This window comes from Pantherophis guttatus, chromosome 5 (assembly GCF_059756535.1).
Source record: "Pantherophis guttatus breed Tessera chromosome 5, ASM5975653v1, whole genome shotgun sequence".
NCBI lineage: Eukaryota > Metazoa > Chordata > Lepidosauria > Squamata > Colubridae > Pantherophis > Pantherophis guttatus.
Genome location: NC_142067.1, coordinates 57546345 through 57618433, shown reverse-complemented (window position 1 = coordinate 57618433; position 72089 = coordinate 57546345). Strand labels below are relative to the sequence as shown.

The 72089-nt window shown below is 37.8% G+C and overlaps 1 protein-coding gene and 1 long non-coding RNA gene across 3 annotated transcripts; one reads left to right on the top strand and one right to left on the bottom strand.

Moving 5' to 3' along the window:
• Nucleotides 1-35953: 35953 nt before the first annotated feature.
• Nucleotides 35954-45170, bottom strand: LOC148113391 (uncharacterized). The gene is made up of 3 exons (XR_015734483.1): nucleotides 44855-45170; nucleotides 42224-42314; nucleotides 35954-39618 (listed from the first exon to the last, which is right to left on the bottom strand). It is a non-coding gene; the product is annotated as an uncharacterized LOC148113391 (long non-coding RNA).
• On the top strand, nucleotides 45040-56462 carry SIK1 (salt inducible kinase 1). 2 transcript variants are annotated; one of them, XM_034423913.3, is made up of 14 exons: nucleotides 45040-45378; nucleotides 45998-46230; nucleotides 46985-47101; nucleotides 48973-49036; nucleotides 49587-49748; nucleotides 49972-50096; nucleotides 50192-50315; nucleotides 50867-51090; nucleotides 51606-51755; nucleotides 52380-52502; nucleotides 52794-53016; nucleotides 53453-53728; nucleotides 54094-54358; nucleotides 55089-56462. In XM_034423913.3, exons 2-14 carry the CDS (start codon nucleotides 46078-46080, stop codon nucleotides 55408-55410), a joined length of 2328 nt encoding a protein of 775 aa, XP_034279804.1. In that variant the 5' UTR covers nucleotides 45040-45378; nucleotides 45998-46077; the 3' UTR covers nucleotides 55411-56462. The 2 variants fall into 2 exon arrangements, with proteins under 2 accessions (XP_034279804.1, XP_087751323.1); XM_087895197.1 differs by lacking the exon at nucleotides 45040-45378 and having other exon boundaries at nucleotides 45382-46230.
• Nucleotides 56463-72089: the final 15627 nt, after the last annotated feature.

The window sequence follows — 72089 nt, the reverse complement described above, 5'->3', positions numbered from 1 at the left end:
GAGCCGGCTGGGGTGGGTAGAGCTCTCTGCCTAATCCCAAAAGTTTTTTATTTACTTTTGGGACGGAGCGGAAGAGACTCCCCATATCCCCAGCCGATGCTCCGGGCTTTGGGAGATCTCTGCTACATGCAGAGCTAGGTGGCAAAAGCAAGCCTGCTAATTTGATAAATTAATTAAAGAAGACGTGAGCTGGACCTCTGATCCTGAAGCGCAAGTATTTTACTTATTTTATAAAAGTTACTGAAGCTATTTAAGAAGGGAAAGGAAAAAAGATTTTTAAAATGGCGACTGCCGCGGCTTGAAGAGAGGCTGAAAGGGAAAGTCCTTCCGTTTTCTATTACAAAGTAGCGGAATGAATACTTCTGGTTGCAATTGAAGGCAAAACCTCACTCTCGTGTTTTTTTTTTTTTTTTTTTCTTCTTCTCCTGGAGATCTGATATTGATCTTGGTTGGGAAAAAAAGTTTTTTTTTCTCTTTTCCAGTAAATCTTGTCTGGGTGGAAAAATGGCACTGAGACTTATAAAGTTAGACAAACAGGCAGTGGGGGGGGGATTCCCCCATTAACAAATTACATGAACAAGTTCTAACTCTCCAGTCTCAGAAACCTGATTTTAATATAATAGAATTTTTCCTAGAGGAGATTGTAAGAAGGGATGAGATTGTGAATCAGCAACTTGAAAAATTTAAGCAGGAAATTAAAGAAATTGGTGAATTGGTGAAATCTAAGTTTGACTTTTTGGATCGAAAGATTTTAAAAACGGCTAACGGTTTAGCAGACTTTATGATTCAGTTGGATGCAAATACTAAATTATTAGAGTCTAAAATGAAAGAAACTGAGGATAATTTGGATGATAAGATCCAAAAAATTAAAAAGGATTTGACAAACATTCAGGATAATAGTTTAGAAGACAAACCTAAAATGGAGGCTGATCAAAAGACTGGTAATGAAGAAAATGTACAACAGAGGATTGAAAGAGAAGTTTTAATGATCCAACATAATTTTACAGAATATGCAATTAGACTGAGAGGTCTGCAGGAAAATAACAGATGATTTAAGGAAAATATCTTCTGAGATTCTGGCTGGGATTTTAAAGGTTCAACCTGATGAAGTGTTTTGCAGGATTGACAGAATTTATAGAATAAACTCCTGGTTTGCAAAGCAAAGGCAATTGCCTAGAGATGTGGTGATTTATTTTACGGATAAAGAAATTAGGAATAATATTGTGCAGAATTCCTTTAACTCTACTTTGCAATTTTATGGAAGAAAGATTTGGATTTTTAAAGAGCTCCCGCCTAAGATGTTAACGGAGAGGAAGAAATTTGGTTTTCTAGTGACTGAGTTAAAAAAAAGAAATATCCTATTCAGGTGGGATGTTCCAATTGGTTTAATATTGAGATATCAAGGAGAAAGATACCAACTGAATACTGTTGAAAAAGCGGGAGAATTTTATCAAAAAATTTTGAAAATGAATTTAACATCTTTAGGCATAATACAGGACAAGCAAAAGGAGTTGGAAACAAAGGGAAAATATCAAATTACAGAGGCTGTGGTAGATAAATTGTCTTTGGATTCCTTGGATACCCCAGCTGGATTGTCTATAAATATGAGAGCAGTGTCATCCGACTCCAATGTGATGAATCATCAAGTTACAGACAAGTACGTAAACCAACCAGTTGACATACAAGTGATAGAAAAGAAATATGAGATATCAAAACAAAGCCAACAAGATCAACTTATAAAACAGAATGAAAATCGAACAGTTGATACACAACTTGTAGGAAGGAAACCAGGATGGAAATTAAACCCACAAAAGAAAAAGAAAAAAAGAAACAGATCTCATAGAAATAGTAGTTTCTAAATCAAGCAACAGTGAAGCCAGGGACTTTAAAAAAAAAGAATGAATATGTGAAAAGATAGTGGAGGCGAACTATTGCTTAATATCATCTTGAGGACAGTGGCAGACCTCTGCAATGCCGTGATTTTGGGATGTGAAAAGAGCCTTACATTGTTGGATTTGAATCATCTACTTTGGATTTCTCTTACCGATAAATATATTATAACTATTTCAAGTTACAAGGCAAGAGAGTCACGCTGGGGCATGCAGAAGATCTGGTTGTTACCCACTAGGATGATGGGAATTAATAATCCTGATGAAAGCCACAATTACAACTATATGGAATATAATTATAATGTCACTCGGGTGGTTGTTTTTACTTTTATATATATATGAGGATATTCATTACTGATGGGGGCAGAAGATGATTGAAGATTTTGAACAAACTGTTGCACCAGGATGCTATGTTACCCTATTATGGACGATGGATTTAACAATCCAGTGGAAAGACATTACAGAAGATATTATATGGATTATAAACTTAAAGTCATTGTCTTTTTTCTTTTTATATAATGGAATGTATACATATATATATATATATATTTTAGCTGAGTGGGCAGTGGATTATATTTAGAATTGTAGTGCATGGTAACTTTGTAGGAAACTGGGTGGAGATAGGTTAGTTTATTGACTGATTAGTTTAAGCAAAGGGATTTTTAAGTGATATATTTAGGGGAGTGGAGGAAATGGATAGAATTGAATAAATGTTAAATTTGGATGTAGGGATAAGGCTACTTTGAAATGTTATATTAATATATATAAAAGATTAAATGTTAAAGTAGGAAATGTTGTTGTAATAATATATAGATATAGGTTTGGCGGAGGAGAAAAAGGGCAGATTATTGCTAAAATGGGAGTTATAATAATATTATGCTAAGGGTCAGTATTTAGAGGAGGGAGTAAGGGAATGGTAAAATATTATGAAATTAGTTATGAATTAGGTTATTGTTGTGAAGAAGAAGTCACAGGGAGGGATGGGTGGTGAGGGGGGGTTAGGGAGGAGGGGGGGAAAGGGGGAAAAAACTTGTATTTGAAAACTTTTTCAATAAAAAAATAAAAATAAAATAAAGAATCTCATTCTTCTGCTTGATTCACAAATGGCTTCATATGCCTGTTGTAAACACAAATCTTCCAAATATACTTTACTCCAATCTAAAAAAAAATGAAATTAAACAAAATGAGTATGCTGCTAGGTGAAACACATATATTCTAGCCTTCCCTTCCTGAACAGTGTAGTTATAAGCATACTATAGGCATATGTGTGGAAAGTTATGCCTTTAGACTAGCTAAGGATAGTGCTTTCTTCCCAGCCTGTTGAGTCACAAATAAGATATGGAAATTACCTTGAGGATTTTGTGGAGGGAAGCTTTTTAAAACTATATTTGGTTAAGATTTTGTAACACAGCTCTAGAGAGTAGAACATATTTATTAGTATTGAAAAATTAGGACTGCAACTCAGAGTAAATGACATTTCCTAGGGAGAAAATTCTGGCTATGTTGAGGAAAGTTCTACATTGCCTTTTAATCAGAATCAGAATAGTTTCAGTAGGTTTCATATGTGTGATGAGAGAAAAAGCTATGGCAAAATAAATTCTTATGGATATTAACTTTTTTTATATTTATGAAAATCAAATAAAGAACGATCATACCTCCCACCTTAGACTCTATATCCACTCTATATCATGCTTATTTTGATAGAATTTACTATCAAGTAAGAATTCCAACCTCTCAGTAGGATCTGTTGCTGTCTTATCTGGAGATAGGGGTTGAGGTGGAGAAAATGCTGGCTTGTTTTACCTTCCTGCCTGTAGCGCCTTCAAAGGAGCAGGACAATTGCCTGATATCTAAGAAACTGTTTGAAATGAGCCTTGTTTCTGAAATCTACACGGGTTCCTTTTCTCAATGTATCATCAGATATGCTTTCTATTTCAGGGTGGTAAATGTTAGTCCTGTTGTTAAAGAAAGGAGTGTATTCTAAAATATATTACATTGAATGAAAATAGATTGAAAAGGTGAAATGATGCAATAACTATTCGTTTTTCTGCTTTATAGCCTACTATACTTTATAGCCCACTACTCAACAGTGGCCACAGGATTGGAAAAGGTCAGTTTAAGGACTTCCAGGGTACGGTCATGCTGGTGCGGTGCAGGGAATTGGAATCTCCACTTCGCCTGCCCGATTTTCCATGTCTGGAAGCCGATAACAGCAATGCAGAACCTTGAAGAGGACAGTGAACGAAAGGGGATAGCCCAGAGGTGGTGGAGTGAAAGGCAATCCTCCATCAAGGAGGGTGGAACCCCCTGAATCCAGCGTGGAAGAGACTGGCTGTCAGAGCCAGGCCCGAATGGAAAATGAGGAAGCAGAATAGTGAGAAGCAACAAGAAGCATCAGCAAGAAGAGTTTTATAAGAGGCAAAATATCCGAAGTGTCTCAGTGAAACTGTAGAGGTGGCAGTCGAGGGAAAAAAGTGAGTCTCCAAAAGGAAAAAAGTGGCGCCTTAGTGGTGGGAGCGGAAGGAGGAGCAGCGGAGAGTGAAAGTACTTTGCAAGCGGTGTTGAGAGAGATAGGATTGTGGATTGTAGATTGGATTGGATTGATGAGAAAATCACAAAGAAAGCTGGAACTGAGATTGTGGCTGCGAGGAGGTACTGAAGGTGTGTGTAGGTGGTGAACAGGTCGGAGAAAAAAGAAAGTAAAGAATAGCCTTTGGAGATAGAGACGGAGGAAGTGACAGTGACTAGGCAAATTGAAAGCTGCCATCTTTAAGTTTGGAGAACAGGAGCCAAAAAAAAGTGGGAACTGTGAAAGTGATTGAAAACGATAGAACGTTGATTTACTGGAGGAAGACTTCTTGACTGGAGATATCAAATAAACCAATATACTGACTGGTAAAGGATTCGTAATATATCTGTATGAGATTTGAAATTTATAGTTAATCCAATTTTTTTAATGTAACTCTGGAATTTGTTAGCTAAGATTTAATATAGATAATACTAAATATTATATCCCTTCTTTAACATTTGATGATGCTCCCTATTGTTTTATTGTTTTAACTTTTCTTCCCTTTTCTTCTAGATATTGTTTAATAATTTAACTAATTTAATAATAGGAATTACATTTACTTTTTTATTGTATAGACCTGAAATTAATTGTGAACTGATATTATTGATAATTGCTATTGCTGTTGATATTGAAAATTCCGTATTCTATATTGATTTAAGATTAAGAAGAAAGATTAGAAATAGAAAGAAATATAGATACGGCTTGGGGTAAAATCTTAGATATATATGGTGTTGTGGAATACCCTTCTACAAAAAATTAAAATGTCAAATACAGCTACAATTACAAAAACAGTAATAAAGACAACCCCTGTGACAGCTTCACCTGCAGGGCAAAAATTAATAACAGATATGCCATCTACTGAAAAATTAGGAACAGCAGCAGCTGTGCAAAACCTGCAGACTTCTTTGAATATGATTCAAGTGGTCATGATGAAAATGCAGGAAACAATGCAAAAAAATCATGAAGAAATGCAAAACAATCATGAAGAAATGAAAGGGGATATGGGTGAGGTGAAGGGAGACATAAGAAAATTGGATGACAAAATGGAAAAGATTCAGGAATCAATAGCAAACAATGAACAAAAAATAAACGTAATAGAGGCTAAAGTAGAGAGAACCGAAAAGAAACTGGAAGCTGCAGAAGAGGGATGGGAAATGGAGAAAAAGGAGTTGGAGGAGACAGTGACCCGCCTTGAGCTAGAGAGATCCTCCTATTACTTAAATTTCAAAATGTGGTAAAAAACAGAGAAGAGAATCTATATAAACTCATAGTGGAATTACTAGCAGAACCCCTACATATACATAGACAGGAATTAGGGAACAGTATTGATGAGGCTTATCGAATTTATACAAATTATGCAAAATGGCATAGACTACGTGAAATGCATGTCAGATTTACAAAGAAATCAATTCGTGACAAAATTATAGAAAGACAAGGGAAGATAAACTGATGTTTAAAGGGAAAGAGATCATAATATTAAAACAATTACCCAAAAGAATCCGTGAGCAATGGAGGAATTATCAATTCCTCTCTGCTAAATTGACCAGTCATAGAATCATGTTCCGATGGTTGATACCAGAAGGCATGTTAATAACCTGGGAAGACAAAAAAATTAGAATAGATATGGTAGAAAAGGCTCAGGAATTTAGTGAACAAAACTTTGGAGAAGAATTAGAAAGTAGAGAGGAATTAGAATCCAAAAGTCAAGAAGAAAACAAGTCAAATCGAGGATTGGAAGAGCAGTTAGAGACCGGAAACTAATACAGAGAGGGGATAAGAACAAGACAGCAGAGGGGAGTAACACAAAAGAGGGAAGTAGAGGACAAATAAGTAATTTAATGGAGGAGGGGATGAAATTGATATCAATCAACATAAATGGATTGAATGCACCAATAAAACGAAGACAAACAATTACTAAACTCCAAAAATTGAACATGGAAATAGTATGCCTACAAGAAGTGCACATTCCGAAAGGGAAAAGTGGTTTTTTGGAAGCCCCCAAACTAGGGAAATTATTTGTAGCATTGGCAGAAACAAAAAAAAAAGAGGGATAGCAGTTTATATAAAGGAAAGGTTAAATCCCAAACAAATGTATGCAGATAATGAAGGAAGGACACTAATGATTTAAATCTCAATAAAACAAAAAAGAATATTACTAGTAGTCATTTATGCACCCAACATACATCAGAGAGAATACTATAATAAGTTACACAAAAAACTAATAGAATTAGAAGTAGATAACTTATGCATATTAGGTGACTACAAGACAAACCAATTTGGCGCAATAGCAGGATTTAAAATGAATAAAGACAAAACTAAAATATTGACTAAGAATTTAAGCAACAGACAGAGTAAACAATTAGAGGAGGAACTGGGAATCTCGAGAACAAATAAAATTAAATACTTGGGAATTTGGCTGTCAGAAAAGTGTACTACCATAAAGAGAGACAATTACAAATACAAAAAGATTTATATAACTGGACTAAATTACCAATATCATTAATTGGCAGAATTTCAATGATAAAAATGAACATATTGCCCAAGTTACTATATTTATTTCAAACGGTACCAATAACATTAGGGATTTTTTTTTTTTGAACAACTGAATAAATTCACATCGAAATTCATATGGTCAGGGAAAAAACTGCACATAAAATTCAATTATTGCAAGATAGTAGGAAAAAAGGAGTTTCGGTTTACCAGAATGGGAACTTTACTATCAAGCGGCATCCCTAACATGGCTCAAAGATTGGATACAACTTATGTTACCTTTAAAGTAACATAATACATTTACAGATTAAAGTAACAGTACACATATATTGCCTGGACAACTAGTTAGGCTCAAACCATATCCTAACAAAGCCAGAGATGTTCCTCCTAGGAATGATTGATAGAAAAATGGAAAAAAGTTTCTAATATTTTATTGCATATTCTAACAGCGGCCAGAATTACTCTAGCGCAAATGTGGAAGTCGACCAATACACCATAGGAAGAAACAATAATAAAGAAAATCCTCGAATGCACCGAAATGGATAAATTAATGATGGAGATCAAAGAAAGAGAAGCCTCAGATTATTATAAAGTGTGGAATAGGTTTTATACATGGTTGGAAAACAGAAATTAAATTAAGAAATAAGAATATAAAGTGAAACTGGATATTAACATACTGGATATAAATGAAAATAATGATCCTGCTAACAAAAGTTAATTATGAATATTTAAAAATAAAGAGAAGGAGCGGGAGGATAAAAGCTAAGAGTAAAGACAAAGTCGATGCAGAAAGTTGTAAAATTGTATATATTTGTTGTTAGTATTGTATTTTAACGTCTGATGTGTGTGTGTTTTTGTTTTTTGTTTTTGTCTCTTGACTTCTTTTGCTATTGTGTGTTTGGTTTTAAAAAGTAAAATACTCAATAAAAATATTTTTTTTTAAGAAGGAAAAGGTCAGTTTACATTCCAATTCCAAAGAAGGACAATGCCAAAGAATGTTCAATCTAATACACCATTGCATTCATTTCACATGCTAGCAAAGTTATGCTCAAAATCCTACAAGGTAGGCTCCAGCAGTATGTGGACTGAGAACTACCAGAAGTGCAGACAGGATTTCGAAGAGGCAGAGGAACTAGAGATCAAATTGTCAACAAATGCTGGATCATGGAGAAAGCTAGGGAGTTCCAGAAAAACATCTACTTCTGCTTCATTGACTATGCTAAAGCCTTTGATTGTGCGGATCACAATAAATTGTGACAAGTTCTTAAAGAGATGGGAGTACCAGACCATCTTATTTGTCTTTTGAGAAACCTATATGCCGGTGAAGAAGTAATAGTGAGAACTGGACATGGAACCACTGATTGGTTCAAAATTGGGAAAGGAGTCCGGCAAGGCTGTATACTATTACCCTGCCTATTTAACTTATATGCAGAGCACATCATGAGAAAGGTGGGGCTAGATGAATCAAAAATTGGAATTAAAATTGCCAGGAGAAATATCACCAATCTCAGATATGCAGATAATACCACTCTAATGGCAGAAAGTGAAGAGGAACTAAAGAGCCTTCTGATGCAGGTGAAGGAGAAGAGTGCAAAAGTTGGCTTGAAACTCAACATTAAGAAAACTAAGGTCATGGCTCCCAGCCCTCTCAGTTCCTGGCAAATAGATGGGGAAGAAATGGAGGTAGTGACAGATTTTATTTTCCTGGGCTCCAAGATCACCGCACATGGGGACTACAGCCAAGAAATTAAAAGACACTTGCTCCTGGGGAGGAAAGCTATGGCAAAGTTAGACAGCATACTAAAAAGTAGAGACATCACCTTGCCAACAAAAGTGTGTATAGTCAAGTATAGTTTTCCCAGTTGCAATGTATGGTTGTGAAAGTTGGACCATAAGGAAGGCTGAGCATCAAAGAATTGAGGCTTTTGACCTATGGTGTTGGAGAAGACTCCTGCAAGTCCTTTGGACTGCAAGGTGATCAAACCAATCAGTCCTAGAGGAAATCAACCCTGACTGCTCTTTAGAAGGCCAGATCCTGAAGATGAAACTGAAATACTTTGGCCACTTAATGAGAAGGAAGGACTCACTGGAGAAGAGCCTAATTCTGGGAAAGATTGAGGGCAAAAGAAGAATGGGACAGCAGAGAATGAGGTGGCTGGATGGAGTCACTGAAACAATCGGCGTGAACTTAAATGGTCTCCAGGGGATGGTAGAGGACAGGAAGGCCTGAAGGAAAGTTGTCCATGGGGTCATGATGGGTCAGACACATCTTCGTAACTAACAAGAACAACAGCCTACTATTTTTAAGAGAATTAAGATCACATGATCACATGATCATACATAATAAATAAATTTCAGTTTACAATATATTCTCACTATTAACTCATAATGCTTTGAGAAAGTAAAGGGAAAATGCTATATTTAATGAAAAAGTGCAACTGGTATAGATAAAATTAATAGTTACTGTCTATGTTGGTTAACCACTTCTAAAGAAATAATATGCTATGTCATTTGTGTATATAATTAATGGCCATTAGGATTATTACAAGATTAAGCATCTCAGTAATCAACTAGATCAAATAAAGAGAGCAGTTGGTCAACATTACTCAATTTTCACTCCTTTGGTTTATAATGTTATGATATTCATAGTGACGACTGGGCATACACTAGGATAGATCCTCAAATTTATAGCATATTGTATTTCCTTGAACATAATTCTACATTTCTGAAATCTCAGATGTGATTAGAGATAATTGAAATGAATTAAAATATTCTAAGATTTCAGATGTCTTGATATCAGATTCACAGCTAGAATTGGAATTGGAACAGGGAAAAGCAGACAGGACCTAAAATGGAGAAGGGAGAAAGGACATAGAGAGACAACCAAATACATTGCTTTAAATTTGATATTGTCTTCCAGGCACAAAAGGAAACAAAAATAAAAGAAAACATCTATAGAAACTAAAGTGTGTACTATATCATCTGAGTTGAAGAAAGTCTGTCATTGCTTTAATGTTAAAAATTAATGTGTTAATTTCTTTTTGGACCTGTTAGTAATACTTTATTGCCTTTGGTGTTTATGTTCTCTATATATGTTTAACAAATTGTATGCTTTTATATATGTAACATCTCTTCACACCAGAGTTGCTTCTCTATTACTAGAATATCTTTCGTTTTGTGATTGCTTAGAATCTTGTCATTCGCAAGAGCATTCTTGGGAAGGAGGGAAAGAAAAAGGAATTGTTCAAAGCACATCAAGTGAGTCATTTCAGTTAGGGATGGTCTATCTGTCTATCAGTTAGGGAATCAATGAGGGACAAAATGTGAACAACTGCTCCATAACATACTCACTAATATCAAGTACTACAGTTTTCTTATTTAGCTCCCAAGATTCTGTAATCTAACTTTAGCTGATGAATGAAACACTGTATGAATCTTGGGTCCTTGATTCTGCACTGTTGTTAGGGGGTTGACATTAATTTCTGAAACTTTGTTTTACCAGAGAGACTAGTTAGTTTCTCTGGTAAAACAAAGTTTCAGAGATTAAGAGATTAAGAAAGGTCAGCAGTGTTTCCAGCAGGTCTAGGTCTAGAATACAAAAGTAACTATTTTTGTATTCTAGACCTAGACCTGCTGGAAACACTGCTGACCTTTCTTAATTCAACACCAGCAGAATTGATGCATAAATCATTTAAAAATAAGATAAATATATCAATTGCTGCTCCACCTGGCATTATCAGGGTTTCACTTTTTGCTGTTCTTACTTCTCTACTTTTGTTATTTCACTCACTAGAATCTTTAATGGACAAATTTAACAAAGCTCAATACAGATCCAAGCCTTTCATCACAAAATTTGAGCTGTATATATCCAGAAAATCAGCTGAATTCCTTCTGTATTGGTACTTAAGTAGTCTTTGTTTTTCAATTTTTGTTAATTGGAGCTGCCCATGAGCAGATACTATAATAGACAACAGTGGTCACATAAAGGAATGCAATTGTATGTAGAGATATTTTTATTTAATTTTAGATTTTTTTAAACCTGCCTTTATTTTTATAAATAACTCAAGGTAGTGAATATACTCCTTCCTTCTCTTATTTTCTCCACTGCAAACATTCTATGAGGTCACTTGGGCTGAGAGAATTGGCCCAAAGTAACCCAACTGGTTTTCATGCCTAATGCAGGACTAGAACTCAGTCTCTCAGTTTCTAGACTGGTGTCTTTACCACTAGACTAAACTGGTGTTATTTAAATTTATTTATTTATTTAAATATGCCTTTGATGATTTTATTAGCAGAACTGCTGCTAACCAGGAGATTTATAGGTAAAACCAAGATAAGCACATAAAGAGTATGAGAATATATAATAAAATTTTAACTATATGCTACAGATATTCTAGTTTGCTTTGCCATTTTGGAAAGGTTTGTTTAATGAACTGTGAGATGAATTAGCTTGTCAAGACATGCTGGTCAGTCAAGAGCAGCTATTTCAAAGCTATGAGATAATAGATGAAAATGTGGAACAGCTGAGACACACTAAAGATGGAAAAGAGAAATGTTACATCCTTTCTACACCCACTCCTACACCCACTCCTTCCCTTCCCTCACAGTCTTTAGATGTTACTGGAGTTGAACCTATGCAGTTAGGAACAATGAGAATCCCCTTATTAGTTACACAGAAGTAACATGTGCTCTTGGTTTACACTTTTATTGTGGCAATTTTGGTCACCTTGCATGTCCCTGCTTTGTTAAACTTTCCTGTCCTGAATCAGGTGTGACATGCCACAACTGTGAAATCAAGGGCTACTTTACCAATGAATACCCACTCATTCCAGGCTGAGAATATGGAAAATGACACAAGTCTCTTTTTCAAAAGGACAGATGGTCAGTTCTCAACCAACTAATGTGAAGACAGACATCTGACCCTGACAGAGAACACTTTATTCTCCAGGGGATTTTGTACTCTGTAATTTTAGCAATATTAGTTTGAGGAGAAACAACTAATTTCATTAATACAACTATTTGCCCACTCAAACAACAGAACATACAATGCATGTGGAAACTACAGACGAAAGATTTCTACATCCTGATCACATTGTGGAACATATTGCTCCCCTTCACTTCATAAACAACCACTTAGAAACCTTGCAAACTGTATTTAAGTACTTCTTTCTCTATTCCCATTGCCTTGAGAATAGATTGGCTACTAAAATACTATCCTGTATCATTTCTGAAATTATACTTTTACTTTTTCTTCCTCTTATTTGTTATTGTAGCAAAACAAAATTATTATGTATGCTTGGAATCTTGCCCAAGCAAATGTTGCTAAACATGTTCTTTGTGTATTCAATCAGATGCTATAGATCAGTGGTTTCAAAACTTTTTCAGTCCACCACCCCCTTGGTACTACAAACTCATCCTCAGTGCCCCCACCTAGGGGTGGGTTCTACTTACCTTTACTACTGGTTTGCAGCGGGGCCACACGTGCTCACTTCGCTCGCATATGCATGCACTCTTCTGCACATGCACAAAAGCGTTTTGGTGATGTTGGGGTTGATGGGTAGGGCCTCCTGCTGGTTTTACTACCGGTTCTATAGAACCGGTGTGAACCGGGGCAACCCACCACTGCCCTCACCCCCACCCCCTATAAATAGCATTGTTCGGAATAGCGGTTTGCATGACCCACTAAGGAAGATAGTAACAGTAAAATACATGGAATACAGCCATTTTTGGCCTCCTGAAGCCTTGCCCCGCATGTCCCATTTTTGTGAAAAACGGGCCCGTTTTTTGCAAAAACAGGGTGTGCAGAGCTTTTGGGAGGCCTGCAGGCTGCTCCAATACAAATCTATCCCTGTAACAAAAATAGCTAACACTATTAGTTAACACTAAAGAAATCCCCTGAATCAACCAATCTAGAGCAGTGATTCTCAGCTGGGGGTTCCTTTTGAATTTGCGAGTGAGAGAAAGCAATTTCACAGAGGAGGGGATGGAGAGAGCTGTGGGATGAATTCACACCCATTTCCAGACCCCCTTGGGATCAACCTGCAGCCCTCCCCTGCCTCCTCAGGTGGTGGAACATGTGGGGGGGATGCTTTTCAAGAAGTCACAAGGAGGGCTGAGAGCTGGTTTCTGTCTCATAAGTAAGATTTGGTCCAGAACCAACTGCAACATGAAGGTCTTTTATTTGCTCCTTGTACTCCTTGTCTTTGCATTTGTAACAGGTAATAAATTAAATTTCTGATGATGTAAAAATAGCTCATAACTCACCTCTCTAGACAGCTATTATCATGTCTAAAAGCAAGATACTCTTCTCCATCTTTTGTCTGGAGTACCATTTAATCCAGAGCCTTTTAATTCCAGAAGTCCAAGTTTAAAGAATGGACTTCTGGAATTAAAGCTCCATTTTTTAGCTAAAACTTAATTCACACCTGTTAGTTTTGCTTGAGCAGTGTGAACAATTGACAGTGTGATCCTCCAAAGGTCTGAAAAATATATCATTGATTTTTCTTTGGCATTTAAACTAGATAACCAATGTGAAAAAGTGCATCAAGGAAGGACTGGAAAGCCAATTCATACTGAACTGTATTGGGTTTTCTGTTGTTATTTGAATAAAATGAAAAGAAATCAAAGAGTGCTACCTATTGCGGAAAAAGAGATGAAATAATGGGTCATTCTCAACACTTGAATTCTCTACACTTAAAATATCTAGAAATTATTATGGTTAAGTGAGTTTTGCCTCATTTTACGATTTTTCTTGCCACAGTTCAAATCAAAGTTCAAATCAAATATTTGATAGTTCAAATCAAAGATTTTTGAGACCAATGTTCAATCCTTAAATTTCAGTAGTCACCAATCCCAGTCTTAAAATGAGTTTAGAATCAGTGGGAGTCACTGATAACAATGAACTACTAGCTACTGATAATGAGTCCAGTCCTGCCTTTCTTTTGTCAGAATGACTCTGCTCTCGCCCCCCCTTGTGGCTCCTTGAAAAGCATCCCCCCCACATATGTAAATGAAAAGAATAAGCTTAAAAATCCTAGCCTTTTAAAATTGAAGATATGGAGAATTGGGAGGGTGAATATGAGACACTAAGGGAGATGTTTCAAAAAAGTAAGGGAGGCATTTAAGAGAAATAAAGAAGCAGAGAATTGGTTAGCTTGCAAAAAAAAAAGAAAGAAAGAAAAGATGAATGAGAAGCAAGAGAAACAAGGACATAATATTGAAAAGGAAATAATTGAAAAAAGATAAAGATGATTACATTGGGTTCAATAGTGATAGAATAAAAATGGATATGGGAAAATACATCTCAAATATGGAGAAAAGAGAAATAAATGGGGTAAGATTGAGAATGAAAAGTAATAGAGTTAAAATTAAAGGAAAAAGGCTGAAGGGGAGATATAAGAACAGGAAAAAGAAGAAGGTAAAGAAATGGGAGAAAGGGAGGAAAACAAGAAAGAGAACTGTGGAGAGACTGAGAAAACAGTTAAGAGTCAGTGAAAACGTTAATTTGTTAATAAAGAGAAGGATGCTAGTTGTAGAAATTATATGCGAAAATGCTGTTAAATGAAAACTAGAACACTGTAATGTGAAAGAAAGAATGATATTGGAAGAAGCACTAAAAGGAGAGAATAAATTATAATATAAGAATTAATTGAATAAGATGGGATATGGAAATTAAATGTAAAACTGAATGAAATTGAAATGCAAAAAATGATTCAAATGATATACTTGTAAGAAGTAAAGTAAAAATATATTGTTAAAAGTAAAAAGTCTAAGGATTGGAAGATTGTTTGAGTAAAAATTTAAAAGAAAAAATGGAATAAGATGAAATATACTGCTAATAATTAAAAAGATGAGGGGAAATTTTGAGAAATATACTTGATGAAAGAAAGACCGGGGTTGCCTGAACTCCATAGTGGAAAATATAAAATTGAAAATGAATACAGCAATAGAGAGGGATGAAGGAAGGAGAAGAGAGATGCAAGAAGGAAGGAGAGAGAGGGAAGGAAGAGAAGGGAGGGAGGAAGGGAAGGGAAATTAGAGTAGGAGTGAGGGTAAGAGTGGGAGGAAGAGAGGAGGAGAAGGAGAAAGGAAGGGGAAGTAGAGAGGAAAAGAAGAGGGGGGAAGAGAAAGTAAGAAGGAAAGAAAAGAGAGAGGTGGTAGGTTTGAGGAGAAAGATTGCTGTACAATAAAAAAGATGAAAGGGAAGAAAGCCAACCCCAAACAAATATAAAGATATTAAGATAAAGAATGAATTGTTAAACTTTAAAGAATAAAAGAGAACAAATATGAATAAACAGCAATAATTAGAAATATACATACAAACATACAATGTATTTTTTTTGAACAGAGTATTTGGCCGGTTCACAAATTTAAACAGTGTTTAGTCATTTCAATTAAATTTACAATTTCTATATTTCCTTTTTGCCATATTTATTCCTTATCTATTTTTTTAAAAAAACCAATATTACCCTTCATCCTCATCTCTAATCTTAATCAAATTCAATTTTTCCCTTCTATTCTATATTATACCTCTTCCCATTGTCGTCTATTTTTATATCCATCCTCACATTGGTTAATTATGTAATATTACAGTTGTTTAATACAAATTCAACATTTTAATATAAATCAATTAGTTATATAACTATCTTTTTTGTATATTAATCAATATGAACAAGAATATTCCAATTATTTCCATGCAATCCAATTTCTTACAAATCAATTAATTATATTTACCAATAATAATAAACCAAATAATTTTCCCCATATATTCCTCCAAACCACAACTTAATCATTTCTGCTTTCAACACAATATACAATTAATAGTATCTCAATTATTACAATTCCCTAGTTAAATAGAGCTTTCCCCTTATGTTACTCATTTTCACATCTTAAACTCTCCCAATAACCCAAATAGTTTTGCCCATATAATCCTCCAAATCAGAATTTAATCATTTCTACTTTCATCACAATATATAATTAAAAATATTTCAATTGTTACAATTTCCCTAATTAAATTTAAAAATGTTCTAGTTGTTATCCAAGCTAAACTTAATCCTTTTTACTTTCACCACCATATACCATTAAAGGTATTTCAATTGTTACAGTTTATACTTACTAATATTTCTAAAAAAATAAAAAATTAAAACTTATCATTGTCTAGATTTCAAAAATACAAAGGCAAATATTCCAATTATTATTCATTTCATTTTTACAATCATTATTTCTTATTTATTTCTTACTACTATTCATATTTCAATTCTAAATATGTATAACATCTTTCTCTTTCATTTCTTTTTCTTTCTTCCCATTTTCATTTTTGCCTTTTTCTTTCTCCTTTTTAAAATCTTGAACTGTCCTCTTTTGCCCTAAATTTCCCATTGTTTGCACCTACCTTTTTTGGTGAGGAAAAAGAAGAAAAAGAAATCTGCCTCTGCCTAATTTTCCAATGTTGCACCAAACAGCCAACAGCCAACAGCCAACAGCCTGCTTTACTTTCAGTTTCATTTTCAGCTTGATTAGCACAAGGAGAAAAAAAAATCTGCTCCAGCAATTTAGCTCTTTGCAGCAAGCAGCAGAGCCCTGCGCAAAACAGCTGAGAGCAAATCAGCTGAGAGTCCGGAGGCCAATCTAATCAATGGGCTAATTAGCCTATGCTGAAGCTGAAAGGAGTTGTTTTTTCTTGCTGTTTGCTTGCAAGGAGGTAACTGCTGTGAGGCACAGGCCAAAGGGTGAGGGCCACCCTCCTTGCCACTTAGCGCCCCCCTGTCACCTCCTTTTGCCTCTAGCGCCCCCCCTGCTGCCCCCCTTGCCTCTTACTGCCCCTTAAGGCACCCCCCCAGGGCGCAGTACCTCCCACTTTGGGAACCACTGCTATAGATTCTTAATAAAGGTATTGGAGACATCACAAATTATATCTTGGTTGAGTGGGGGATAGACCTGAATCTCATCATTTAGGTGACTGAAAAGGAAGAGGGAACTCAGGAATTTTTCTCTAACAATGCAAGGGGGAGGCCTTCTATAAACATGTGTACGTTGTCAATTATTTTGCAGTACTGAATGTGAACTGCATACTGTTGGCTAAGCTACCATATTTTAAAGCCTTTGCATCTCTCAAGAGGAAATACTTCAAGCTAGGATGATAGCTGAATTTTGTATGAAGAAAAAAATATTGAAAAGAACAAATCCTTTGCCCAAATCAGTCCAATTTAGATCTAACTTTATTTAGCTCCTCCTTAGCATGTATTTCTCTTTGTACTAAGAAAAATTAAAGCTGCAGCTTTAGCCTATGCTAAAGTGTCCATCCAGGAGTTAGCTTGTTTGAAATATTTTTTTTGATGATAAGTCAAAAAAAAAAAAAAGAATTATTAGACTTTCTTCATCTCTTGCCTTTGTTCTACCATCTTATTCAGAAAAGTAAGATGTTTTGAGAGTGGTTTACAACTTTGAAATTTTGAACTTCGTTACACTTGAGGACTCCTACCTGCTGCCACTGAGTTCTGATCTGGAATGTCTCCAAATGGCAATTATTTCACTAAGCTGGACTTGAGAAGGGCTTACAGTTTGACCTGCATAAAACAGGGCCATGATTATTTAACTGCGTTTAACACATTATGGAAAGTTTGACTATACTGTGATGTACTTTGGATTATCTAATCATCTCAGTATTCATGAGATTCTTGAATGAGGTGTTTTCTAACTTTTTGGACTGTTGTATATTTAAATGATATTTTGATTTTGTCCAATAGCACATACTGAACATGTCAGGAATGCTCTAGAGAAGATACATATACACAAACTATATGCCAAGTTAGAAAAAAGTGATTTATTTTTTTTTACTTTATTCTGCTCAGCTTTGGAGGGCAATATAATTTTTGTATACAGTATTCAGATAAATCCTGGTAAGGTGGACTCCATTCTAATTGGAGTACTTACAAACTATTTAAAAAAACAACGTGCAGTGGGGTTTTTGGGGGGTGGGGTGGGTTTGCAACTTTTTACATGAATTTTGAATTTGATTTTACTGAACACAACATAATTTTAATTCAGGTTTCACAGTTCAGGTTTAGATTTATACTCTGCTCATTAACCTCAGATGAATAAGAAAACTAATGCAACTCTATGCATTATGTGTTAACTATTATCTGAATTCTCAAATAATAACTATACTTTTTCTACTGGGATGCCCCTGTTCTATGCTGTTTTCGGCTTTCACTTCAGTGCCTTATCCTCCAGGACCCTACATCTTCTGTTCTGCAAGCTTCTACTTTCCTACAAGAACAGCAGTACAACTCCTCCCTAAGGCACAGGCAAGGCTAGTGATAAACATACTATGGATTGCTAACAGCAAAAGGGGCCTTCTGTTGTTGTGGGAGATTGTCTGGCTTTTTCTCTTCCTCTCACCCTTTCAAGAACACAGAGTCTAAATGTATTGGTCCTTCTCACTACAGTAGTACCGCAAATTGGCTCAGGGTTTTTTTCCTTTATTGCTACTGGCTTTAATAAATATCCACCCTGTTATTTCATCATCTCTACTTTTACTGGAGAGCCTGCTGTGCTCTGCAGACTCCTTCTACTGAAGAATTTGAGGTGGAATGCACTGTGGTGAGTCACTGGAAAGACTATCCTAACTCTTCTTGGGAGGGTGCTGCTGTTCACGCAGCCTGACTTTTCCATCAGCTCCATCTATGGCACAGGTGTCAAACTTGTGGCATCACATCACTGTCACGTGATGTTTCATGACGTTTTTCCCTTCACAGAGCTGGGGTGGGCATGGCCTGCATGTGATACATTTGGCCCAAGGGCCACCAGTTTGACATCCCTGATCTATGGCATCCTCATAAATTGAAGCCCTCAGGTTTGTCAAAGGAGCTTATGGTGATATCAACTCTGACATAACTCATTTCTGATCACTTCTTTCTTTTCCAGTCCACTGCATCCTCATACCTGGGGTGGGGAGGATAGTCACTGTAACTCTTCTCCTAGAGCCCTGGTGGTGAACCTATGGCACGCGTGCCAGAGGTGGCATGTGGAGCCCACTTTGGGCATGTGCGCCGTTGCCCTAGCCCTAAGACGGGTATTGGCAAGCCATGTGCTCTTTTGTCCCTCCGCTGCGGCTCCTTCGGGTGATTCCACCACTGGTTGGCCCCACCCCCCCTCTCCCAGTCACCCGAAAGGAGTCTTTGAGAGTTGAATGCCAAGAGACATAGATTTCCTCCACCTTCTGCTTTCCCACCGCGCACTGAAGCAAACCAAACGGGTCAGGGTCTCCCTACTAAGCAGCCCCACCGAGCCCGCTTGCAAACTCTGCCGAGTGCGGCTCCAAACGTTCAGCTTGTGCATCCCTTTCAGCCATCGCCACAGCAGCGGCGGGGAAGGTGTGCGCCCTGCCTGCTCCGCTCTCACCAGCCAGAGGTGGGGCTCTGTGCTGCCTCCTCCCAGCCAGAGCACCACATTTGTTTGCTTGCTGGTTGCATCTGAGGAGGGAGCTATGCTCAGGCTGCCCCGGCCCCTGCTGCAGGGGGAGAGAGGGAGAGGGAAGGGGGGTGTGTCTCCCTGCCAGGATCCAGATTGGAGTTGACTTATTTTGTGTGGATCTCTAATGCTTGGCTTTGCCTGCCAGCCTCCACTCCCCCTCCACAGCCCAAGTGGGTGGATTCACATGACATGTGAAGCTGGGCAGGAGAGTACAAATAGATTAGATAGATAGATAGATAGATAGATAGATAGATAGATAGATAGATAGATGGATGGATGGATGGATGGATGGATGGAGGGAGGGAGGGAGGGAGGGAGGGAGGGAGGGATAGATGAGACAGAGAGAGAAAGAGGGAGGGAGGGAAAGAGAGAAACAGGCAGAGTTAGAGAGAGAGGGAAAGAGAGAGAGAGGGAGGGAAAGAGAAACAGGGGAAGAGAAAGAGAGGGAGGGAAAGAGAGAGAAACAGAGAGGGCAGGAAGGAAAGAGAGAAAGAGGGGAGGAAGAGAGGGGGGAAGAGAGAAAGGGAAAGAGAAATTATATTAAAAAGTTTTTCTTTTTTATTGTTCCTAAATGTAATATTTCAAAAGCATGGGAAAAAATGAAGGGACATAAAAGTGCAGTTATCACATTTTTCTTAGAACAATTAGCTGAACTCTGCCTTGTTTATCATTATTTTAGGTAGTAAAACCTAATTATTCAGGTTAAATTGCCGTGATGGCACTTTATGATAAATAAGTGAGTTTTGGGTTGCAGTTTGGGCACTAGGTCTCTAAAAGGTTCGCCATCACTGTCCTAGAGCGTGGACTGATTTAGACATGTTACCTGGCCTCTTGTCCCAGAATGAAAAGTGGATTTTCTGTCTCTAAACTCTATGGCGGAAGATGTAAGAGTATTATTGTTATCTGGTAAAGGAGAATTGTTGAATATATGACAATGAGAAACATGTTTATTTCATCCTTATCTCTTAAGCAAACCCATTAATTAACTAGGGAATCTGTCAGGGAAAAAAATCAAATAACTCACAGTGGCTTCAGTTATTAATAAATAAAGGCAATAGTTTTCTTATTTGGTTCCCAATATTCTGCAATCTATTCTCTTCATCCTGACATTTGAGCTGATTATTGAGATTCTATGAAAACTACTTACTTGAACTGTGTGCTGTTGTTGGAGCTGCCACCATTGCAGTATGGTTTTTCTGTAGGAAATTTTTTAAAATTATGACTAGTGATTTGAACTCAAGATTATCACTTTTGTAATTAAGCATTTTATATGTGACTACTAAAACCTGAAAAGGGATGTCCTTTTCTTTTTTAAAAAATGAAGTTTCAACCAATGATAGATTCAAAAGTGTTCTTAAATTTAGGTTGCACAAAACATGTAATCTAAGGTATATTTCTGCTCCTTGCTGAAATATGGTGGTTAAACCCTTTGGGTGTTCATATCTAAAAGCAGTGAAGGATATCCAAACTGCCATTGCCACAGGAAATGGAAAAGGGGGATTTTAATGAGACAGGCTATAATTATTTCTGGAGCAGGATTCAAGCAATTATCTCAGCTCTAGTCTAATGAATGGCAGAGCAGCTGCACAGGCTTGAGAATTCAGCTGAGAGATCAACAAAGAAGCCAGCTGAAGGACGGGAATCACCAATACGTTCTTTAAGCCATATTTCATGTATTTTGATTTAGATGATACTCTCCCTTTGCAAGAATCAATGCCAGATAATAGCAAATCAACCAGATGTTTAAAAAAGATGTATTTTCAGTCCTTTTCTAATAAATCTTCACAGATGTTGCCTTCCCTCTATCTTCATTAATCTTAGGAACGCCTAAGATTTTGTGCTCAGTTCAAAGCAGTCTATTTAAATTATTATTGCTGTCAAAGTTCATATACCTAGCCAGGAAATCCTGCCAAAGTTTATGCTTCTCTGGCTGGAATGCTCACCTCTTATCAAAAATCTCCTCCTCCCCAATCTTCTTCCCTTCTTGGCAATTGAAATATTACTTGACGCTATTCTAATCAACAGAGACCTAAGAAAAAATACATTCCAGACTGGCAAAATTATTAGATTTTTATGGGAGCATCGTCAATCCAAATGGCACAACCTTGCAATGGCTATTTCACAAGAATAGGTCAACTGAAGTGACGAGGTGCAATCACAATCCATATGACTGGTACTTTAATTCTATTCCAAGTGCGTCAAATTCACAACATATAGTTGTGAATCACCTAAAACAGTGATCAAAGCTGAAATTGATTCATACTATTCATCTGAGTTAAGAAGATACGCAGTAGGGATAAAATATTCTGGACTTTGTGCAAAGCCAAACTGTGACATTTTGTTCCTTGAAACTGAGCTCACATGATGCAAAGACTTATTTTAGAGTTCAGACACCAATTCTGGTTTTACTCCCCCTTCTGCCTCACTTCCAGAAGACTGACCAAACTATTAACACTGTTAAGTAGCATGATTATCTTTATTTTGATTGTGATCAATTATTTCAATCAGAAGGTAGGCAACTTTGTAGGGACTATATAGAGATTTTACTCTAAAAAATAAAGCAGTAATGCAAACTGGTGGAGCTTCAGTTTTTGTGTACCTTCTGGATTTCATTTTAAAGAACAATTAATATGGTTTACATGTTTATTTCCTCTCTCAAAATGGCTGAAAGAGCATCTGATCTTCAGACATTGTAATTGGATGGGACTTCTGAGTCTATAAAAAACAAATATACAAGATTTTAATGTTGTCCCAGATCTCAGTCCATCCCCAACTTAATTAGGCTGCTCCCTGTATCATACAATCTGAGATGGAGAAAAAAAAAACATATGGTTTATATTTTAAAATGAATTATGTAATTTCTAATTTTTGCATAATTATATCAATCATTTTGAAATTTGAAATGCAAATCTCCACTTAGAAATGCACATAAAATTGAGATCCTAGTGTAAAAATAGAAGAAAACGTGCACAGCAAAATTCAACATGATCAAGTTATTTTCCAAAGCACCAGAGGGAAAAACAAGTGTTAAGGATATTGGTGTTGTGTTAACAACCAGCAGAGTAAATGCACAAGGAAACGTTGCTGAGAGCAATGAATAAGAGTTATGCAAACTGGTTTATCAAAAGCTTACTTTATAGTAGAAAAACAGTCTCATAGTCTTTAAACAAATTCCAAGTCTTTGCCAGTTAAATCAGTCCAGTAGTTACAGATATCTTCTTACCAAACAAACATTAGTTGATTAGAATAACAAACTCACTCTGGTTCACAAACCACGATGATTAGCAGATAACAACTCCTCTCAATGGTAGCTTATCATAGCAGCTTCATCATCAAACTGAATATGTTACAATACCTTGCTTAAATACTCTCACAACCAGTCATTATCTAATTACAGCATGACTCAGCATTACAATGAATACCTTTAAAGTAACATAATACATTTTCAGATTAAAGTTACAGTACACTTATATTACCTGGACAACATAGTTAGGCTCAAACCATATCCTAACATTCTCCCCTTTGGACAGGTCAATATATACAGTCTAGATTCTTAATCCATAGCTTTCACAACACGTTTTATGTTTTATAGCACCTTGCCCTTTGGTAAAATTATCAGCAATATTGTCTTCCGACATACAATATTCCAACTTAACCATGTTGCTTTGGCTACACTGACGAACATTTAGATACCTAATGTCAGTATACTTAGATCTAGTTTTAACTGCTAAATTTGTTGCCATTTTTATAGCAGCTTGGTTGTCCTCATGTATTATAATTGGATAATCCATCTTTAAACCAATAGCCATCATTAATTGTTTGTAATAAATCAAATCAGTACAAACTAGTGACAAACATGAGAATTCTGCCTCCATAGTAGAAAGACTAATATGTTTTTGATGAATTGATTTCCAGCCAATCAAACAATTGTCTAACATGATAGCTATACCCGATGTGGACTTTCTGGTGGTCACATCAGTAGCAAAACTGGCATCAGCATATGCACTCAATACTAAACCATTGTTAGGTTCTAGATACAATGCATAATGCATCATCATTTTCAGATATCTTAATATACGCTTTGCGGCCTGCCAATGCCTATCAGTTGGCTCTGCATTGTACCTCGCTAATTGGTTTACTCCAAATGAAATATCAGGTCTTGACCAATTGCTTATGTAAGATAAACTACCTATAAGAGACTGGTAGATCTCCTTACTAAATTTAGGACTTTGGATTTCTCCTTGTTGAAAATCCTGTGCCATAGGCGTTTTAGCTGGCTTACATAGCTCCATGCCATAACGTTTTAACATTTGGCTTATTTTGCTAGATTGAGATATTTTATAACCTCTAGCTGTTTGATTGATATCTAGACCCAAATAATGCCTAATATTTCCTAAATTTCTGATCTTAAATTTGGTTTGTAACTGTTTAACAATATCTATGGCTTCATTTTCAGTTTTTGTTATTATGGCTATATCATCTGTAAACAATAACAAAAATGATACTAACCCATTATTTTCTCTTTTAAAGAGACACTTACCCGCTACACCTTCATGAAAACCTATCTTATTTAGCTCTTTCACTATACATTGGTTCCACTCAAACCCTGATTGTCTCAAACCATAAAGGCTTTTATTTAACTTCCAACAATCAGTGTGGTTTTGTGTTTCAACTCCTAAAGTCTTCCTCATATAGATGGTGTGTCTCAATGGAGCATGCAAGTATGCTGTCTCTACATCTATATGGTTAATACTATATTTATGCTTAGCAGCCCACACTAGCATTGTTTGTAAGGTACTAGCACATAAACTAGGAGCAAAAACCTCATCGAAATCCTTTTCAGCCTGAGAAAAACCTTGAGCTACAAGGTGAGCTTTATGGGTTACTGTCCCATCTATGCTTTTCTTAATTTTGTAAACCCATCTACAACCTATTAATTTTTCACCAGGTGGCAATTTCACAGTTTCGTAAACACCTAACTTAGTTAAAGAATTAATTTCCTTACTCATTGCCTCCTTCCAAGCATTCTGCTCCTTTTCAGGATAAAGCCTGATACCTTCATAACTTGAAGGTTCAATGTTAACCTGGCAAACTACGGCTGCTTTATATCGAACAGGTGGATGCCTTTCCCTAGTTGATCTCTTAGGTAAAACAGGACTTCCTGCAGATGGTTCATCTGACTCCTCCCCTAAAACTACCTCCTCTAAACCTACTTCCTGTTCTTCCTTCTTGATAGAGGATTCTACATCATCTAAATCCTCAGGAATATCATCAGGAATATGATGCTCTACACTAACAGTATTATTATCATGTCTATAATTTGCACGCTCTAGTTTATCCCATCCTTCGTGCTCTAGAAATTTAGCACTTGCACTACAATACACACTAGTAGTTCCCTGTGCCCAAAATCTAAAAGATCTATGAATTGATTCATAGCCAACGAAAAACATTTTTCTGGCTCTCTGTTGATCCTTTCTCCTTAAACTAGATGGAATATGTACCCAAGCTGGGGCTCCAAATGTGTGTAAGTAACTAAGATTTGGTTTCCTCTCATGCCATAAGGTGAATGGTATTTCACCTGTAGAGGAATGAACCATGTTGTTTAACACATGGTTAGCACACATAACAGCCTCACCCCATAAATTTTCAGGCAAACCAGAATCTGCCAACATAGTTCTAGTCATGGCTTGTAATGTTTGACGTCGTCTCTCGATATAGGAATTAAGCTGTGGTCTGTACGGCGCAGACCGTTTATGCTGGATCCCTGCATCCTGCAAAAACTTTTCTAACCTTTGGTTGGTAAATTCTGTACCATTATCAGTCACTAAGCATTTAACCTTAAATTTCTGTTTCCTTTCCACAAAATGCAGCCAGTTGTTAATATGCTGGAATGTTTCACTTTTTGTTTTCATTAGATAACAGAATCCGTATCTTGAATAATGCTCTACTATGCTCAGAATATAGCAGGCACCTCCTATGCTGGGTTTCTTGGGTCCAATTAGGTCTATAAACACTACCTCTAATGATTTTTGGTTTTAAAACCATTAACACGGTTTGCTGGTGTAACCCTACTTTTTTGCTGACTACAGGCATTGCAATTCAGATATTTACTACATGCTTGTAGTTTTATCCCTTCAGATAACTGAACTGTTTTCTTTAACGTTCTGAAATTTAAATGCCCAAGTCTCCTGTGTAACAGATGAATACATTCATCATGTGGTTTAACATTCTTATAAACAGACTTAGACTTAGCCATCAATACTGGGTTATCCCTTTTTTTTTTTAATTTGATTTATATGCCGCCCTTCTCCGGAGACTCAGGGCGGCTTACAATACGTTAAGCAATAGCCTTCATTCTTTTGAATATTTTATACAAAGTCAGCTTATTGCCCCCACAAACTGGGTCCTCATTTCACCTACCTTAGAAAGGATGGAAGGCTGAGTCAACCTTGAGCCTTGGAGAGATTTGAACCAGCAGAAATTGCAGGCAGCTGTGTTAATAACAGGGTGCACTAAACCACTTAAACTTAAAACAAATAAATCGTTTTCTAAACTTGCAGTAACAACTTTGCCATCTTTCTCAATAAAACACTTATCATTTTTAAATGTTACTGTAAACCCAAATTGCAATAATGATTTAACAGATAATAAATTGAATTTTAACCCAGGAATATATAACATAGGCAATGGTTCATTACTAAATGACCAACGGGCAATACCCTCTCCAGCTACCTTAACCTTCCAGCCATTTGCTAGTTTAACATGTTGGTTACTTTTCTCCATTTTAACAAATTTTTTTCTATTTCTAGAAATAGATTGAGAAGCACCACTGTCAACAACCCAACAATCCTGGTTAACATCAGTAGTTGAACTGGATATAGCTAAATTACAACCCTTCTTGGGTCTAGTATTGTTCCTAACAGACATTTTCTTATTCTTACAATACTTAGCTATATGCCCTTTAGCCCCACAAGCAAAACAACGTTTTACAAAATAGGCAGTTGAATACATTTTTTCTTCTTTTGGTTGTTGCACTCTCAACTGATCCCTTTCTTGTCTTCTTTTGGATTCTTCCAATAACCTACCGGTTATGCCAGCCAATGTCAGTTCATCTCTGGACAAAACCTCTAACGAAGAAACATAGTCATCATAACTATTGTTCAAGGAAGAAAGAATTATATAAACTTGTTGTAGTTCTGAGAAAATAAGTTCCTTTTCATGCAGCTCCTGGAAAATTCTGGTCATGGATTCCAAATGAGCCATCATATCTCCACCTTTAAGAAGATGTTGTTTAAATAATCTCCGTGTGAGATAAATATGAGCATCCACAGAGTCACGAACATAAAGTCTCTTCAACTTGGTCCAACACCTAGCAGCAGACTCTTCTCCACGAATATGGACAAGTTGCTGGTCACCCAGTGTTAGTCCAATAATGCAAAGAGCTCGTTCATTGTCTCTGTTAAACTTGGCTGTTTTCTTCTCATCTTCCTCATCAGCAGGATTCCATGCTGTTACATCCAGTGGATTATTAACTATGTCCCACAGTCCTTCTCTACGCAGAAGTAGAGTACATTTTGCAGACCAGGATACATAGTTTGTTCCATCCAGCCGGGTTATCATGGAAAAATTTGCTGCTTGTTCTAGTGCCATCTTCACTTGGATTGTATATCACAAACATAGTTTGTACTATTCACATTAACTCTCAGTTTAGCTTTTAACAATCCTTGGTAGTTCTGGTTGGCTCTGGGCCCATAACCAATGTTAAGGATATTGGTGTTGTGTTACCAACCAGCAGAGTAAATGCACAAGGAAACGTTGCTGAGAGCAATGAATAAGAGTTATGCAAACTGGTTTATCAAAAGCTTACTTTATAGTAGAAAAACAGTCTCATAGTCTTTAAACAAATTCCAAGTCTTTGCCAGTTAAATCAGTCCAGTAGTTACAGATACCTTCTTACCAAACAAACATTAGTTGGTTAGAATAACAAACTCACTCTGGTTCACAAACCACGATGATTAGCAGATAACAACTCCTCTCAATGGTAGTTTATCATAGCAGCTTCATCATCAAACTGAATACGTTACAATACCTTGCTTAAATACTCTCACAACCAGTCATTATCTAATTACAGCATGACTCAGCATTACAATGAATACCTTTAAAGTAACATAATACATTTTCAGATTAAAGTTACAGTACGTTTATATTACCTGGACAACATAGTTAGGCTCAAACCATATCCTAACAACAAGAAACAATGGATGGAAATTAATCAAGGAGAGAAGCAACCTGAAATTACAGAGAAACTTCCTAACAGTGAGGACAATTATCCAGTGGAAAAGCTGGCCTTCAGAAGTTGTAGATGCTTCATCACTTTTTAAAAAGATTTTAAAGAAAAGACTGGATAGCCACCTGTTTGAAATAGTATAGGATCTTCTGCTTGAGCAGTGGGCTGGACTAGAAGACCTGTAAGGTCCCTTCCAGCTCCATTCTGATTGATTGATTGGTTGATTGAAATTTCACATGGGCTTTTAAAAAAGTGAAACCTGGCAAACTGAAGTTGGAAAAACTGAAACTTCTTTTCTCAATTCTTAGAATAGTTCTGTGAAATGTGTTGGCTTGACACAACTCTTTGAAGATTACTGCAATATTTGAATTTAGGAAGATACAGAAATTAACTGCTTCTTTCTAATTTCAAAAATTTCATACTGATGATAATGCATGTGACAATTCAGTCCAAAATTTTGCTTTGCTTTTCATTGCTGCAGATACAGTGTATGCATATCAAGTTATTTGTGAATGGTTAAGTCATCTATACAGTGTGTTTAACACACTTAATATTTTTCCTCCCTTTTAATTCTAATGACTTTAACTGTTATTTTTAAAATAATATTTTTCCTTTCTTGAATCTTGACTTTGATGAGTATGCTTAAAAATGTTAGTACTACAGCTCCAATAATATGTGAGAAGGGAAGAGCAGATGATACAGAGGGTGGATGATCAGTGATTAGAAAAAGGCATCCAATATAGCAGGGGAGCTTATGATGCATTGTTGAAAATGATGCTTGAGTGGGAATCCAACTGAGCAAAATGTACTTTAACAAGAGATCAATAATGTTGTTTCTTGTGCTATAAAGCTGTATTGTTCAATATCTATACACACTGAAACCAGTTTGGTACATTTTCCACATTGGAAGTGGTAAACATCAATACCAGAGGAAAGAAACCTGTTTCTGTAAATTACTTACCTATCTTTTGAAACTCTTCTCATTTTGATGATGTGCCAATATCTATAGCTTTTTTTTAAAAAGAGGGAAACATCTTACAACTCTTAACATCTCATTTTGATTTTTACATAATGAAAATATGATGGAAATATTTTAGTAATTCAGTAGCCCCTTATACAAAATCTACTTATGCAAATATAAGAAATGAAAAATAAATATCTGGACAGGATGAAACATTAGGCCCATTTGACTGGTGTATTAAGAATTTATATAAAAATAAGTACTTCTGTTAGATGTGATGTGGATAAAAAAAAGAAAAATCTATCCACACTTGGTCTCATTGTCTCATGGCATATGTATACTATGTGTAATAACAAATATAGTGGGTATAGCAATCTTTCTAGAAAGCAGGCAGGCAGGATAATCAAACATAAAATAAGCACTTTTAGAGCTACATCATAACTACATCATACATAGAGCTGCATCCAGTTTTGGCATGTGTTTTAGCGTGAACCGGAAACGCTGAAAATAATGTGCCCACTGGACTTGTTTAGGAGACAGTCGTCTGGGCATTACGGTTTCCTTAAAACCCTGCATTTAACACGGCGTCAGTTTTGGTGGCCACATATGAGGAAAGATATAGAAACATACACACAAGACTGTTCCATATGCGCCAAGGCCAAATCCCACCCTGGAAAACCTTTGGGAGTACTACAGACTGTAGCCACACCTACCCAACCGTGGGAGGAGATAGGGATGGACTTTATAGTCGATTTGCCAGACAGCAATGGGAACACGGTTATTTGGACTATTATCGATTTATTTTCTAAACAAGCTCATTTCATTCCGTGCCGAGGATTACCCTCAGCTCGTAAGCTATCTAAGCTATTTATACAACACATTTATAGGTTACACGGGGTACCCCGTCGTATTATTTCTGATAGAGGGGTGCAATTTACAGCCCGATTTTGGAGAAACTTCCTCTTGGCTATTGGATCAATGCAAGGCCTCAGTTCGGCATTCCACCCTAGTACCAATGGGGCTGTAGAGAGAGCAAATGCAATGATAGAGCGATACCTTCGTTGCTATGTTTCATATCAACAGACCGATTGGTCTTCACTGCTACCGTTTGCGGAGGTCGCCTATAACAATGCAGTTCATAGCAGTACGGGTCTCACTCCTTTTCGGGTGGCAATGGGACGAGACTTCGTAGCGATACCCGAGTTAGATCAACCACCGACGTCGTCAATGCCCCATGAGTGGGCCGATAAGATGAATACGGTATGGCCCCAGGTCAGAGAGGCATTAGATAAAGCAACTCTCGCATATAAAAGCCAGGCAAATAAGAAACGAGCACCGTTTCAACCATTCAAGGTAGGGGACATGGTATTTCTCTCTACCAAATACATCAAATTAAGGCTTCTTAGTAGGAAACTGGGACCGAAATATCTGGGCCCGTTTCCGGTGATACGAATAATAAATCCTGTGACTGTAGTACTAAAGTTACCTCCGTTATTGGGGAAGATCCACCCCGTATTTCATAGTAGTCTTCTCAAACCCGCCAAACATATCCAAGTATTCGACCGTCCTGGTCCGGTCACGGAGGGCCATTACGAGATTGATGAAGTCCTAGATTCTAGATGGACAAGGGGGGTCCTCTCTTACCTTGTTAAATGGAAGGGTTATCCAGTAGAAGAGGTTTTTTGGATACCGCATAGTAATGTAAAAGCAAACTGACTGATTCGACGGTTTCATAGAATGTATCCTCACAAACCACGGTTATCTACTAATACGTGTAACTTATCTCTTACAGAAGGACACGTGGTGAAAGGGGAGCCACCTGTCGAGCCTAGCAACCTGCTCGACATCGCTAACGCATGCTGAAAACATCGAGGGACATATACATACTTGGTGGTGGTGGCACTGGGTGAAGGTGGCCGTATGCGGGGTGTGGGGTGGTGGTATTGGGTGCGACGGGATTAGGGCCGTTCTGGAGGACAAGTGGCAGCACTTTCCAGAACACGCTGAAGACCAACTACACCCCTAAAAGAGGGGCGTGGTAATAAACAAGGGCACGGTCTACGCCCCTAAATGAGGGGCGTGGTAACAAACAAGGGCGCGGTCCTAATGAGTTAATGGAAAGATGGGCTATATAAACGCCCCATTCTTGGTGTAATGTAGCGCTGATTTCAATCGTGTTTACGAATCACAGTGTGTAGCCAGATGCGGATGCGAATAAACCAGCGTGCCAAAAGAGCTGAATAAGGCTGTAGCTGTGTTTGATTGCGTCTCGAACGGCATTCCTGAGACCCCGCACTACAAAAAAGATGTTGAGACTCTGGAAAAAGTGCAGAGAAGAGCAACCAAGTTGATTAGGGGACTGGAGGCTAAAACATATGATGTATGGTTGCAAGTACTCGGTATAGCTAGTCTAGTGAAGAGAACAACCAGGGGAGACATGAAAGCAGTGTTCCAATATTTGAGGAGCTGCCACAGAGAGGAGGGGTCAAGCTATTTTCCAAAGCATCTGGTTGCCAGACAAGGAATAATGGATGGAAACTGAACAAGGAGAGATTCAACCTGGAAATAAGGAGAAATTTTCCGACAGTGAGAACAATCAACCAATTGAACAGCTTGCCTTTAGAAGTTGTGGGTGCTCATCAATGGAAGCTTTCAAGAAGAAACTGGCCTGCCAATTGTCAGAAATGGTGTTTGGTCTCCTGCTTGGGCGGCGGGTTGGACCAGATGATTTACAAGGTCCCTTTCAACTCAGTTAATCTGAAGGAAAAAAACCTATCATAAGCCTTGATTAGAATATGTTTTAATTAACTGATTAACTGATGTTAAAGGAGTTGATTAATTAGGTGCTATCAAATTGAATTCAACTGATTAATGTATGGACAAATGCTCATCATTTTGCTTCATTTTCATAAATAACTTCCACGTAGCTCTTCTAAGACACTTGATCTCATCCATCCACCTTTTCTATGTCTTCCTCTTCTTTTATTTCTTTTAGTCATGTGAAACATAATGCTTATTTTAGACTTCCATCCATTTGTGTCACATGTCAGAATATGAGTTTCTGCTTGATGATTGCTTCAGCAAAGAACAAAACTAATGACTTTAAAAACTGCAATTCAGTATTTGATATCGTCCACCATAATATTTATCTCTTGGTGAAGCAGTTAAAGGATTAACTGTGACTTAATCTTGATATTATTCAGGTAGTTCACTAGACTTTGGAGTTTATCAATCCCAGTGTTTTCTCCTCTTGAAAACATATACACTCCAATTCTATAATATACAATATGTTGTTTGAAACAGCTATCAAGATAACATTTTAATAGATATTTAATGGCTATTTCTGTGAACATTTCCTTGTTTTATTATAACTTTATTTTTGTCATCAGACTTTCTGGATATTATTTTTGGTAAAGGGTGGGTTCTAAACGTAATAAATAAATGGCATTTGCAAACATTGGCATATGTACAACAGAAGGATAGTGTAATAAACATCTGTGCAAGAATATATACTAGTACCTATTTTGAGTATACAAATATAGGTGGTCCTTGTTTAATAACCACTCATTCAGCGAATGTTTGAACTTATGGAGCTGAATGAGTGATACTTAGGATCAATCAGTCCTCATACTTATGGCAGTTGCGGAATACCTGGGGTCATGTGATCATGAGCTGGGCATTTGAAATCTAGCTCACAATTATGTTGCAGTGTCCTGTAGTCACATGGTTGTCATTTGTGACCTTCTTTGTCACCTTCCTACAAGCGAAGTTAGAGAACTGGCAGATGGTCACAAATGATGACCACGTGACAACCTTATTTAATGACCTGCAGCTATTCACTTAACAATGGCAACCAGAAATGCTAGAATTCTGCTGCTAAACAGCGTGGTTATGTGCTGTCACACTTTACAACCACATACTTGTAGAAATTCCAGTCCCAATTCCCATTGTTAAGTGAGGACTACCTATAGTAGGAAAACAGAACAGATTCCACAGCAACTTTTCATACCTAAAAAAAGCTTAACAATCATTTCTTTATTCCTCTTTAATACTTTTTTCAAATTTGTGATAAAGTTTCTGAGATGTAATTTTAGAAACATAATTCTTAACTAGGTACTGACATTCCCACATGGGTTTGGGGAAAAAAGGTGTTTAGTGGAAAAGATTTCTTGGGTGCAAATTGAGTTTTTCATTTCACTTTCTATTGCTACATCCCTCCTTGCGGTCTGTTGTCTTGCTAGTGCTTTAATGACAGAAACCCTGGCATCGTGACAATTATATTGGCACAAAAGATGGTTGGATGACTCTAGAAGGCATCATAAGTCACTAGTAGCGATCTTGTCTAAGATTGCAGGACATTAGACTGCAACAATATAGTGCTGTACTATTCACCTTAACATAAATGTTACACTCTTCTTCTTTGTACAATTTATATATAGTACATATAGTATCTATGCCCAGGGGCTGATATGCACTATATTATACAGCTTGGGAAATTCCAATGGACAGAGCAGTAGGCAAGGCTCACTCCAAAATATCACCTCCTCCATTCCTCAGGGAGTTGCCACTGTAAGACATTGATAGCATTTAGCTGGGGCTACACTGATGTTTCGTCACCTTCCCCAACGAGAAAAAAAGCAAAGGAAGACAAAGCTTCTATAATGGGAGAGCACCTTCAATTGCCTAATATTTCATCCATTCCTCACATTTTCCAAAGTGGGAATAACTTTATTGGGAAAAATAGGCCAAAATAATGATCCAATAGGGCATGATTTATATTCTTATATTATCTGGAATTTTATAATATTGTATTTATATCGTTACGTTTTGTACAGTTTTTAATATTCTAAGCTACTCAGAAGTTTATCTTGTGGTAAGACGGGTGGCTAATAAATTTTATTATAGATAGACAAATAGATAGATGGATGGAAGAATAGATAGCTAGATAGATAGTGAGAGAGATGATAAGAGATTCTTCTGCAGCTAACTTTACTAACACAAGTAAGCATTTCTAATCAGCTTTCTAGAATGAAATTTTTTACATTGTAAAAATAAATTGGAATCAAGCCACAATATGCAGTGTCAAATAAAGCCTCGTAAATGACATAAAATGATATGTTAAAGGTGGAAAGTTTTACGCAGCTCAAGAATGTTTTACAGAAGTCCTTTAGGAAAGCATAATATGGTTTCCTGGAATCCCTCTTATAAATACTGTGAGGAAGGACATGATGCAAGATTTTCATAAAAATATTTACAGACTTTGTTTATTTATTTCTCATATTTATATAGTGCCATTAACCAAAGACTTACCAAAGGTAAGAAAAAGCATACACAAGGCCTTAACTGTTTAAAATGTCAATGTACCAAATATCCCAAGGATATATTACCACAGCCTAAATTGTTAATTAAGAATGGTCTGCATTGTTATTGAATAAGTGGGTGATCCACCGAAAAAAAGAAGTTACATAATATGTGGCATTACCAATGACACAAAGTCAGTAACACTTTATCAGCACAAAAAGAGAATATGAAACAGGAAATTTGTGTCAGCAAGATGCAAAAATTTTGGAACTCATGATATCAATGTCAGGATTCACATTACAATCCCTTGAATATTTGCTTGTAGCTACTTCCACATAAGTAGTTAGGGATAAACTTTAGTGAAATCAAGCTCAGTTTAAAGCACAGGCACGTAGTTTGTGTGCAACCATGACACGGATATATACAATATATACATAGTTGTAAAGGATGTACCGTAAATCACAACAAAGAGGAATAGTATACACTGGGTATAGTCTTGAATTGTCTGTTGAAAATGAGATAGATAATTTTAAGATAAGATAATTTTCTCTTTGTAAATGACTTGTGATCCTGTCTATAAATCTTGCAGGTAAAACTAGAAAACAAGCATAATTTGTGATTCCCTCTCCTTCCTGTTGCCCTGTTCGCCCCCTGAAAATCTGCTTCAGAATGTTGAAGAATGAACTCAAAAGACATGGGGGATGGCACTGGAGTCCATAAGGAAGATGAAATTCCAAGGCAGACCTGGGAGTCTACTGAATAATTCCACCACAAGACAGAAATTCTAGAAACAACCTATTGCTTTTATTAAAGATGGATAATTTAGAAGGGCGCTTTATTGCAGCATGGTCTTCCTTAGCTACTTTATTTGACCTCTTGGATGATCATATCAGGCAAAAATAAAATGCGTTGAAATTCTGTTGCTCCTTGATTTTTATAAACTTGGATACACACACACACACACACACACACACACACACACACACACACACACACACACAGAGTTTATAAAAATAGACAATATGGGCAGCACACAAACTAATAAACAAAAAAAATCAGAAAACAATCATTATATAATATTAATTGCACTCTTTTATAGTTTCAGCGTGCTTTTCTTCCTTGTAGTAATTTTGTACTTTGACTTTTGTTTTTAATATTTTTATGGATGTAGTTAACAATATCTCAGCAATTATTGCAATTCACCTCCAGAAAAACCTGTCCACAATATAAATATTGTAAACAAATGAATGTTGTTTCATTTCATTTTCAACCAGTGACAAAAGACTGAAAAATAGATACAGTATTTTTTGGAGTATAAGACGCACCCCCCCCAAAAAGGCTGAAAATTTGGGTGCGTCTTATACTCCGAATGTAGTTCTTTAAAAAGCCCTAATGAGGCACTAGCAGTGAAGTGCTTCCCCTGCTTTTCTCAGTGCTTCTCTCTACGAAGATCAGCTGCGCTTTAGAAGCTGATTTTTTAGCCCCAACCAGGTGCGCACACGCTCAAAATCAGCAAAATAATTTGCTGAAGCTGACCAGACTAAGGATGCTAGCCAGATGAATACCTGGTAGGCAGATTCCCCCCCCCTATTTTTCTCCTCAAAAACTAAGCTGCATCTTATACTCCGGTGCGTCTTATACTCTGAAAAATACGGTACTCCAAAACATGTGTTCAGAACCTCCAAATCTTGAATTCCAGATCTGCCCTTCTGCTTCTCTTACTACGAAAGCAGCTGTTTAAGCAGCAGTGTTGGATGATGCAAACCCAGATACTAGCCCATCATTTTATTTTCCAAAGTAATACAGAAATAAAAAATAAGCAATGCTTGTCAGCATACATTGACAATGTTGGTTGACCTTGTTGACTATAACCACCGAGAACTGAATATGAATGGAGAAATAATTATTAGGGGAGGGGATGTTAATTATAGCTACTATTGCATCACAGTTAAACTTACAAATAAAAACACATCCATTACTTCTTTTGGAAAGATGGTTTAATAAAGAGAACACGATTCAAACTCACTTTTAAAAAATGCAGATGCTTCGAAGGCTGCACAACTGTGCAATACTATAGACAAAATCCCATGGTCCCTGTAACATTTCTGGCAACCCAGAAATGGAATTGATTTATTTTATATATATGAAATATTTATATTCCATCTTCTAATGGTAAAATTGTATTTTCAAATAGAGATAGGGACAAATAAAGGCCCTTCTCCATTATCTCTACATGGAGGTCATGTATAAGGAAATCAAATTCATAAAGTAGTACGCATGTCACGGTATTCTAGGATGGGGAAATGACCAGATAGCATTAAAAAAAAACATGTAGGGGAAAAAAGTATCTTTTTGTATGCTCCAAAGTGTAAAGTATAATTATTTACATTTCTACTTGTAATAGTTTTGTAATGTATTTTTGTAAAGTATATTTTGATTGGGAGTTGTCTAGAGTTGGTTATAAGGTGGCCAGCTATATGTTATTTAAAAAATAAATGACAAATGAATGAATTAAACTAATGAGAAATGGACACATTTCATTAGGCATATTTATAAATATTTTAACTACTAGAATCTATTCTATTCCTGTGGGACAAATGTAATGGTCATTGCTGAATAAATTTTTCTCATACCTGTGGGACTAAAACACAGAGGTGATTTCATTTCCCAAGTAAACAGAAAAAGAGTTCCAAGGGCACTGAAGTTTCAGTAGCTATAAATGCAAACATATGGATTTTGCCTGCACAGATTATTATTATTTGTTAAATTTATTTATCTTGCTGTGGGGCTACTCTAGCACCTTGTAACAATAAAACGGAAACAATGAAAAGAGTTTAAACATAAGTAAAATAATAGAACAATAAGATAAACAATGAAAAAGAACATAACGGAATACATTAATATGATAATCAAAAAGATGGATAGATGGAGAGTAGAGAGCAAGATGAGAGGGTTAGGGTTAGACAAAGATAGAGAAATGCATGTGAGATTGTCTCCCCTAAAACAGAAATGCATCACCACAAAAAGACCCAAAAAGTTTACATAAAATCTGCACATACTAATTTAAATATATAACTACATCTACATATCATGCTTACTATAAATACAATATATCTTACTATACTGGGGAAGAAATCTGTCTGTTGTCTGAGTACATTTGGTCTTGATTAGTAGAGTTAGTGAATCCCACAGCATTAGGCAACTTTGGCTACTGAAATGATATTTTCATGAAAAATGCAGTAATGGGTTCAACTCCAATGGAAGTAGGCAGTGAAAATCTTAAAACATAAGTTTATGTGTATAGTAACGAAATTTTATAGGAAATGATAAAAAACATACTTATAATTAAATGTATTGCTAACAAAGTCACAGTGTTAAATTTGTACTGTTTTCCCCTGACAGAATCTTCCTTTTCTTCATTTTGCACACATGAAGATCAGCAACATCTAAAACCAAATGCAACTTCACTTGTGCTAAGCTTAATTGCACACACACTACCTTTTTGTTAACTGAATTTTGGGTCATGTTAAAAACGACCTGGTATCAATTTGTGCTAAATTTAATATTGCATTAGTAGAACTCACACAGCCGTGACACACACACACATATATATATGCAGCAAAGGGTCTGCTGGCTGCCAGAAAGAAAAAAAAAGCCCAGAAATTAGTGAATTGTGATTTCACTGAACTAGGGCTGCATAATATCTTGGTTTACGTAGGTAGAACCTGGCTAAAGAGAAAGACACATAAAACCTATGAAAAAGAAAGAAAAACATATTTATTTATTTACTTACTTACTTACTTACTTACTTACTTACTTACTTACTTACTTACTTACTTACTTACTTACTTACTTACTTACTGTTAATGGGAAACATTAAGACTCTTCCTTGTTCTTCATATTTAAACAAAATTGGGTTGTTGAGCTCTTTAGTTGTTATTTGTGACCCCTAGATGCCTGCTTAAGTTCTATGAAAATTTAGTCAGGTAGTTTGTTGGCATAATACAGTAGTGAATTTAATTTTTTTTATTTACACAGCTGCCAAAATATATTGTTTACCATGGTCATGCTAACTTTTTAAATGCCCATCTTTGAAACAGAATATGCTTCAAGCAGAATATGGTGCTCCATATAATAGTGCACAGAGCCATCTGGTTCGAGAAATAATGTTCTTTTGAAGCATAAGAAGAAAGAAATTCAAGACAAGGAAGAGGAGAACCTTTGTACAAATGTTGATAAAGGTGTCACAGATGATGTAATAACTTTTTTAGCAATAAATGTCACATTTCAAACACTAATCCTAATCCTAACTCTATCCTATACATTAAAATGGTATGCTTTGGAAATTGCACAATAAACAATGAACAACAGCATATATTGTAAGGAATAATACGTCATATGAATTATGCAATTATAATTATATAGTCCCAAAGAAAACCTTGATGACAAGGAGTTCCAAATAGGATTCTACAAACACTGCCATGTGCATGGAAACAAAACAGCAACCACACAACTCCTAAATGGAAATTTTGGTTTGTTTGTTTTAAATAAATGGTGCCTTGTTATTTTAAAAGTACAAACATGCTTATGAACTTCGTTAAAAAGTGTTTTGAGTAAAACACGGACAAACTTACTTTGTTTCTTAATTGTTTTAAAATAATCTGAACTGATAAAATAATTTTTAAAGATAAAAAATAAACATTTGTTTAGAAATATGATCCAGTAAACTCAGTGTTATCTAGTCCAAAGAATGAGAGTAACTACAGCTAGTTAAAGGCCAGTTTAGGAAATTTTGTTGAATTTCCAAGAGGCACAAAAAAGTTGTACGGCAAGAGTAGAGTTGCTAGAGAAACATTGGGTTCTTAAGACCTTTTCTTTCAAAGCCACAGTGAGAGCTTTCTGCAAAGTGCCACTTTTTCTCTCCTCTTGCTTGATTTTGATTTTTTTTAACAATGAAATCTGTATCAGATTCTCATAGTACAGGGGTGTCAAACTCACATTGCCACGGTGGCATCACATGACATATTGGGACTTTTTCCCCCTTCGCTAAACTGGGAATGGGCGTGGTCAGCATGTGACACATCTGGCCTGTGGGCCAGGAGTTTGACAGCCCTGTCATAGAATATAAGGAGCCAGTGGGTGGCTTTTTTTCTGCTTGCCTTGAGACTGGTCAATGGGACCTCAGAAACAGAAGGAAAGAAGGGTTAAGGAAATAGTAACAGTAGGATAAATTATAGATAGGACTTATGAATGCTATTTCACTTGGAAGAAGTCAGCAAATGAGGAAGTAGGCCAAGATAATACAAAGTTTCAAACTTTAAGACTTTAATGGAAATTTGCCAAATGGTGGTTTTTTCTATCACCATAGATATATGACCTTTTGGCATCCTCACTGAGGCAAAAAGGGTCATAGTTGGAGATGGTCTTTTGCACAGTGCTTTGAATCAATCAATTATTTATTTGGCTTTGGGTATCTTGTGACTGGAGAACAGTCAGACATTATTTAATATTTAAATTTTACCATCATTCCCCAAATAGGTCACAAATTCTCTTCAAAGTTGCAGAACTTCTGAGGGCTCCACCTCATGCCTCCCAGCTCTGTGATGATAGCAAATCTTTGCTCATCCTCTGCTGCAACATAACCATGCTATAGAAGGAATATAGAGAGCAATCAGCACACATACTTAATCCTTTAGCTCAATTTCAAAATGCCTGTAAAAATGGTCTGGTTTATTTTCCCAGCTTATACAAATGGCATTGACAAAATTCTTGCCTCTTCCATCATGCTAGCTACGGAATTCTTGGAGTTGGTCCTCAAATCTTCAAGTTGTCAAGACTGAGAATATAACACTGTTATATTTTGACAAATGGCCAGAAATATGTACTCAATCCGTGATAGGTATAGATCCGTGATGGCGAACCTATGGCACGCGTGCCACAGGTGGCATGTGGAGCCATATCTGTGGGCACGTGAGCGTTGCCCTAGCTCAACTCCAGCACGCATGCATGCGCCGGCCACCTGATTTTCGGCCCTTCCGGGCCCAATGGAAGTCAGGAGACGGGCTGTTTCCAGCCTCCTGAGGGCCTTCGGGGGGGTGGGAGGGCAGTTTTCACCCTCCCTAGGTTCCTAGAAAGCCTCTGGAGGGCGAAAAAGGGGCCTACCAGGCCCACTGTGCCAAAAGCGGGGGAGTGTGGGGGGGGTCACACACATATGTGCGGGGGAGCAGGGTGCATTGAATTATGGGTGTGGGCACGCACGCGCGCAAACCCCGAGCTCCCCCCACTTTTGGCACGCCATGGCAAAAAGGTTAGCCATCACTGGTATAGATAGTGTAGGATGGGGGGGGCATATATTTGTTTCATATTTTATATGAACTGAAAGCCAAAGAATAAATTGTTGCTATTGGAGCTGTGGCAGTTTGGGAGCAAGATATCATTTGAATCCTGCTTTTTCTAACTCTGAGGGGTCCTTCGTGCTCTTGAACTTGCCTGTTTTCTTGCAGACATTTCATTACCCAAACTAAGTAACATCCTCAGTGCTAGTAAGAACTGCAGTTTGTTGTGTTTATATTCTAGTGACTTGCCTTGTCAGTGTTGGTGGAGGGGTCTTAGAGATTCTTTGGTTGGGCTGTTGGCTCTTTGAGAATTTCTTGATTGTGGTATTGTTTATTTGATTGTTGGTCTGATGTTAACCTTGCAGTTAATCTATTCTGATCTGGCTGCTGATTGCTGGTGGAGAGGTGCTTGGGTCTTTCTGTTCTTTTTTGGGCTGGGTGATAGTCTCTTTTGCGTAGTCTATAGATGTTGTTAATGTGTATGTGTCTATTGACGACTGATTTGTCAGTGTCAAGCTTCTAGAAATTCCCTGGCATTTTTGGACTTGGCTTGGTCTAGGATGGTCACATTTTCCCAATTGAAACTATGATTAAATCTGTCTATATGTTATGAAATTAAAGAATTTTCATCATGTCTTCTGACTACTAGTTGATGTTCGTGGCTGCGTTCTGCCAGTCTTTTGCCTGTTTGTCCTACATAGTGGTTATTGCAGTCCTTACACTGTATATTGTAGATGAGTCCTGATTTTTCTTCTGGGTTGTTGGGTCTTTTAGTCTGCTTATGATGGTTTGAAGGGCTTTAATTGGCTCGTGTGCTATGCTGATTCCATGTGGTTGTAGGAGCCTGTTGGTAGTTTCTGAGATATTCTTGATGTGTGGCAGTGTAATTCTTTTTAGGGTTTGTGTTGGTTGTGCTATATTAGGTTGAGTGGTCAGGGACTTTTTGATAAAAGTTGCGTTATCCGTATCCATTTTGTTGGAATATATTGTATAGATGCTCTATTTCCTTTTTCTGCTGTTCCAGGATACTCTAATGTGTTTGGGCTTATTTAAATGCTTACACAGCTTCTCTTGTGGGAGGTTGGGTTGTTGCTTTGGTAGTGGAGTGCCTGGTTAGTATGGGTGGTTTTTCTGTAGACTTGTGTTTTTAATTTTCCATTGTGGTCTGTGCTGATCAGGATGTCCAGGAAGGGTAGTGAGTTGTTGTTTTCTTCACAACTTATTACTCTTCCTGGACATCCTGATCAGCAGAGACCACAATGGGAAACTAGAAACACAAATCTAAAGAAAAACCACCCATACAAATATTCTCCTTTATTAGTTTTTAACTCTTACTGGTTGGTTGGAGAGACAACTGTTCATGGTGATTCCTGCTTGTTCTCAATATTTTAAAGCCAACAGAAATGAATGCTATGGCTTCAAATTGCTTTCAGAAGGATTCTGGGACTGAAAATTAAAGAAAAAATATGCAGCATAGAAAAATTCAGACTATTGTTGCATTTGAGTTTTTCTCAACCTTAAATTAATTTATTTACAGAAGTGATGCTAACAAGCATCTGACTGTAACCTGATCTGATTTCTTTAGCTCAGACGACTAAAATCTTTGGGACAGACCCCACATAGAGTCACGTCAATAAGACTCCGCAAAGTATTGAGAGGAAAAGCAGGCTTGTTGCTATACAGATTTCACAGTGGCCTGCAGTCCCCCAAAGCACTTTCTTTCTTTTTAAAGGGTGTTAGCTCCCCAAATGTCTAGTGTCTGAAATCACAGCATTAATATTTAACTAAAATTAGCAGACAGAAAAAAGGGGAAGTTACTTAATCAGGGGTTCTTTATCAATGTAAATTGTCTAGTAAATACCATCAAGATATTCCAAACCATGACTGGCTTCAGTCAAGCTAAAGGATATGTCTTACCACCATTACCCCACTTCTTCTGCAAAAATCACAGTTACGGTGGAGTGATCACTGAAGATGTCATGTACATTCACAAAACCTTTCAAACAGCCTAAAAAAGGAAAGGAAGTGGAAAGAAAATCAATAAATAAAAGAATGGACTGCATTTTGCAAAGAGTAGAATAAATTCCAGGAAGTATATTTGTCCATTGCTTACACTTGGACAATACCAAATCAACCCCTTTTAATAGTTCCATAACAAGTTGCTCGAGAACTACATGCAGTTCTCAAAGCCCTATGCAATTCCTAGACTCCCTCTAAAATTTGTCACTAAACTGTAATATTTAATACAACAGAAGGAAGAAATGCTTAAATATTTGGAGACCAATCCTATTAACAATGTATAAATGAATTCAATTTAATTTACATTCAAATTAATTCATACTGAGTTTGTCCTGCCTTTACATGTTGCTGAGTGCTGACACTGGAAAACAATGTAACCCTCAATTTAGGAAAAGCCGTTTTGCCTCATTTTTTTCCAGCCTGGTACTGTCCTGGCTTATTTTAGCCACCATATCTGGAAGGCAACAAGCATGTGAATCAGTTACACCAAGCTAGTCCTTATCATTTTGTTTCTTTCCTGACTAATAAACTGTTTATTGATAGGTCTATAATAAACTGCTGCAGATATGGTTACACTAAGAACATTATCTTTCCAGAGCTTTAAGGTAATAAAGCAGCGCTTGTCAAAGTGTATTTTCTTCTCAATAACTTCTAGGGAATTGTTCACATAGAGCAGCTGTACTTGTACATACTGTTTTGTTAGGCTTCAAGTGCTGGAAGAGGAACACTGAGTTTCATTTTTTAGCAGTATTACCTGTGATTTCACATGAGGTTCTCTCAAATTTGTACAGATAATCACAGATCAAGTTTATATTATCACCTCCATTAAAAGAAAAACAGATGAAGGGAAGGCCAAGGTCATTATGTAAATTTGCATCAAGGACATCAAAGAGTTCAAATTCCTCAATCTCTTTTCTGCTGAGACCAGGATTTTTTTTCTCTATGGTTATTCTGCCCTTCAAAAGATTCAGGTTCAGATTAAAGACAAAATGTTAAGGATGTACAACTTAATGTTATATATTTGGGCAGCATATATAGTCCATTGAAGTTGACAAGCCAATAAATTAAAATAAACAAATGAACAAATAAACAAATATTCTTTCTCAGTCATCTTTCACCTGATTTCAGTAGGATCTACAATCCAGCAATTGCATTTATGATTCCATCCCAAATATCTGAGCTAAATCGAACATGCTAAATTTCTATTATTTTAAGATTAAAATAGTTTTTATAAATGCAACTTTCATTTCTATACTTAATGCTTAAAAGATTGGTTATGCTTAAAGTAGAAAGAGACAGAATATAAAGGACTCAGTGTATAGAAAAAATAGGTAACTTGGAATATACGTATACTGTGCACCTCTTCCAATTTCCTAATCCTGCTAAAGGGATTATCTCATTTTAAAAGAGCTGCTTGCTAAATTCAGTGTCCCCAGTAATAATCTGAAGATTTGATGGATTTCTTTCCTGCTTGGCACACATTAAAATAGGTGCTTGGATTCCTGGCATGCTGACAGATTGTCAAATTTCTTAACTGAACAACAGCTTGGCAAATTTAGATGACACACACTTTGCAGGGGTTGAGGCAAGGTGACTAAAAATGAATTCAGAATAATCTGACAAGGTCATACCAGGTAGTTTTGGTTTAGCATATTCATTAAATTTGTTCACGTAGCAGATATAAAAGATAACTGTCTAGAAGGCATAAATCATTACTTATATAAACTTTCAGAACTGACCACAGCAAATTGTGGCTACATTTTGAACGCAAATATTAAGATTTTCCAGCAAATTACTTAATGTAATTATGTACGTAAATAGATTGCCAATTATCTCTTTGGGCTGCTTTGTTTCCAGATAAAAGTTGCTTTGAACATGAGAAATTCTGCAGCCACAGTCTTAAATAAACAAACAAGGGGGCAAAAATAAAGCCTTTTTTGTTCTTGCTATTATCTTTTGCAGATTTTACATTCTCTTAATGGACACACATAAAGTTGTATTTTCTATTTTCTCCAGTGGCTCCAAATTGAAGGAAATGTCTTTTCTAAAGCCTAAGATCCCTTCAAGTATGGCCAGGGTCAGCCAATAGACTAGCCCTATCATAAACTCCACCAAAGATCCGAGCCAGGTTTTCATTTGCCTCAAAATGCTTGCAGGTAGGAAAACTCTTGTCTGCAAAATCCTGGGCTCACAAATAGCTTGCACTGGCCAATCTCAAAATTCATAGCCAGCCCAAAGAGCTAAAATCTGCCTCTGTCGCCTAAACGGGTGGGATTCACATACACCGAAGTCATTCACTGTTTTACTGCGTGGCGACATTTATACGCTTTGAGGGATCTGGAGCGTGAAGATTTCTCATCCTACAGTACTTTGACGCAGGAAGGGTGACACATCGTTGCCTGCCTAGTTCGCGTTCTACCCAGGGGCTCTGGTGCCTTCGGGGCTCATCAAAGTCTTGAGGAAAGAAATACGCGAAGAAATGGTTCAACCCAGCCCGGCTTTCAACGGTCCGAAGAATTTAAATTTTACCTGGCCTTGGAAGCACGGCGGACCAAACACAGCCCGAGCGCCGGCGCGCGGAGGGTTAATCCTAGGTGCTGCGCTCCCGCAGGGGCGACCCTCTCAATGATAACAAACGATCACGTGGTGAATCAAGCGGAGGGGGGTGGTTGTTTCACCTCTCCTTCCTCTCTGCGCAAACGTCACCCCACCTTCCCGGTCACCAGGGCGACGGGTCCATCTGGGCGCGCGTCAGAACAGTCCGTCTCTTGGCAACGGCTGGATGTCTCTCTTTCCCTTCTCATTCAGCCTCACGCTTGGTCGCGCGTCGCTCTGGCGTCAAAGTGACGTCAATGGGTCTGTCTCGGTTTTCGAGGTGGGCGGGGGGGGAGGGCTTCCCGCGTGTTCCTCTGCCCCCGGCGCGCAGAGAGCTCGCTGGCAGCCGGCAGAGCAGCCGCGGCGGTGCCACGAGTAGTAGGAGCAGCGGCGGCAGCTTGAGAGCCTGGCAGCCAGACGAGCGCAGAGGCGGCAGCCGCTTGGCAGCCGGGCTCAAGGTACAGCTTCGGAGCGAATCGCACGGGCAGGGCTGGAGCGGATGCTGCGAAAGCTTGCGACGCGGTTCTTTCTTTCTTTCTTTCTTTCTTTCTTTCTTTCTTTCTTTCTTTCTTTCTTTCTTTCTTTCTTTCTTTCTTTCTTTCTTTCTTTCTTTCTTTCCTTCCTTCCTTCCTTCCTTCCTTCCTTCCTTCCTTCCTTCCTTCCTTCCTTCCTTTTCTTGCCTGCTGTCTTGCCTGCCTTCCTTTCTCTCTTTCCCTCTCTCTTTTAAGTCCACACGAAAAACCTATTTGCGAGTGTGAGCGTAGATTCTCGTTTGTACACCCCAGATCCCATCCCATACATTTTTACTGGGACTTTTGTTGCTTGGACAGTAGAGTTTGGAGAGAATTCCCAATTCTTCCCAAAGATTTAACAGGCTATATTTACTCTCAGTTTATACATCTCATTCTTTATTTTTTAATTAACTTGGAGCTCTGACCACAGAAAAGCAGGGGAAGCTTTCTGTTGCCTCAACTGCATTAGCTTTGTCTCGGTGGAAAGTCCAGCGCACCAATTTCTGAAGTGATCTGGGTACGCCTTTAACGGGGAAAATTTCAATGCACTTTTCTTTCTCTGCAGGTGCAAAGTGCCATCTTCAAAAAGGAATGCTTCTGCCGACATCCTTCTAATTGGTGTTTGCCCCCCACCAAACTCAAATCATGGTGATCATGTCAGATTATACAGCCGTTCCCACCTCAAGCCAAAGCCACCAAAAGCCTCTTCGGGTTGGATTTTATGATATTGAGAGGACCTTGGGAAAAGGCAATTTTGCTGTGGTCAAACTTGCCAGGCACAGAGTAACCAAAACGCAGGTGGGTGTGAGATTGTACTGCCTTGCCTCATAGAGAAAATTAATCATGATACATTGGGAGACGGTACTCAGTGGAATTAATCAATTTTCCAAATGTACAATAAACCAATTTACACTGACAGGAACTCCCTGTGGTAGACAGTAATGAACAGAATATAGTTTAAGTACTAGGTAATAGCAAATTATTCCACACTTCAAATAGTTCCCCAAATGAATATAAAGTAGAATGACACTAAATCATAGAGACGTCTTTTGTGGCGTTGATTTCACAGTTATTGCTGGCTTAATTATAAATATTGTTATCCTACTATTTATTTATTTCTAAATGATTGCTACTTTTTAGAATAAGAGTTATGCATTTGGGGCTAACTTTTTTTGAAGAAATCAAATGGGTGTAACTGAGTATACATGCTTACAATCTTTGTTCATCAATATTTGAATATTTGATAATACGGTAACATTTGGAAAATGCTGAAATTATACTTTGAATCTGGATTGCACAAAGCATAGAATATCAAGAAGTAGATATCATATTGACTGGGCAGTAATTAAAATATTTTAGATGTTGCATTATTTTAATTTTCACATGTATTGTATATTGTCTTCCTTAAAATATGCTTAAGAAGGAGTTTATGTAATTTTATAGTTTTAGTTTTCCTATGATTTCACAACTTTTGTACTAGTATTACTTGCAAGCAACATAACATTTTATGAGTGCTCTGAGTTTGTTTGGTTTTTTTTTGTTTAAACCTTAGGTTGCAATAAAAATTATAGACAAAACACGGTTAGATTCAAGCAATCTGGAAAAAATCTATAGAGAAGTTCAGATAATGAAGCTATTGAATCACCCCCACATAATTAAACTGTATCAGGTAAGAAATGATTTCAGATTACTGCCTGCCTGTTAGATATATTTCGGGCTTTATGAATGTAATGATCTTAATAATACTTAATTCCATTACAAGATGGACGTATTATTTCAGATCAAAACATGTTAAATAGTTTAAATTAGAATGCTTCCAGAATGCTGACACACTGAGATTTAATTCTTTTTGTTTTTAAATATACTTGATATTTATAAAAAATATTTTGTTTATAGTATATGGAAAATTTTAAGAGAAAACTTCAAAATTCGGTTCATATATCTTTTTATGTTCACAGTTTAAAGTACAAATTGAATCTGGATATACTTCAAGCATATATATTTTAGATCAGGCTGCCACTTAGAAGTTTCCTTAAAATCTTATTTTAAAAAAAAGAAAAAAGAAAAGCCAGAATGGAATGCTATGCAATTTCCATCTAGTTCACCCTGATTTGCAGTTGTTACATTCTATAAAAAAAGAGAGCAAATTGGTATATTATGCAGATAATGAATTGTAATCCTCTGAATAAACAGAATTGATCATATGTGAACTACATATTTTTAACATTACTGTTTGATAGAAATACCTACATGCTATTAGAACAATCTGTCTAATAAAGAGGAAAATATGTTTAAAATATTTCTGAAACATACAACAGAACCAATTTTCTGTATAGCGTGCAAATGCCTATCATAAACTTGCCAATAAACATCTTGCTTTTTAGGGAATAAACGAGTAGCTTAAGAAATACAAAAATGATAAGCAAAAAGGCATTTATATAGAGAATTTATTTTTAAAAAAGGCTTTGCCATTGCAATATTTGTGAATTTCTGCTATCTATGGTCAGTCTACACGGCAATATAATATGGTTGAGTTTATTTTGATTTTACTTCCATAGAAAAATAAATATTTCAGGAGGTTTAAAATAATTAAATACATTGTATTAATTGGCTATTTGAATAAACAAACGAAATGGTTTGGGGAGCTTTGTTGGAACTCCCAATTTACATATTTCATAGCTGTTGCTATTGTGCTTGATGCTTCTCTTTGATGGAATTTGAGCAATAGGAATTAGGTGAAATGCCACTTTGGGGGTGGAAGGATGGTGTTGACATAATTTTAACAGCACTGTCTAATTTTAATCCAGCTGGCCTTTTTCCCAGAACTTTTTAAATGCCTTATTCCTTCCTATCTCTCTCGCCTCCAATAAAATACACCTATGTTTTTATTATGTGTAGGATGCAAGTGCTTTTTTGTGCCTTTGATATTTAAGCTTCATTAGACAATGTTAGAATTTATAGCTCTTGAAATTTTACACAGAGACGCGTACATGCACTCATTCATTCATCCATCCATCCATTCATCTCCCTGATATTTTTATGGATATGAGATACAAGTCAACATCTCCATACTAAAATGTTCCAATTATCCTTGAAGGAATTTCCTTTGACAAATTCCAATAAATAAATATAAATAAACAAACAAACAACTAAATAGCTTGTTTGTTCCTTAATGTATATTTCAAATTTATTTGTCATCTGTTTTTTCCAAGTCAGATGATGAATTGTATTAAGTGGAGTTAAATATATGTCTTATCATTATATATGTTTTGGTAAATATTAATTAACACAAGAAATTAATATCATTTAATGAGGAATTATATGCCAATCAGATGTCTGCATGCAAAGATTGGCTTCAGGCAGGGAAAATTAGGTTTTCCTGTAGATCTTCTCTGTAAGTCTTCTCTGTAGATTAAATACTGGTAAACAAGGAAATGCATGTGTTGTGCTATTATAAATGTGTTTTATCTTCAAAGGCATATTCAGGATTTCAGAAGTTTACATCTTTGATATGTTGTTTTTCTGTCTCATATTCATCAGGTTATGGAAACAAAAGATATGCTTTACATTGTAACCGAATTTGCAAAGAATGGTGAAATGTTTGGTAAGTTCTCATGGCATATTAGTACATTATTAACAACTACTTGCTTTTTATTCATTTAAATAACAGGGTCTCCACCATTCTGAATTAGACTGGAGTGGCAGACAGATAGAGAATTACAGAAAGAAAGGCAAGCCAGCAAAAATCCTGCCCCTTTTCTCTACTTATGGAAACTTCTGGTATATCATAGACTCTTCATCAACTGAAGAGTCATAATTAGTTACAAATCTCTGGCCATCATGGAATGGTTTATACTTCACACTAAACAAAAAGCAAATAGAGTATATGTTGACTTACTACTTTGTGCGAACCAATCCTATGTCTGCTGTAGATTGAGCTGTCCAGTAGTAATATATAACTTAAGTAGCTGAAGTGCAGCTAAGCACTATTGCTGAGTACATTGTAAGCCGCCCTGAGTCTCCGGAGAAGGGCGGCATATAAATCAAATTAAAAAAAAAAAAAGTAAGGAGGTTTATTTGTAGATGTTTTTAAGAGGTTATTGAAGCTGATATTAACGTGAAGACATTTCTGCCCTTTTAATCATGTTTGACAGATCACTTAACTACACGTGGGCACCTGAATGAACATGAAGCTCGGAAGAAATTCTGGCAGATACTTTCAGCTGTGGAGTATTGTCACAGCCATCACATAGTACACAGGGACCTCAAAACGGAGAATCTTCTCTTAGATGCTAACATGAATATCAAGCTTGCAGGTGAGAATGCCGTCACTGCAAAACATTTCATGTTTTCCAATTCTTTTCTCATTAGAAGTTTATTATATGCTTCTGAAAGAGACACAGCCTTGAAATCTACATTTGAAAATCAATAAAATGGATGTGGTGGTCTTTGATAATTGCCAGAATAGATACAAATACATTTACTTATTCATATATTATTAATAATAGAGACTGATGTTTTATTCATCTTCCTTTCTAGACTTTGGATTTGGAAACTTCTACAAATCTGGTGAACCTCTGTCGACCTGGTGTGGAAGCCCACCTTATGCAGCTCCAGAAGTTTTTGAAGGAAAGGAATATGAAGGCCCATATCTTGATATATGGGTAAGCTGTAAATCCCATATTACCCACCTGGTAAGATACCAAAAGAATGATATAGTGTACTTCATTGACAATATATATTATTATGTTGTTGACAGAGCCTTGGTGTGGTGCTGTATGTCCTTGTCTGTGGTTCTCTCCCATTTGATGGACCCAATTTACCATCTTTAAGACAAAGGGTGCTAGAAGGACGATTCCGTATTCCCTATTTCATGTCCCAAGGTAGGATTTATATTTCTTTTAACTTTAACACTTTCTTGTTTTATATTTTAATGTTTTTAAACATTTTGAACATACCATTATTTATGTGGTATTTTAGCATTTTGAATGAAAGCTTCCTCTAGCTCTGTATGGAAAATATAGTGTTCTTTTTCTACATTCAAAAGCATTCAAAATGTAAATGCTACATAATAAGATTTTTCTTTAAGAGAAAAAGGTCATAATATACAATATATTTTTAGAATTTATTTTAATCTTTCAATCACTGATTATTTTGTCTGTAGCTGAATTGTTATCCATTGACTAGTACTTAAATAAGCTTCTTGTGAAATTAGTACAACAGAACCCTTCAAGTTATGCTTATAAAATTTTAAAAACAACTGAAATTCCCTAAGATTTTGTAAAGGAAGTAGGAAATAACTATGGAGATAGATTAGTCTTACTTTTTTGGGGAATAAGGAGATTTGAACACTAATTTAACTTTTAAGTTACCTCTTTGCCTTTTATTTTTATATTCAAATGTTACTGTTCTTGTCTTCTAAATAAATCACCAGATTGTGAAATGCTTATTCGACGGATGTTGGTTGTGGATCCTACAAAACGAATTACAATTGCTCAAATAAAGCAGCACAAGTGGATGCAGGCCGACCCATCTCTTCAGCAGCAGCACTCTTTACCCTTCTCCATGCAGAACTACAACTCCAACCTGGGAGATTATAATGAACAGGTCCTCGGGATCATGCAGACTCTTGGCATTGACAGACAAAGAACGATTGAGGTGAGTTTTTGACACCTTACTCTGAAAAGCCACTGTCTCTCTTGGACCATATGAGGTGAGCCCTTTAGGAAAGTGGCACATGTTTGCTTATCAACTATCAGCACATTGCTAAAAATGCATTCCTGTGTAGCTCATATAATTTTACATTTGTTTGAAGATTCTAGACAGGAATGCTTTTCAAATGCTCAAGCTGGCATGAAATTTAAAATTTGAAATCATAGAATGTTTGGTTCTGAGAATCCCATTTTTTTTCCATTCCTGAAGAAGCTCACATAATCCCTAAATTTGCCTTTATAACAATGGCTAAACCTTACTCTTTGAAGTATAACTCTTCTAGCCAGTAATTTTAAATATCTTATTTTGTGATAAACTGGTGGGGTTAGAGGGGGCAGAGTGCATGTGTGTGGGGTTGTCTTTCTATCAGATAGAAGTTTCTGGGATTAGTGAATAGATGGCTATTCCTTTTTAAAATGTATCTGTGCACTATAATTAGTTTCTGTCTCCATTTCCTGTAGTCTTTACAAAACAGCAGCTACAATCATTTTGCTGCAATTTACTACCTTCTTTTGGAGCGCCTCAGGGAGTACCGTAGCAATCAATTGTCGCATCGCTCAGTAAGCAGTCGCCAGCAAAGACCAAGAAGTTCAGACTTCAGCAACCTTGAGGTAAGGTCATATATAATCATTTTAGGTCAGCTAAGTTAAGTCAGCTGAATTCCCCATGCAGGGTTTTTCCCCCCCTCCTTCTCATCTTAGAGCTGAACCATAGTTTAGAGTGACAGAAGGAGGCATCTCCCTCATCGTTTTTTGTTTAATCTTGTGACCAAAGGGCATATTTCAGCAGTTCTGGAATAAAGCATATTTCATTGCAGGTTAAAATCAAAGTTTGAATTCTGATAAATAAATTAGAATAAATCATGTAAGTGTTAAACCATTTGCTGTAGGAAATCTTGTGCATTCAGCATCAGCCTGCAGAGCTGTCACAGTTAGCTGGCATTGTACTTAATGTTTTACTCTCCGGTTTATTTTTCTGAAATTCAAAAACTAAACTCAGGATATGTATTTATTAAAGGACAAATGAATTAGTTATGCACATTTTGTGGGAGCTTCATCACTGGAAGCTTTCAAGAAGAGACTGGACTACCATTTGTCAGAAATGGTGTAGGGTCTCCTGTTTAGGGGGAGAGGTCCATTCCTATTCTGTTAATCTGTTATCTGTTATTTATCTAGATTGTGCAGAAGGTCAAACGAAAATGTAGTTGATCATTGCTTGGTTTTGAATCTCTTTAGTTGACCCAGGATAAAATTGCCAGTGAGAACTTGAGATCATCTCTGCTATACCATCAGTCTCCGAACCTGATTCAGTCCCCTTTGCAGGCAGATATGGATTGCGACCTGAACACCCCATTACAGGTTGGTGCTCTTAGCATTCTGACTTAATAGTTGATTGGAGGCTCTCAGGTGAAACAGGAATCCTAGAACCAAAGAGGCTTAAGGCTTAAGTTTAAAGATCTATCTTTTACTTTTACCCTCCAATGTCAATCTGTACGTTATCACATATGTCTTCTTGGGAAAAAAAATTATAGAGGCACAAACAACACTGCCCAAAGTTGCTTTTTGTGAGATGGGTGGCCATATAAACCTGATAGATAGATTAAATAAATAAAGGCACTGTATTATTCCTTTTATTGTTTTACTTTTCAGCCCTTGTTTTTTCCTATGGATCCGAACTTCAACACCCTTTTCAGGAATCGTTCCATCTCTCCAAACAGCCTCCTGGAAACTACAATCAGTGAGGAAGTAAGGCAGGACAAGGAACTGGAGGATGAAATCAGAGCTTTCAATCCAATTGGTTTCCCCATCAACACAAGTCGAAGGCACACATTGGCTGGAGTAACAACCCATTTTTATCAGCATTCTCCACCATGTAAGTGCTGTGAAGATGGGATGCAGAATAAATATTTAAAAAAGTTCTCTCTCTCTCTCTCTCTCTCTCCCTCTCCCTCTCCCTCTCCCTCTCCCTCTCCCTCTCCCTCTCCCTCCCCTCTCCCTCCCTCTCCCTCTCCCTCTCCCTCTCCCTCCCTCCCTCCCTCTCCCCCCCCAAACTACTGGAGCAGGATATTTTGGGCACTAATATTGTGATCCAGATGCTTTAGCAATAAAATTGTCCCACAATCTTACTCTGTAGTTAAAGTTACATTGAATTGAGTTTCATATTGTTTGACTTCAGCCATAGTACTGCCTAGGGTTTTTGTTAAGAGTAGATCTTTTGTAAATAGAAAAGGTTCATTTTATATCCAATACTGTTATTTTCTGTATCAATTTCACAAATGTTCCCTTCTGCCTGGTTTTTTTCAATATAGGTATAGTCATTTCCTCTTCTGCAAGCCCTACAGAAGGAACCAGTTCGGACAGCTGTCTCCCTTCGTCAGCAAATGATGGCTCTGAAATGCTGAGCAACTGTTTGGAAAATCAAATGAACCTTGGTCACCCAACCACAGCTAGAGTTACATCATCATTCCTGACTTCCCATTCAGATACCCCAGTATTGCAAACTCAGGGCTGCAGGGGTGGTACTTCTCTGTTGCCTGTCAGTTTCCAAGAAGGAAGGAGAGCTTCTGATACCTCATTAACTCAAGGTAATCTTTCCTTGTACACACATAATCCAGAGCCACTAAATATTCTTTAGCTCTACAGTAGAAGTTTTAGACATTTGCCTAAACATGGTCTACTATACACCATGTTATATGCCTATTTGAAATTGTGGCCATGCTGGTATTTATAAAGAGACCTGCAAGTTATTTATACTCACACAAAGAGAACATACATACATATGAGACAGAGGAATGTGTGCGTGGGAATGTATGTGATGAAATCAGATGATAATCTGTGGCTGTCATTCAGGGTTGCCTAAGGTGGGAAAGGAGGGATATAACCTTGAAGATAGCTGTTGCTTAAGGCAGGCATTATTTATTAGATCATGTGTTTTTCTGTTGCTCTATAGGCTTGAAGGCATTTAGGCAGCAGCTCCGAAAGAATACTAGAGCCAAAGGTTTTCTCGGACTGAATAAAATCAAAGGCCTTGCTCGCCAGGTGTGCCAGTCCTCCTCTGTTCGGATAGCACGGAATGGCCTGGGCCCTTTCCAGCATTCTCAGCAGAATACCTGCATATACAGCAGTGGGGGAAATGGTAGCAGCAGCAGCAGTAGCAGCAGCGGAAGTGGCAGAGAGAGCAGGAACTTACTTGAAGAGGTGCTCCAGCAGCAAAGGTGAGCATGTAGCCTCTGTCATGAGAAACGCTCCTTAGACTGCAGCCTTTGCAACCATAGTAATATGTATTGACCTTGGGCTCTCTTTGAAATCAAATGCATGGTTTATTTATTTTTTTACTTTATAAAGATTCTGGAGAGGTTTATTGACTTCTGCATCACTTTGAAATAAAGTGCTCAGGTTTAAACATATTTTAATGATATCAAGTTATTGGGTCCTCAGTGCTTCTGTTATTATTAGCTGGATTTATTTGGAAAAAAATTGTTTTATGATTTAAAAGATTTTTAAAAGATAAAAGAAAGATTTTTGTGCTCTTCATTGTTTTTCCGTGACATTAAAATAAAACTATTCTCAACTCGGTGCCCTTGGGAACATATGCTGATCAGATCAGTAATGCTGGCCAATCATTTGCAGATTAGGCCTTTTTTGTATTACCTGTATGTCCGTGAACTTAACATGCATTGACACATCCATATATTTTGTATGGCTACGACATACATATTTTTGCTGCTGTAAGCTGCAAGAGCCTAGAGAATGGACTGGGTCAGCATGATACCTGTCCCTTACTTCGCATAAGGTTGGAATGTTTTGTGGGGCTAGAATAATTTAAGGAAAGTTGCTGCACTCTTAATCCCAACAGAGTTAGAAGAATGGCAATAGTGGGTGAGAGCAACATTAGAAACTTAGGACAAGTGGGTAACCTCTTTGCTTTCTCTTTCTTCTGTTCAGAATGCTCCAGCTACAGCATCACCAACCAACCTGTCACCAGCCTTCTCAGTCGCACAACATAGAGCTCGCTTTACATAACACTCGGTTTCTTCAGCCTCACCTCTTTGGAGTTGCTGTCTCTCCAGTAACTTCAGCTGCTCACCTTCTCGATACCCATCTACATATTAGTAGCAGTGTATCTCCAGTTGCCTCTATGTTTTCTCAACCAAGTCATTTTACTGTGCAGCCTCTGAGCTATGACACAGTTACTTTACAGCATGGGGACTGTGAAATGGAGGATCTTACTTCAAACCAGATGGGGAAATTTGTCTTAGTCAAATGAGATTTTTCTTCTGTTTTCTTGATCATCATCTTCAGGAGAGAGCAGTTCTATTACTAAAACCTACAAATGAGAGATTTTATTTTGCTAAGTGAATATCAGAAGCAATAACATGTTTGAAATATGTGAAGAGGCCATTCATTTGAAGAAGCTCATGTCTATAAAACTGAAAAAGCAATACTTAGGTCCTTTGGCTTCAATATTCTTGCACTGAACAAATATAATGAGAAAACCTTTTTGTTTAGTAGAAACTAATGAGTCGGGGGGGGGGCAAGAGGAAAATAATGGTTTTCTGGTACTGTATTAAAGTCAGATCTGCTGTTATATAAGAGTAAATGGTTGTTTCTGGTTCTGTTGTAACAGGAAAAGCCTTTTCAAAGAAGTGATTAGTGTTATGGTATTCCAATTCACTTCACTTGTTTATGGATTTGTGAAGATGATTACCTCTTATAAAAACTATCACGAAAACTCACAGTAGCATTATGCATTGTAGAAATATAATGCTCAAAGCATCTCCACTTTTTATGTTCATGCTAATAAAACCAACACTTTTCAGTTTTTCTTCCCTACTCAGATGATCATAGCTTGATAAAACTGTGAACATTTTGCTTAGTAACTCTCCTGTAGAAGCTAAGAAAAATTTGTAATTACGAGAAACAGTTAACATTATAAGCAACACTGAGGATTTTGTTCTGAGACTACAAACTGTTTTTCTGTCTTTGTTTCTCTTTAGCAAGAGAAACTTAAGAATATATTATGTATTGGCTTGGAATTGCTCATAACTGCTTTAGGAAATATTAGGGTGAAATAGCAAGAGCTGTTGGGGTGGAAAATATATAAACAAAAGTTTTGTTTCGTTTTCCTTCTCAAGCCATGACCTCACTTTGAGGGTGTGTGCTAGGCATAATGTTTTATAATGCTGTACACATTTATTGCTGCTACAAATGAAATTTTTATGCATTTCCTTTCAGGGTCCAAACTGAACTGGCTTGTTGGGAAAAAGTGCAATATTTTAAAAATAAAACAGTTATTTTGGCAGTTGAAAGAATAAGAAAGCACAACAGTGATTTTTGAACAAATTAGTTACAATGGGAAGAACAGCACAACTTTGGGGTTTTGTTGCTTTGTATCTGAACAGATTGGTTTTTCTAAAAAAAAAAACTAGATTTTTTAATGTGTAGTTTAATATGGTCTGTTGTGTGCACACATAACAGGAATTGGAAATCATGACACACTACGAGATAGCCTTTTGAATAAGCTCTTTTTTTTTGGTTCATGACGTATTGTCTCTTACCATATGGTGGCTTCTATCTACATTGGTGGAAGCCAGGCATAGTTTGGCACAGAAAGGGAAGATGGTGGCCATCCTCCGTCAGTGGGTAGAGGAGGATGAAGAAGTAGGTTAGGAGCAGGTGAGCATGCGGTGAGCCATCTGGGCTCCGAGTTACGATTTGGATGCCAAAACTAGTTCATCCTGTCTACTTCTTTAAGGACCCATCTCTCTAAAAATAACTCGGGTGCCTTCAAGTTGCTGCTGCTTTGTGCAGCCTGCAGTGTTATATATGTAAAAAAAGAATATATAATATATATATAAATATATATATATATATATTAAACAAATAAACCAAAGATTGTCTGGCAGATGGGAAGAGGGGACAGGTAAGATGATATATGTTCAGTGACTTTGTTTGTGACTCTTGAGTTTCATTCATTCATGTATAGTGTCTGCACGTCTGGGACCTTGGGTTGCTGTTTCTGCTGCTGCTGCTGCCTCTTTGTTTTGTAAGATCTTCAAGGTGAAGCTAAATTACTTCGTGTAATCTCTGACTGGTGCCTTTCAGCAAAAAAAAAAAAAAAAAGTAAGATAAAATAGTTTCTGTGCAAAGTGGCAGGGTAGATGGTTTTGAACGGTGACTTCAACAAGGAAAACAAGGTCATGCCAAAGCAGCAGCATTGTCTTCATGTTCATAAAACAATTCCACGTGTTATTCCGAGAACAGTAGGCTTCTTTCTTTTGGATCTTTCTCTTTTATCTGCCGTGGATCAACAGGCCATAAAAACAATCTGTTTGTTCTAAGCAGTGACAAGCACTTTACTTCTAGAACCTCCTCTCCAAATGATAAAGAATATGCTTTCAATTCTTCGGAGATAGAAAAAGGTCATTTTCAACATTTCAGGGTTTGTGCATTGCTTCTTCTCCTTGTCATTCTTGACAGTACTGTTTGGCAGACTGCAATGCAATAGATTATTTAAAGACACTATGTGATTGATTCAATTAAGATGTACAGTTTTTATTTTTTATCATGACTGAAATCATTTTGTTTCTTATGTTAAAATGAGAGATGTGCACCAACTAATTAGTTGTGTTTTATTTAATATTTAAATAAAAAGTTGTTTAAAAAAAATTGTGATCAATGCTGCTTTTATTTTGAAAAATAATAAGTATGAATATATTTTTGGGACTCAAATCTGGACCTTGTTTCAGAATCAACGCTAGTGGATTAGGAAGAATAGGCCAATCCAGTGGTTTATCCTTAATCCAACAAGACCAAATGCCTGGGGATTTAATGGCCATTTGAAACGGGGGACTTTCCATCTTTAGGTTACATTCTATATCAGAATGGTGTAAATTTGGGTTCCCTTGAACTCTCGGCTCTTGCTTGAAGAGGCGGTAGCACTGTGGATGCTTTTGTACAAATCCATGCTAAGTATGTTTCTTTCTGGATCAAGAGGCCATGCTCACAATCATTCATGCCTTGGTCAGTTTCTGCTTTGATTATTGTAATGAAGTCTATATGTGGGTGCCATTGCAGACTGTTCAGAACCTACAATTAGTTCAAAATGCAGCAGTGCGGGTAGTTACATGTATACAAATTTACTACATGAGCTGTAATGGCGCCTTACAGATTTCTGGGTACAATTTAAGGTGCTAATTATTATCTCTAAAACCATTCATAGCACAGGACCTTGCAGGACAATGTACATCAGATTGTTACTACCAGTCTTACAAGATCTGACAAATTTGGCACCTTTGGAATGATTTTTGAGAAGATGAACTTGACTGGGGCTCAGTCTTGGTTATATCCTATTGTGTTTGGCAATTTTTGATTGATTATTTCTGTTCTGTATTTTAATTCTATGTTACCTACCCAAAATTGTATTCACATGCTGGGCAGTCATAGAAATCCAGTGAATACATTCTATATCAAATCATGCCTCAGAAACATCATTTATTATAAGAAATATTTGTCTCACTTTTTTCCAGAAGGCATTTAAATAAAGGACCTTTAATAAAGAAGTCCTTTTCATAAGCAAGACAATAACACACACACACTTTCTAGTATTATTAATTATATTTGAAGGAAAAAATGAAAAAGCTAACTAAGAAAATATGGAGTAAAGTAAGAAGCATTGAGCATATATGAAAGATGACCAAAGCAGAATTATAAAAAGCTTTTCTGACTGATAAAGAGGAACATTTTATGCACATGAAATAAAATTCCTTGAATCATGTAAAACAAAAATACTGGGAACGAAGTAAAAACAGTTAATAAATTACAAGCTTCTCAACTGAAACTATTGCAACCATATAGTATTTTTTCAACTATTAAAAGATATCCAGGGTAAAACATAACGTTGCTGACATTCCAAAAATCAACTTTTTAAAAACTCTCAGTCTCAGTTATACAATACTGACTCAAACTTAACTGAAGAAGAAATTGATTTTTATAAAATAGCTTTCTACAATTATACATGATCATACTGTCTATTTAGCTGCACTTTTATCTGAGAACAACATAATATATGGAAACAGGGAAAGCTTCCAGTTTGGATGGTTATCTCATAGAGTGATATAAAAACCTACTGAGTCCTTGGACACAATGCCATTGGATTGATATCTTTTAAAATACGTTTTATCCCAGTCTCCTTCAATAAAGCTTATATAATTCTGATTTTGAAGGCTGATATTGTTTCTATGGCTGCATTAGCTAACCTTGTTAAATGCTGATGTAAAGTAAAATTAAGATAATCCTGGCACGTACATTACAAATGATAGTGCCTTTGGTTACCCATTTGGTTAATTAATCTGGTTTAATTACAGGCTGCCATGCATCTGATATTAGAATATTAGATTACTAATTGATTTGCTAGCTATGCATTCCTAAAGCTTTAAACAACTGGTGCTGATTTTGTTGCTTGTGGAAAATGTCTTTGATAAAATGCAGCAGAAATTTTTAACAGATTAACAGAGTTGGAAGGGACCTTGTAGATCATCTAGTCCAACTCCCCACCGAAGTAGGAGACCCTACACCATTTCTGACAGATGGTGGTCCAGTCTCCTTGAAAGCCTCCAGTGATGAAGCTCCCACAACTTCTGAAGGCAAGCTGTTCCATTGGTTGATTGCTCTCACTGTCAGAAAATTTCTCCTTATTTCCAGGTTGAATTTCCCCTTGTTCAGTTTCCATCCATTATTCCTTGTCTGGCTTTCATATGCTTTGGAAAATAGGTTGACTCTCTCCTCTCTGTGGCAGCCCCTCAAATATTGGAACACTACTATCATGTCTTCCCTGGTCCTTTTCTTCACTAGACTAGCCATGCTCAATTCATCGTATGTTTTAGCCTCCAGTCCCCTAATCATCTTGGTTGTTCTTCTCTGCACTCTTTCTAGAGCCTCAACATCTTTTTTATAGTGTGGTGACCAAAACTGAGTGCAGTGTTCTAGGTGTGATCTTACTAAGGCTTCATAGAGTAGTATTAGTACCGCACTTGATCTTGATTGTATCCCTCTGTTAATGCAATTTAAGATTGCATTGGCTTTTTTGGCCGCCACCGCACACTGTTAGCTCATATTTAATTGGTTGTCCACTAAAACTCCAAGATCCCTCTCACAATTATTGCTATTAATCCTGGTATCACCCAGTCTATATATGTACTTTTGGTTTTTCTTGCCTAAGTGTAGACTTTACTTTTCTCTACATTGAATTTCATGTTGTTAGATAGGGCCCAGTCTTCAAGTCTGTCAAGATCCATCTGGATCTTGAACCTATCATCTAGGATGTTGGCTATTCCTGCCAGCTTAGTATCATCTGGAAATTTGGTAAATGCCCTTCTGTTCCCTCATCTCAGTCATTTATGAAGATATTGAAGCGTACTGGACCTAAGACGGAACCTTGTGGTACCCCACTGCTTACTTCCCTCCATGTAGCTGTAGTACCATTAAGGACTACTCATTGAGTACAGTTTGACAGCCAGTTACAAATCCATCTGATGATGATGCTATCTATCCCACTTTTTTCCAGCTTACCAAAAAGTAGGTTGTGCTCTACTTTGTCGAATGCCTTGCTGAAGTCTAAATATATTATGTCCACAGTATTTCGGTGGTCTACTAATTTAGTTACTATGTTGAAGAATAAGATTGGTTTGGCATCAGTGGTGGGTTTCTACCGGTTCACCCCAGTTCGGGCGAACCGGTAGTGGTGGCGGCAGGAGGCTCCACCCACCTGCCTGGACGACATCACGGATGCTCTGCGCACGCACAGAAGGTTCATATTTATGACCGCTTCTGTATTCATGTGATCACCTTTTGTGATCAAGCAAAGTTAATTAGGAAGCTATGTTCATTTAACTTATCAACTGCAGTGATCCACTTAACAACAGTGGCAAGAAAACTCATAAAATAGGGCAAAACTCACTTAACAAATGTCTCATTAACAACAGAATTTTTGGGCTCAATTGTGGTCATAAGTTGAGGACTACCTGTACCATCTTCTGGACATGGCCCAACAGGAAGGGCACTAGTGTCAGTAAAGCTAAGTGATCTAAAAGAATATGATGGTGGACAATATAGAAAGTTCCTGAGATGTCCAGGAGAGAACCATATTTCTTTGATGTAGTTTCCAACATTAGTCATCCATCCAGGTGACCAAATAAACCTTGGTATTTTAAGGTCCAGAAAATCAGTTTCTTTCAGGTACTTCTGCAACCACTTTTTTTCTCAATCACATTACTAAATCTTCTGGGTCAAGGGACAGCTTTTTAAATGCATCCATTTTTGCAGATAAGTATTCAAAACACCAACAATATTTTGGAAGATTCCAAACCTCACTGCTTCATAGAGATAATATGTCTTTACAAATATTTGTTAGATTAGTCTACTGTACATGTCCTGAGCTTTGTCAGAAGCATACCCAGTTTAAAATGAGTAGCTGCAATAGTAGTAGAATATTTTAGAAGATATTCCCTCAAGCTAAAAACAATAACAAAATCACAGATTTGCACAGTTACTGCGTAGCCCCGGTCAACCCTCCCCCCTCCCTAGTTGGGCAACTATTAGGCCCTATGACTAACATGCTTGCCCTGCCGGTTTCTGTTCGATGGAGGCGGTTCCCACCTATTTTCCATCTATTTTCTTGCCTGTTCTATCCATCTGTACGCTGCCTGTATGAACATTGTGGACAGCTTATTTCCTTCTGGAGACTTTGGACCTGGCTCTGTTTGTTATCCAGCACGCTGGCTGTATGGAAAATGGCAGCTTACGGGAGGATGAATGGAGCCGGTTTTTATCATTGTTTCACCACTGATGGGATGTATCATCTTCCCCATGGCCAGTTGGCCAACCATCCTGAGAGGCTGGTTGGACGATTACTCCCGAGTTGGTTGGAACATTGGACTCCCCCACTGCCGTGAGAGGACAGTGGAGACTCTCCCGTTTATGGTCAACCTGCCTTGTTTCTTTTAGGACATTTTGGACTAACATAGTGGAGCCCTTGGCCATACCTTATCACTACCTCAGAGCTTTAGATGTATTTAAGGTCACAGCTTCTTGCCCTGCGAGACTCCCCCCTCTCGCAAGCCTGGCCCTCCGCGTTATCGAGGGCCTACCTCCTGGAACCCAGAGAGGTGGCATGCTGCGAGGAGGGGGTTGAGGGTTTTTTAATGTAAATTTTTGGTTAAACTTTTAAGGGGTCCCGGGGGGGAGGGTAAAATTGGAACTAGGGTCGTGGGTTTGGGGGATAACCCACTAAGGGGAGGGTCAGGCCTGGCCACTATGCACGGCGGAGGGGGTGGGGGATCCGGAGGTAATGGGGGGGTCGAGCTTGTCCAGATTGTGTTTTTACCATCGGTACTATGAGTGGGAGTGGTAGATATGGCGGGAGCAGGGGGCCATATCATGTTAAGGGAGCATGCACCCGCTGTCTTCCAGCAGTAGCGTGCTCCGGCCCCCAAGGGTCCACTCGTTCTCCAGGTTGCACAGACCCTCGGGGCCCGGGCCTTCGACTGATGTTGTGCAATGCCAGGTCCATAGTAAATAAAGCCCCCCTCATTTGTGATCTTGTATAGGAGGGGGGAGCGGACCTGGCAGGTATTACGGAGACCTGGTTGGGCCCGGAGGGAGGGGTCCCTCTGGTAGAAATGTGCCCACCAGGCTTCCAGGCATTCCATCAGCCGAGGTCACAGGGGAGGGGTGGGGGAGTAGCGGTCATTATTAGAGAAGGCCTTAGGCTGAGGGAGGCCACTGTTCCTCAGACGGCCAGTTGTGAGACCCTCCTTGTGAAGTGGGGTCATGGGGTTCAGATGGGTTTGCTGACCATGTACCTGGCTCCCTGCCATGTGGCAGCAGCCCTGCCTGAGCTACTCAACGTTATCGCCGCGGTGGCGGTTGATACCCCCAGACTTATGGTCATGGGGGATTTTAACCTGCTGTCCGTTGGTGAGGTGTCTGAGGTGGCTCGGGAGTTCATGGCTTCCATGACAGCTATGGACCTGACCCAGCTAATTCATGGCCCTACACACATGGGGGGAAACACACTGGACTTGGTTTTTGTCTCTGGACAGTGGCTGAGTGATATCGAGATAGGGGATATAGTCATCGAGCCCTTGTCATGGTCGGATCACTCTCTCCTTCGCCTCGACCTTCGAACCGCTGCACCCCGCCGCAGGGAGGCGGAACCAAAAAGATGGTACTGCCCGAGGCACCTGATGGAACCTGATAGGTTCCAGATGGAGCTTGGGCCAATCCCCGAGGTTCTGGCTCACGCCTCAACTGGAGACCTAGTGGCCGCCTGGAATAGGGCGGCCGCTGGAGCTCTGGATCGAGTTGTGCCTTTGCGGCCTCTGACCCGGCACCGATCTCACCTGGCTCCTTGGTTCACTGAGGAGCTGAGGGAGATGAAGCGCCAGAAAAGACGCCTAGAGAGAAGTTGGAGGGCCAGTCGTGCTGAATCTGACCAGATACTGGTAAGATCTCATATTAAGAATTACCTAGTGGCGATAAAACCAGCGAAATGCACACATTTCACTGCTCTTATTGCATCATCAGATAATCGCCCGGCTACCCTGTTTAGGGTGACCCGCTCCCTGCTCCACCAGGAAGCGAGGGAAGACCCCTTGGAGGGAAGAGCCGAGGATTTTGATCAGTATCTGTATGACAAAATCACTCAGATTCGGGAAGATCTGGACTCCGACTGGGTAGATCCAGCGGGGATGACGGAGGCAGATCCTGAGAATGTTATCTGGGATGAGTTTGATCCTGTGACCCCTGAGGACGTGGACAGGATTCTGGGTAGACTGACCGTGACCACATGTTTGTTGGACCCGTGCCCCTCCTGGTTAGTGCTGGCTTCCCGGAAGGTGACGCGAGGCTGGCTCCAGGGGATTATAAATGCTTCATTGGGCGAGGGTGTCTTTCCCGCCGCCTTGAAAGAGGCGGTGGTGAGACCTCTCCTCAAGAAGCCTTCCCTGGACCCGGCAGTATTGTCTAACTATCGTCCAGGCTCCAACCTTCGCTTTGTGGCGAAGGTTGTTGAGAGTGTGGTTGCGCGACAGCTCCCCCAGTACCTGGATGAAACGTCGTATCTAGATCCGTTCCAGTCGGGCTTCAGGCCTGGGTACAGCACGGAAACGGCATTGGTCGCGTTGGTGGATGATCTCTGGAGGGCTTGGGGCAGGGGGTGCTCCTCTGTCCTGGTTCTGTTAGATCTCTCAGCGGCTTTTGATACCATTGACCATGGTATCATGCTGCACCGGTTGGAAGAGTTGGGGGTGGGAGGCACCGTACTACTGTGGTTCTCCTCCTTTCTCGCCGACCGGTTACAGTCTGTGTTGACAGAGGGGCAGAGGTCGACCCCAAGGCCCCTTATATGTGGGGTGCCACAAGGATCGGTCCTCTCGCCCCTTTTGTTCAACATTTTTGTAAAGCCGCTGGGCGAGATCATCAGTGGTTTTGGGGTGGAGTACCATCAGTACGCTGACGACACCCAGCTGTACATCTCCACCCCAGACCACCCCAACGATGCCCTTGAAGTGATGTCCCGGTGCCTGGAGGCCGTACGGATCTGGATGGGGAGAAACAGGCTCAGGCTCAACCCATCCAAGACCGAGTGGCTGTGGTTTCCGACGTCCCGGTATAGTCAGCTGGTGCCATCGCTGACTATTGGGGGTGAATCATTGGCCCCCACGGAAAGGGCTCGCAACTTGGGTGTCCTCCTGGATTCACAGCTGTCTTTAGAAGAGCACTTGACGGCCGTGGCCGGGAGGATTTTTCATCAGGTTCGCCTGATCCGCCAGTTGCGTCCCTTTCTAGATCGGGACTCCTTACACATGGTCACTCACACCCTCGTCACTTCCCGTCTGGACTATTGTAACGCTCTCTACATGGGGCTCTCCTTGAGGAGCACTCGGAGGCTCCAACTGGTGCAGAGTGCGGCCGCGTGGGTGGTGATGGGAGCAATGTGGCGCTCCCATGTAACACCTCTCCTGCGCGAGCTGCACTGGTTCCCGGTGGTCTTCCGAGTGCGCTTCAAGGTTTTGGTTATCACCTTTAGAGCGCGCCATGGCTTAGGACCTGGCTATTTACGGGACCGCCTGCTACCACCAATAGCCTCCCACCGACCAGTACGCTCCCATAGAGAGGGACTCCTCCGGGTGCCATCAGCCAAACAATGTCGACTGGCGGCCCCCAGGGGGAGAGCCTTCTCTGTGGGGGCACCTACTATCTGGAACGAGCTCCCCCTGGAGATACGGAGGATCCCAGATCTGCGTACCTTCCGTCGCGTGCTCAAGACTTTCTTGTTTCATCAGACCTAAGTCTTTCTCCTTTTTAAATGGAAATTTTAAATTTGGTTTTAAAGTATTGGGGTTTTAAATTCAGCCAAATTATTTAATTCATTTTATTCTATTTTAAATTTTGTATTTATATTGTTTTATTTTATGACTGTTCACCGCCCTGAGTCCTTCGGGAGTAGGGCGGTATAAAAATTCAATAAAACTAAAACTAACTAAAACTAACTAAACAGATTATTTTCATTGTCAGAAATACCTTGATTCAGCTATAGCATCCTTTTCTTGGCTTTATCTTAATATTTCCAACTTTCCTATTCTATTTCATGTATATCATAGTTTCTTGGTCTTTTCTAATCTCATGGAAAAGGAAAAAAATAAAGTATGAATAACCAAGTGAACACAAGAATTATTTGTCTATGGAGATTCTCAGTCATCCAGGTCACGGTCTTCAAGAAAAAACAAAGTCCAGTTGCCTTTTGAAAAAGCACCTGTGGGGCAAGAATTATTTGTTCATTTACCAGGAGTCAACGAGGAGGAGAAGGAGGAGGAGGAGGAGGAGGAGGAGGAGGAGGAGGAGGAGGAGGAGGAGGAGGAGGAGGAGGAGGATTTGGTTGCCAGAATTTTAACTAGTTAAGTAAGGTAGATTCATATAAAACCAATTTTGAAAATACAATACTGGTTAACTTTACTTGCTTTTGTGGCCAATACAAGACTTCTCTGTCCTATTTCTAAAGATCTATGTAATTTATTGGAACTCTAACATTTGAAAGAGTGCTTTCTCCTGTGTGAACTTGATTAGGATGCAAGATTTATGGTTGAATCTTAGCTCAAAGACTTTAAAAAAATCTTCGTTTAGGAAATGTATACCTTCCTCCAAAAATACAAATAGCAGTGCCTTTATAAGCTTTTTGGCATCAAATTATCCTAAGACATTTTAAATAGTTATACACTCAGCTTGCCTTTTAATTTTGCAACTTCTGAATTTATTTGCATATTGCTATTCAAATGATTGTTTTTATTGCATTTGGTATTTAGTTTTTTTATTGCATTGTATTCCAAATTATATTTTTATACTAGCCTAAAATCTGACAGGATGGACAATTTAAAATTTCAAATACCCCAAAATGTAAAAAGTGCTAAAGTTTCTTAGCCTTTCAAAAATGACATAGATTTCCCAGTTTGTCCTTGGTTTTTGAACTCAGGATTAAATTGAAAATGTTCTGAACAAGAATTCTAAATTCCACTGGCTGAGTGCTTTCACAGAGGTTAGTATTGCATATATAGGAATGATATTATTGCTATTGTTATTTGATGTGTTACGTTTCCATCATGTATACTGTATGTATATGATTAACAGAATCCACCAAGATATGGATGGAATATGAAGAAATGGTTCAGCTGGAGACAAAAAAAAGACCTCTTAGATCTTAATTACAGGTTATTTACTATGTTACAGAGTACTGGTTACATCAGGATAGTAATAGCTGGTTGGTAGATCTAGAAGTATTCAAACCAAGTTCATTGTCAGAATGGGGTGATGAAAGTTTGCAGTAGGGCAACTTTAGGTCCTACAGGGCTGCAATTGACATTTTATCAACTACTCGGTGAAATAGTAGTATTCTATCAATTACAGTCATCGTCTAACTTTAATAGAGACAGGGCTGCATGCCAGCATGGTAGGAGCTGAGAAACCAAGGAAAGGTCTGTGGAGATTTCTGTCTCCCTCTCATCAGGGACTAATCATAGGCTAACCAATGAGTTTTCTCTTGAAAGGAGATCTTTTGTTCTCAACTGTCTGGAGGAGATGTTGGCAGGTTTTATTTGTGTCATCTGTTTTTGCACAAGAATTTGAGTGAGAACTTCCAAAGTTTTACTTTTTCCACATACTCATGCCTCTCCTGTTTCATAACCAGAAATAAAAATTGCCTGTGCATGCCTACTTTTGGCAGAATAATTTCTTTGGCACATACCACTAGGAAACCAGGGCTGACACATGCTACGCTTAACTCTTTCCTTCCTCCTTTGTATAATGTGTTCGGATTTTGTTTAGCTATTTCAGAAATCTAAATTTGAAAGTGTTTGGCATGCATTGTAATACAAACCAGAAGTGTTCAGTATTTGAATCCTAGTTGAGCAAAAGAGCATAGGATCTAACATGAATATCCTTCCTGCAGCTGTTAGTGTCTTCTTAAAGGAGCTGTACATTTTTATTTTATGTATGTATATATGTATGTAAATTTCCACATCACCTAGTAACTCTGGTGTGGTTTATAACAACAATTTTTCTAGTCCTATATGATTTTATGGCTTTATTACTGTCTTCTTAATGTCACTTAATTCAAGCATGTGTTTTCTGAGCACTTGTGAATACTGAGAGAGACCAGGAAAAGTCAAGACTCCTTTAAAGAACTGTTGACTAGGTACAGCCACGGTGCCATGTTAGATTGAAGGCACCTTTGCCCACTTTGAATCCTAACAATGCACACCCCCAGTACAATAAGATATATGTAGTGAAATGGTATTTATGCATTCTAAACAGGAGATAACTAATTTGTGGAACAGTTCCAAATTCTCTAAGTGAGCATGAAATCTCCCATCAGAAATGTTCCTATGGATGAGAATTTTGATACAAACAAGTAATGGATTCATAGTTCTTCGAGTTTCTAGAGTGCTAGCATGATTGGAACTCACTTTTTAGTATAACGTTAATCCAAAAGGATGTTATTTAGGATGCCTAATTAGTTACTTAGGTAGCCCACTTCTGTAAAACTATGAAAGATGCTGTGAAGCAATTAAGTTTTTTACTTGTGGATAACTATCATCTGCAAATGTGAATAGGGCTGCAAATACCTTGACAGCCATTAGATACAGCAAAGAGCCATATTGAAATGTGGCTCTTTGTTTCCCTCTACTGGTTGTTAATTTTTGCAGTCAGTTCTTTTTTCTTTTTTTAAATAATTTTATTAAAGTTCACAAAGACAAAAATAAAAAACTAATGCACACAAAGAAATATATAAAAAGAGAAAAAAGGGAAATGCAGAAGAAAATAAAAAAATAAGAAAAGATATATAAAAGATGACACCCTTTCCCTCTAGACACATGTGAACAATATCAGTAACTTTAAATCTTCTAATATTTCAGTATGAAAAAGATTTCATACTTCATATTTCACCCTTTATCAATAATCAAATTATAAAACCCATCATTCAGTCCTAATCAGCAAAAGGCTATTGAGAGATATCAGGAATGGTAATATTTATTTTAACAGGGAAATAAATCCATTTTGTATTCCAAGTTATCACTTTTTCTAAGATATAAAACAAAAAAAATCTGTCCACATTTATAACCCAGATATTTAAAACAACGTTATTCAGTACTGATCAAAAATAAATTCCATTAATTTCTACTAGAAACCCTCACACATATTAACCTTGGTCAAATGAGTTCATTTTATATTTCTTTGTTTACTTTTTAGAAAGCTTGATCTTTAATTTTATGAAATAACGCTCATTAAGTTGGTTTCTTTGTGTCCTTTTAAGAACTTCAGCCCCTGACTAAGGCATCATCTACATTATAAATGAAGTCTTTTGTAACATGCCATGTGCCAGGAGAAGGGAAAAACATCACTACTACTGGCATAGCTAAACCCAAATTTAGTCTGTTTCCTTAGTGGGCTGGCAGTGAGCTAAAGGCACTATCATGAAGATTAGGACACTCACAATTGGAGGGAAGAACTAATTCCTAACCATAAAAGGAAAGGAAAGGAAAGGAAAGGAAAGGAAAGGAAAGGAAAGGAAAGGAAAGGAAAGGAAAGGAAAGGGAGAGGGGAGAGGGGAGGAAAGGAAAGGAAAGAGGAAAGGAAAGGATTAGCTTTACAGAATCAGATGAAGTTCTGATATAATTACTTGTTATCTCAGTCATGCAGCCCTTCAACTATGCATTTGCCTTAATATAATGGTGAGAGGTTATTCTGATAGAAGTATTTGTGTTATTTTTTCTTTCCAAGCAAAGTTCCAAGACTAGAAGTTGGGGAATGCAAATTGGAAAAAGATTTCAAGGGAAGATCACTAAGTAGTAATGAGTAGTACACTTCATCAACTTGTCAATTCCCATTTTTCAATTTGCCTCAACAAAATGCAATTTGGAAATGCAGGATTGCTGAGTGGATTAATTTATTTAAATGGGTATATCTCGATAGAACATCAGCAATATCATCCCTCTCCTCTAGTAACAAACATATGTTCATGTACACATTTGCACCTAACCATGGCATGAACAGAGTCTGGCCTCAATTTTTTCTCTCTCATGTTGTATGATGATGGCTTCGTCACATCCTTAGCCTATGAGTAAGATCAGCTTGGCATTTTTGACCATACCAGCTTAAATTGTATTTTTGACAGCACAGGGAACAATGACAGCTGCAAGGTATGTAAAATGTATTATATTTTGCTTCAGAGATGAAGTCAGATTACCACAAATAGATCAGAAAGTAGGTCTTTATTGGCTTTATGAGGTCCCATGTTTGCCTTCTCTGCTCTTGTCTCTTCTTCTATGGCAATAGCCCATCTATGAAATTATTTTCCATCATCTCATGAGATATGGTCCTCACCTTGCTAATCTCTCAGAAGACACTAAAACCTTGGTTTTCCTTCTAGCATTTAGGCCAAAATGTTAGATGTGTCTGTCACAGGTGGGGATATGAAATTTTTAATAGCTGGAATATATGCATGCTCTTTATTTCTGCTATTTTTAATTGTTTTTAATTGTTGCTGCCCGGAGTTACATTGGTGAGCTGCACATCCATATAAATTGACTAACTGGTTAATTAAACGAGCAAAGAGCTGGATACAATAGTGTTTATCTACTGGCCTTCCAAGTTGTGCAAGAACAGTAGAACTGTGTTGTTTTTAGCACAGGTGGTGTTTTTGCATTCCTCTGGCAACTATACTCCCATATAGATCCGTATGACACATGTAAGCCCCCATATTACATCTGCAGTAGAATTATGGAAGCAATTTATGACTGGTAAATTTAAATAATGATGTGTTAGAATTGCACGGTAGGACTAAACTGCAGCCGTTTTGGATGGGCTTTAACGCTAGGCTTTTGGTCCTTCATCTGAAAGTTGAGACAGCATGATAATGAAATGACAGTGCCAATTGTGTCCCCTGCAGCATCCCAAACAGAACATCAGAAATCTGGAAGCCAGTACTGTGGCTTTTATAAAGAAAAGAAAAGAAAAAAGAAAAGAAAAGAAAAGAAAAAAGAAAAGAAAATGAAGGAAGGAGAAAGACATCCTAAATAATTGTGACTAAGCGCCTTTGTGAATCTGTTTTTTTTTAAACAAATGTTTATTCAAATAAAGTTCGAATAGACAGAGGTTTGCAGGCAGACCTGCCCCTTTCTTGCTGCAGTGTAGTGATTGCAGAAGGTTTTCCCCCCAGGGGCTGGTGATGTGCTGAAGAAGGAAGACAGCAATATTGGAGAATTGCTTTGATTGTTCCCAAACGGCACACTTACTTAGGGCTGTGCCATTTTGTATGAGCTTGAACAGGAATTGCAAGCATTGCTTTTGGTTGACTAAAGGAGAAGTAGATAACATGTTAACTCAGCAGTAGGCAAGGTTCAGAAGTCATCTGGATTTTTCATAAAGTGAAGTGTGTAAAACATGGTGACTACACCAAAAAGCCTAATCTGGGAGCAATTGCACCCATTTGAAACTTTATTCACTAAATTTGTTGCATGCTTTTAATGTTAGTATAAAATGGATGGAATTTTCTGACCTGCTCGTAATAGGCACATCTGTATATTATTTATACTGTGGATTTTTCTTTAAATCCTAAATGGAAACATTAGCAATAAGCATTCATTACTTATTTCTGGAATAAACCATACAATTGGGTAACAATGGAATAATGATCTAGTTTAGGATCTCTGCAATCCACAATCAGGACATCTCTCTCTCTTTCTCTCATGAGAGGGGGGAGGGAGGGGAGAGAGAGACTGTAATGGCAATTTTACAGATTACAAATTAAAGAAAATAAATTCTAAGAATCTTGCAAGTATTTTAGGAATGTAAAGTTTTCATTGATTTTTCAGAACAGATTCATTCATGAGGCACATTTTCTGACTGTGATTGAAAATTGCATTGGCTACCCTCTATGCCTTGAAAAGGGAGCAATGTGTGATTCAAATCTTCATAAAGATTTCCTAGCAAAGAAATTCTTTTAATAGCTGATTTCAATGGTTGTAGGTTGTCATGATAATCAGTTGTTTTATAATTGTCAAGATGTGATGGGGAATGTAAAAGTTTACTGATAATTTTATTAAACATTTATATAGATATACAGATATAAATGCATGTTTGTGTGGGAGAGTCTTCTAGATTCCATGTAGCTTTGTGAAAAGAATAATGGTTTGATCTGGAATAACTGGTTATTCCAGATCACTTTCAACTACTCCTGGAAGTAGTGTTCCAGAATTTAAATTTCAGAATGATTTCTGGAGAATACATAGGCACTCACACAGAGAGTCATCTTACCCAGTTATTTTTGTACCATGTGTATGTGTATGAATGTGCAGGCACGGACATGTGTAGGTTGCTTCTTCTTAATCCAAA

Coding starts and splice junctions, on each gene's coding strand:
- SIK1 (XM_034423913.3), top strand. CDS start 46,078: ATGGTGATCATGTCAGATTATACAGCCGTTCCCACCTCAAGCCAAAGC. Junction 49,037..49,586: donor AAAGAATGGTGAAATGTTTG/GTAAGTTCTCAT, acceptor CATGTTTGACAG/ATCACTTAACTACACGTGGG. Junction 51,756..52,379: donor CAGACTTCAGCAACCTTGAG/GTAAGGTCATAT, acceptor GAATCTCTTTAG/TTGACCCAGGATAAAATTGC.